The 66,244-nt window shown below is 34.9% G+C and overlaps 3 protein-coding genes and 1 long non-coding RNA gene across 7 annotated transcripts; 2 read left to right on the plus strand and 2 right to left on the minus strand.

Moving 5' to 3' along the window:
• Positions 1-17,039: 17,039 nt before the first annotated feature.
• On the plus strand, positions 17,040-18,187 carry LOC112588475 (uncharacterized). Its single transcript, XR_003112875.1, has 3 exons — positions 17,040-17,287; positions 17,773-17,884; positions 17,963-18,187. It is a non-coding gene; the product is annotated as an uncharacterized LOC112588475 (long non-coding RNA).
• A 1,734-nt stretch (positions 18,188-19,921) lies between these two features.
• LOC105190977 (uncharacterized) lies at positions 19,922-21,458 on the plus strand. Its single transcript, XM_011154037.3, has 3 exons — positions 19,922-20,420; positions 20,508-20,712; positions 20,786-21,458. The coding sequence occupies exons 2-3, from the start codon at positions 20,685-20,687 to the stop codon at positions 21,349-21,351; spliced, it is 594 nt and encodes a 197-aa protein (XP_011152339.1). The 5' UTR covers positions 19,922-20,420; positions 20,508-20,684; the 3' UTR covers positions 21,352-21,458.
• Positions 21,459-22,259: 801 nt separating this feature from the next.
• Positions 22,260-27,765, minus strand: LOC105182529 (putative nuclease HARBI1). 3 transcript variants are annotated; one of them, XM_025298619.1, is made up of 7 exons: positions 26,675-27,765; positions 26,210-26,378; positions 25,531-25,869; positions 25,205-25,417; positions 24,874-25,143; positions 24,719-24,791; positions 22,260-22,556 (listed from the first exon to the last, which is right to left on the minus strand). In XM_025298619.1, the coding sequence occupies exons 4-7, from the start codon at positions 25,241-25,243 to the stop codon at positions 22,414-22,416; spliced, it is 525 nt and encodes a 174-aa protein (XP_025154404.1). In that variant the 5' UTR covers positions 25,244-25,417; positions 25,531-25,869; positions 26,210-26,378; positions 26,675-27,765; the 3' UTR covers positions 22,260-22,413. The 3 variants fall into 3 exon arrangements, with proteins under 3 accessions (XP_025154404.1, XP_025154405.1, XP_025154403.1); XM_025298620.1 differs by having other exon boundaries at positions 24,719-24,758; positions 24,871-25,143; XM_025298618.1 differs by having other exon boundaries at positions 24,871-25,143.
• A 3,339-nt stretch (positions 27,766-31,104) lies between these two features.
• Mybbp1A (MYB binding protein 1a) lies at positions 31,105-58,422 on the minus strand. Of its 2 annotated transcripts, XM_025298616.1 has the most exons (11): positions 58,162-58,422; positions 57,951-58,039; positions 57,314-57,514; positions 56,838-57,236; positions 56,006-56,589; positions 47,544-47,656; positions 46,951-47,471; positions 36,621-37,238; positions 36,315-36,563; positions 31,659-32,098; positions 31,105-31,558 (listed from the first exon to the last, which is right to left on the minus strand). In XM_025298616.1, the coding sequence occupies exons 1-11, from the start codon at positions 58,211-58,213 to the stop codon at positions 31,153-31,155; spliced, it is 3,672 nt and encodes a 1,223-aa protein (XP_025154401.1). In that variant the 5' UTR covers positions 58,214-58,422; the 3' UTR covers positions 31,105-31,152. The 2 variants fall into 2 exon arrangements, with proteins under 2 accessions (XP_025154401.1, XP_025154402.1); XM_025298617.1 differs by lacking the exons at positions 57,314-57,514; positions 57,951-58,039; positions 58,162-58,422 and having other exon boundaries at positions 56,838-57,032; positions 57,116-57,236.
• Between the last annotated feature and the right edge of the window lie 7,822 nt (positions 58,423-66,244).

Genomic DNA, 66,244 nt, shown 5'->3' on the forward strand with positions numbered 1-66,244 from the left:
CACAGTTTCTTATCTATATTTCTTCCTTCCTCCTTTATTTGATTCTTTCTCTACCTTTTCCTCTTCTTTCTCCTTCTCCTTTTCTAATTTACTAATTTAATTAACGCGACGATCCAACCATGATTCCGACACGGCAAATTCACCGTTTCCCAATTATTCGCTAGACTAATAGATAACTAAAGGCGACTGAACACTCAACGTGACCAAGCTTAACCTCGCGTATACATCCACAAACTTCGACAAGAACGCACCCCCTCAGAGCTTACCCACACGTCAAGCACGTGGCAAGCCAACCGCTGATCGCACCGTTAACGCACGAGTCCAATCCGCGATTCTAGACACGCAAAACAGCATAACTCGCGCGAATAACAACTACGAAGCGCGGACTACAACGACAAACTCTTACACATCACGCAGTCACGCCAACTCGAAAAGAACGATAATCTCATCCTCGATGGACATGAATGGACACTTCGAACAGTAACACACAGTCCCTTATCACCTAACTCCGCGACAGCCAATATATGCTCGGAAAAGAGGCCACTCAACGTTTCGATCACGACTTCGATAGATTTCGATACCGTGACCGACGCGTTCACGGCAGTTACACGGCTCGTTTACTCATAAGGGATACGCAGCGGCGAGGGAAAGAACGCACCGCTTTCTGTTTTAATTCTCGCTGTACAGATTCACTGCACGGCCGTCCAATAACTAGCTATGATCAAGTTGGGCCCGTTGCTATGGGCCGAGAGACTGTGTTATCACGTCTCCTGCCACACAATCATCTATCTCGGCGCTTTACTCGCTCAGATTGCTTGTCATTTTAAGACTCAAATAAGTTATATTGCGATTTTTTGCAAAATTTGTATTTACTTTTGTCTTTCTCAGCTTAAACCAACCTACCTTTACACTTCGACGTTCGACAGGCTAATTTACCGGACACTCTTATATCACGGCAATAGAAAAGCTATATATTCGGTCAGTTGTACAAGCCGACAGGTATCGTCACCTGCACACTAATCCGACAACTGATGATCCGTCTCCTGCTTATGTCGATACTATACGTCAATTTAACTGTAATATTTTACTTTTATATTTTCCGCGATTTCTTTATCTCTGAACCTGTCCAGTCTAAAATTCGTTCTATGTTCTCATGAATGCTATTTATGCTCTGTATGTTTTTCTTCCGGTAGTCTTCCAGCCAATCCTTCAATTTTTTAACATTCTCATCTACATATTGCTTCGTCTCAACGTTACTTTCATGCAGTGGAAGCTTTACAGCATTTATATTCTCATCAATATACTGCTTCTTCTCAACGTTACTCTCATGCAACAGAAGTTTTATAGACTTTTGTACTCTCATCCACATAATATTTATGCGCAGCGTCATTGAAGGCTTCCGACTGCGGTACATTATGTATCGCATACATTTTTGCATCGAAACATTTGCCATCAAAGCCTTTACTATTAGCAGCTAGACAAAGGGCATTTTTATGTACGTATCGTTTGATTGCAACGTTGTTTAAATGATATCTCACACCTGCAACACATTCTTCCACGTATCGTTTAGTTGCAACATCATTGTCGGCTTCAGATTGCGCTATATGTTTTATCTTGCGCGACTTTGTGTCAAAAACTTTGGCAGGGTTTAAATAAAGAATATTTTCATGTATGTAATTTTCAACGTGTTCATTCCATTAATGCGCTCGATCAGTATTCGCACCATTGCTCTCCAAACTTATTCATCGACATTTCGGAGCAGGTTGTACCAACTGACAGACCTCGTTTCAATGCCACGCTGCTTAATTTATAATGAGACCAGCTTCGTGGAGTACTTCGATAATCGATAAAATTTCGTGCTCGTGCGAGTTGTTGCCAGCTTGGTGCGAAGCGTCAAGCAATCGCAAACGATCCACCAGCTCGTTTGGATCATCCCAATGCACGTAATCTATATTGCTGTCATTTAAGGTTATCATAGTTTGCGATGCGTATAAACCTTTTCCTCCCACATTATTGCTCGACGTATCTGATACTAGGGGCGCGATTATATGTTTATATTTGTGCCCCTTGTTACCGAGTATAGGATTTTGCGGGAGGTACCCACGTCTGTGAGTATTTGTCGCCAATAGTATATTTATGTATTTTTACATATCAGCTTCGGTGTACACAGAATCGTTGAGGATTCATTTGAATATTAGTAAAGACCGGGTGTTCCAATATATCCTGTTTCGCCTATGATTATATTATCGTCTCTGTCCACATTGATACGTTTATCACCGAGCATCGCTCCATTGTTACTAAGACATACACCGTAAACATAATCTATGGTGTTATCTTTTCCACTTCTGTTTAGCACAGCTCCCTATATTTTTGACCCAACGGACCAAAATGATCATGTAAAATTTGTTGTCCTTTGTACGTTCGCAACTGACGCCTAACGGATGTCACTACCGGTTCATCGGGGGTTTCGGAAACATTCTCATCATCATCATCATCAGTGAGTAGATTGTCGATCGGTGAAGGTTCATGTGACATTCCATGTAGTTCTTCATATTGTAGAGCTCCCGTCGATGTAGGAACTATCAGAAGATCGTTTAATAGTTTCCGTTTCGGTGTAGTCAATGCGACTGATGAAAGTTTTGCCTTACGCTTTATCTTCTTTTCGGGTTTTAATATTACACTCTTTGTTTCTTCACTTGTACTCATTGATAGTGGTTCAGTTTTAACATCTACGTTACTTTCTACATTAGCGCTGCTTTCCGCGATTTGCTTGAGAGGTTCAATAATAGGTTTAAAGTGTCTCTCCAATGCAGCATTTTCCACCATTCAACCGGTTTTCAAAGCGCGATATTTCTTGCGGATCGATGCGCTCGTTTTCGCAATCTCTTCCTTTCTCTTCCTTTCGCAATTTCTACCTTTTCACGATCCATGATCTTCACGCTACTATTCATCATTGATATGTTTGTCTTGTGGATGTTGAAGATGGTACCACGTTGAGGTTACAATGACGATTGTGCATCTCACAGCACAGCAAAGTCGTTAAATCCTCTCCTGTATCGTCCGTCGGTCATTGAGCTGTCCTTATCAATCACTGTGAAACCATATTTATCCTCCCAACATTTGCAACACAATGCACTGAAATCCTCATATGACATGTCAGTGTTCACATGATCGTTGTATACATGTTTCAAGTTGGTACCATGCTGTTTAAAGAGAATCAGAAACTTTGCATTGTCCCGTATAAGATGCTTGGGTATTTTTGCGGACGTCTGACAGAGATAGAAACAGTCAACGTTCGAATGACGACCCATTGCAAAGTATTCTCTTATCGTATCTTGTTTGTCACATGCAACGTCATCAAAGATAAAAATGGAATTTTTAGGCGCTTCGGTCGTTGGAATCACATCGCTGTTATTGGGGAATGTAAAGTATCCAATTTCATCTATCGATTTCAGCAGATTTTCCAAGTAGCGATATTTAGGTTGTTGCAACGATTTCGAGTACACGTACATGTTCTCGAAACGTAGACCGTGCGGACTTTCCAACAAGCTGATGAGAACGTTCGTCTTGCCGCAATTCGAGAGATTGCATATGATGCCGCATATGGTGTTCGGAAATATGTTTCCATGCCTGCGCGCCTCTTGCTCAAGCATTGATTCCGTTCTATTGTCGAAATTTGTCACGCATATCGACGTCGGTTCTTTCACGAACCACATGTTTCCCCGTGAGTCGCAAAATTGATTTCGTTAACGGATCGTTGCTATTTAATTTAAATGTGATGCTCATTTAACTATATATATATAAGCGCGTCGATCTTGGAAACATGCAGTTTAGAAAATGTTGCTCCTGTTGACAGATACTCATGATATTCGAGAGCTAACCTCCGAATAACTGAAATATATACCGAAGATTGTTCTGTTACGCGAATTTGCAACGTATATTGACAATTTGCAGGATAGACTCCCGGAACATTTAAGAGTCAATCTAGAGGTTCAGCAGTATCGTCGATGTTTGGAACATTACAATCGTCCGTGGCAGCAAACGCATATCGACGGTCCAGCACCGCTGATCAGGGACTGTAGTGAATGTCGTCGACAAAAGTCAAAGTCGGCAGTCAAAATCGCGCGATAAATGCGCTTCCTATCGAACTACACATTCCCAGATATCAATTTTGTGGTCCTGGAACTCGCTTGGTAAAACGATTGGCCAGAGGTGACCAAGGCATTAATTCATTTGATGCAGCGTGTCGTGAGCACGATATAGCCTATTCGCGTAGCAACAATCTCACCGATCGGCACGCGGCGGATGAGATTCTCGCTGCGGAAACGCATAACTTCGAAAGAATCAACTCTAGGCGAGAAAGATGCTGCAGCAGTCGTTTGGGCTGCTATGAAAGCCAAAACGAAAATCCGCATGGGCATGGGCATGAAGAAAAAGAAGTCGTCCAAGAAAGAAATCCGAAAACGAGCACTTCCAGTAGCAAAACGGGGTGGTATTTTACCAGTTCTACCATTACTGGGAGTTGTCGGTTTACTAGTCGGTGGAGCGGCGGGTGTCGCAAAAGCGGTGAATGATGGCAAAGCCGCGCAACGCCAGCTGGAAGAATTAAAACGTCATCATTGCGCAATGGAAGGTTGCGCTATGAAAGGTCGCGGAATTTATCTTGCTCGGTACAAGCGCGGGAAAAGCGCTGCAGAAAAAAAAACGTCAAAGAGACGTTAAAATTACCTACGAGTGCAATAACTAATGTATAGTTGGAAAGACTAGCGAGGCGTGTTCATATATCTTTCTTTCGAGGTGTTTTCATGCGTGACGCGTTACCGATAGATGGAGTACGTCAAAACGAGAGCGGTATTGTAAATTTAGATGACACAGAGGGACTAGGTACGCACTGGGTGGCGTATGCGAAAAGAGGAAATCGCGCAGTATATTTTGACAATTTTGGTAATCTTCGACCACCCAAGGAATTGATTCGATACCTTGAGAGAGATGTAGTGAAAATTGTGTACAATCGCACATCATATCAACATTACAACCAGAGCATTTGCGGACAATTGTGCTTATAGTTTCTCCAAACGGTAGAGGATCAATTTAAATGATGATGATGACATTCCATTAACAGCAGTCAGTATTCGTTCGGCAGTTTACAAACACGTCGCTAACGCTTACGTTGACTGGCAACAGTAGCACCCTTACGGTGAGCTACTACTTTCCCGCTATAGATTTGAGCGATGGTGATTACGAGCTCGGTTTAACGGATTTCGAAGCATACAATACGATACCAAACGTAAATTCGTCGAATAATAAATTTTACTATGGTGCTAACGATGAAGAAATTACGATTCCTAAAGGATCGTATGAATTGCGCGCCATATACGAATATCTGAAACGTACAATTTCACATTCTCCAAAAGCAGTGCGTTCCAAAAATTATCCATATAGAGATGACGAAAATGAATATCCTATAATAATTCGTGCCAATAATAATACGATGAAGAGTGAAATAAAATGTAATTATTTGAATAAATTTTAACAAACCAAACAACATTGGCTCGCTTTTGGGATTCTCATCGAGTCGTATATTAGAACCGCACTGATGGTACGAATCGGACGCACCGATTGAGATTATCAACGTGAATATCATTCGTATAGAATGTAGCGTTGTCAGTGGTGAGTACAGTAACAGTATGCGTATACATACACATGAATTCTCGCTTAAAGTGCCACTAGGATATAAGATATCGGAAACACCGACACATGTCATTTACCTTCCAATCATCGCACGGAGCATTACAGATTTAACGGTGCATGTAGTTGATCAAGAAGGACAATCGCTCGATTTTCGAGGAGAAGAGATTACCATTAGATTGCACGTACGACGGCTACGATAATAAACGTAATCTATGAAATGCTTGTGGTAAATCAAGTGGTCAACAGGTGAAACAAGCTGGAAATATACTTTTTATGAGATTAACGTACAAAATCTCTCGTTCGAAAGAAACTCAGCGCGTTGAACGTTGAATTTTTGAAATCTCTGTGATTCATCGTACGAAACGATTGAGAAAGATGATTGACATTTTGAACATTAGAAGTGAACCGGTCTTGGACGAGCGCATCGTCAAGATTGAGACACATACGTACAATCCATACGCTAACACAACGTTTGGATATAGCGACGAGATACGAATACCCATACAGCAGCAGGATTTATACATATTGCCATGCGAGAGTTATCTCTATGTCGAGGGGAAGGTGACGAAACAAGTTGCAGTCGATGGTGCGACTGTAACGTTGGGATATAATTGCATCGCATTCATGTTTGATGAGATCCGTTATGAACTGGATGGTATGAAGATTGATCGTAACAGAAACGTGGGAATAACTTCAACGCTCAAAAACTATGTATCGATATCTTCAGACAAAAATGCCATCATGAAAAATGCCGCATGGGATACGACTGACACTATTTCGCCGGACGGGTATTTCAACTTTTGCGTACCGCTCAACGTTTTGCTAGGATTCTGTGAAGACTACAAACGTATAGTGATTAACGCGCGTCACGAATTGATTCTATTACGATCGCGCAGCGACAACAACAGTCTACTAGGATCTTCAGCGCTAGATCTTAAGATTGAGCTATTCAAGATACAATGGCGAATGCCTCACGTAATCTTGAACGATATCAATAAACTTTCCATGCTGAAAACTTTGGAGGATGGACGATACCTGAGTATGAGTTTCCGCTCGTGGGATCTGTATGAATTTCCTCTACTGCAAAGCACGACCAAACACTTGTGGACCGTCATAACTGCTACTAATTTCGAGAAACCTCGATACGTTATCTTTGCGCTGCAGACTGGCCGGAAGAATGTCATGTCGGAAAATATAACTCGTTTCGATGACTGCAAATTGATCAACGTGAAGCTCTATCTGAATTCAGAGTGTTATCCGTACGACGACATGAATTTGGACTTTACAAAAAATAAATACGCCGTACTTTACAATATGTATAGACGTTTTCGTAAATCGTATTATGGATGCGACAATGCTGAGGCATGGTTAACAACTACCGACTTTCTGCGGCTTTTTGTGGTTATCGATTGCTCGCGTCAAAATGAGTCCGTCAAGAGTGCCACTGTGGATGTGGGCATAGAATTTGAGTGTAAGGAGAATATACTGGCGAATACTACCGCATATTGTCTCATCATGCATGATCGTGTAGTTGAATAAAGCCCGCTAACCAACATGGTGCGCAAACTTAACTAACATCAGAAAGTATGTACGAGAAAAGAATAATACATGCAACAAAGTGCTATAAACAACATTTCTCTCCCGGACGTGTCGAAGAATATTTCACCATGGATGTGCCGACTTTTGTGGATCTACAAGGGTACATAGTTGGAAAGAGATTTATTGTAAAAGAAGCGGCGATACTGAAGAATGGAACTATTCTTTCACACTACATATTCACGAGTCCGATGCCATGGCATCTGCTCACAAGATCAGACAAATTGAGAGCCTACTTACTGGTTAACGGCTAATCATCATGGATTACGATGGGAAGATGGAACCGTCAAATACTGCAGAGCTGAACATTTGATTACTACCGCTGTGGTGGGTGATATGTATGGCGAGCTTGAAGATGCCGCATCTCAACTTGTGTATGTAAAGGGGCATGAGAAGCGGGAATGGTTGTTACATCTTCTGAATGACAATGTGAGAAGCAACGTGATCATTAGGACCGTGGACACCGATTATGATGACATGCCTTCTCTGCAAAAATTGAATAATACTTTTCGATGTAATAATCATATGAAAAATTGTGCCTTACAGAACGTACTAAACATTTTCAATTGGTGGTCTTGGTGGAGAGAATTGTACGACGCTTAATAAAACATTATTTCAAATGTACAGATGTTTCTTCCAACACGCTTATCCCCTTTCACCTCTTAGGATTTTATATGATAATTGTGTTTGATAAAAATACAGTTCTTTGATTGCGGTATGATGATTATTAGACGTCCGAGAGACGTCCGATAGACGTTCGAGAGACGTTCGAGAGACGTCCGATAAACGTTCGAGAGACGTCCGATAGACGTTCGATAGTAATCGCGGGGCCCAGGTTCGATAGTAATCGCGGGGCCCAGGTTCGACCCTACCTACACCGCCGCCATGTTTGTTCTTTTGACGTATGCGTGACGTCACGGTCGCTATCTTACCCGTAACGTGACGTCTACTAGCAATAGGCGACGATGGTCTAGAAGGTTCGAGCGCTCGATAGCAACTGCGGGACCCAGGTTCGAGTCTGGCCTACACCGCCGCCATGTTTCTTTCTTTTGACGTATGCGTGACGCCATCACACACATACTGTAAGAACCTTCACTAGACGTCTACTAGCAACAGGCAGCAATGGTCTAGGAGGTTCGAGCGTCTGATAGCAACCCGCGGGGCCCAGGTTCGAGTCTACCTACAGCCCGACGCGTTTTTCTCTCGTGACGTCACGGCCGCCATCTTGCTCATAGAATCAAAGATTCTGGGGTGGAGCAGGAGGGTACCAATAAAGAGAGGGTATCAATTAAAAGGGGGGATCAATTAAGAGGGGGTATCAATAAACAGGGGGGATCAACTAAGAGGGGGGATCAATTAAGAGGGGGGATCAATTAAGAGGGGGAATCAATTAAGAGGGGGTATCAATTGGGGGGGTATTAATTAAAAAATATTAATTAATAAATAATGTCTTTTACATAATTAATTAGCAATTTGGGTTAGAATCCTCCTAATCTATCTACTCCTTCTCTTACTCATATATATACAGGGTGTTTGATAGCTGATCATGCAGACGAAAGTTGGAGATAGATTGGGTGTAACCGAGAAGAAAAGTCATGTATCATAAAATTCCATCATGTACCATCAAATTGCCAATAGTTATCGAGTTATTAATTAAAACATGTGAGCCAACGAGCGCGTAGAGAGCGGAGGGCGACCGCAGTAAGCACATAGACATTTGATACAGGCGGAGTGGCGGTAGGCGAGCGCGCGCGGCGAGAGGCAACGCAAACAACAAGAGGCGACCGCGCGCGACGAGGAGCGAGCGAGCGCGAACGACGAGGAGCGAGCGAGCGCGAACGACGAGGAGCGAGCGAGCGCAAGCGACAAGAGGCGAGCGAGCGTGAACGACGAGGAGCGGGCGAGCTATAAGGAAACAGCTGTAAAGAAAAAGCTCGCTCACTCCTCGTCGCGCGCGATCGCCTCTTGTCACTTACGTTGCCCCTCGCCGCGCGCGCTTGTCTACCGCCACTCACTGACTCCGCCTGTATCAAATGTCTACGTGTTTACTGCGGCCGCCCTCCGCTCTCTACGCGCTCGTTGGCTCACATGTTTTAATTAATAACTCGGTAACTATTGCCAATTTGACATTATGGTACATGACTTTTCTTCTCGGCTACACCCAATCTATCTCCAACTTTCGTCTGCATGATCAGCTATCAAACACCCTGTATATATATATATATATATATATCATTTTCACTATAGTCTATTTTAGTAGCTCGGACATTAACCAGACTCAAATCACAGACATAAACCTCGTATTATTATCGAGACATCAAGTTAGTTGACGTCTATTTTCTCAGGGGGCGTATCAGAACAGACATATGCTTTTGCCCGGTGGCCGCTCTCAGGTTTCTCTCTAGCAGGAGCCAGAGGCAAATCTAGAGTTGACTTTGAGAGCCTCGTGCGGCGAAACTGCGAACTAATGGCGTGCGCGCGAGCGCAAGAGCAGGAAGGTTGTGTCAGTTTGACAAGGATGAACGATCGATCGCGCTGTCCTTGTCTTACTCACTCAGGCATTTCGCCGGCCGATACACGGCGAGAAAATGCTTTCCAGGCTTTTGGGTGAGTGAGCCAAGCGTCGCAGCGACTTACGCAATACCATTTTACAAATTGATGTATTTTGTCTAGCTGACGTTATATATCACCGCCAAATTATTATAGCATGTTCCTTATATTATTCCCGAGATTCCCACAAAGCCAGATTTCGCAATCCGGCCGTCCAAAATTTATGAAAAATAAGTGAAGCGTCCGCTGTACCAAGCATCGCAGCGAATCACTCCAAAAATTATTTTACAAGATGCAAAATTTCGCCTCGTTGACAATACGTATAATTGCTAAACTGTTACAGTATCTTCCTTGAACTATCCCTGAGGACAGCCAGATTTTACAATCCGGCTGTCCAAAACTTATAATATATAAATAAAGTATCAGCCGTACCAGAAATTGCAGCGAGTCAGGTAGAATACCATTTTACAAGAAGCAATATTTTGCCTTATTGACCTTATTGTATGCCTTATTGTAATATATGACCATGAACTTATTATAGTATCTTCCTACAACTATTTCCGAGATCTCTACAGAGTTAGATTTTACAAATAGGCTGTTAACAATTTATTATACATAAATAAAGCGTCAGCTGTACCAAATCGCAGCGAGTCAGGCGGAATACAATTTTACAAGAACAGATATATTGCCTCGTTGACAATATACAAGGTATTATAAAAGTCCCGGAAGATCAGAATAACTCGAAAAATATAAGTCCTAGAAAGAATGCGAAATACTGGATTTTATGATTTTTTCCTGACTATCTGACGGTGACCTTGGATTTGACCTTGAAAATGACTTTGAAGGTCATTTTAAGGTCAGGTCAATTTTTTTTTTAATGGGACCCCATACTTTTGATCCCAGAAATGAAAAGAGCGGAAAACTTTACATTCGGATATGACCTTGAACACTGCCAAATTTGACCTATGAAGGTCACATAAAGGTCTAAGCTTGTTTTAGGCTGAAAACGCGAATATCTTCGAAAATGCACCTGCTAGGGAGCAATGTTACGCATAAGAATAAGAATGTAGAGGTCAACGAGGGACATTCAGCCGTGACCTTGCCGTTATTCTCAAGGTCATGAGTTAAGATTATTATTAAGGTCAAACCGGACTTTTTTTTAGGACTGAAAATCCATACTTTTGACCTAAAAGTGTCAAGATTGAAAAATTTTACGTTTGGATATGACGTTTTCAACCTTGACCTTGTTCTCAAAATTATGCGTTTTACGTTACTTCACTGATCGTGAAGTCTACTGAAAGCAAAGCGTCTCGGAACCCGACCACTGAAGGCAAGGTGCCTCAAACCTGACCACTGAAGGCAAAGTGTCTCAAACCCGACCATTGAAGGCAAGGTTCAGTTAGTCCTGGTCATCGAAGGCAAAGCATCTTGTAACTCGGCCTGAGATTACAAGAGATGTTCAAAATGTTCCCCACTGACCGTTTGACAGTGTGTTTGACAGATCAAGGTTGAAAACGTCATAGCCGAACGTAAAATTTTTCAATCTTGACACTTTCAGGTCAAAAGTATGGATTTTCAGTCCTAAAAAAAAGTCTGGCTTGACCTTAATAATAATCTTAACTCATGACCTGGAGAATAAGGGCAAGATCACAGCTGAATGCCCTCGTTGACCTCTACATTCTTATTCTTATGCGTAACATTGCTCCCTAGCAGGTGCAGTTTCGAAGATATTCGCGTTTTCAGCCTAAAACAAGCTTAGACCTTTATGTGACCTTCAGAGGTCAAATTAGGCAGTGTTCAAGGTTATATCCGAACGTAAAGTTTTCCGCTCTTTTCATTTCTGGGATCAAAAGTATGGGGTCCCATTAAAAAAAAATTTACCTGACCTTAAAATGACCTTCAAGGTCATTTTCAAGGTCAAATCCAAGGTCACCGTCAGATAGCCAGGAAAAAATCATAAAAACCCAGTATTTCGCATTTTTTCTAGGACTCATATTTTTCAAGTTATTCTGCTCTTCCGGGACTTTTATAACACCCTGTATATAACTGCCAAATTATTATGGTATCTTCCTTGAACTATCCCCGAGAACCCTGCAGAACCAGATTTTGCAATCCGGCCGTCAAAAATTTATCATATATTAATAAAGCATTCGCTGTACCAAGCGCCGCTGCGAGTCAGTCGAAATATCATTTCACGAGATGTAATATTTCGTCTCTTTGACGAAACGTATTATTACCAAATTGTTGCAGCATCTTCTTTGTACTGTTCCCGAGATTGGTGCAAAGCCGGATTTTGCAATCCGGTCGTCAAAAATTTATAATATATAAATAAAGCGGCCGTCGTACCAGGCGTCGGAGTGAGTCAGTTGAAAATTCATTGTAGGAGATGCAAAATTTCACCTCGTTGACGATATGTTTCATCGCCAAATTGTTATAGCATCTTTTTTTAACTATCCCCGAGAAACCTACAGAGCCAGACTTTGCAGTGATGCTGTGAGAAATGTATCATAAATAAATAAAGATATATGAAGCGTTGGAGCGGATCGTGTGCAATACCATTTTACAAAATGAGATATATTACTTCACTGATGTAATATATCATCATCATATTGTTATAGCATATCTCTAAAACTGTTCTCAAGATCCTCACAAAGCCAGATTTCGCAATCAGGCCACCTAACATTGGTCGTATATAAAAGACTGTACCGGGCATTGTAGCATGTCACGTACAATACAATTTTGGAACATGAGAAATATTGCCTCGTTAACGTAATACATCATTATCAAATTGTTCGGCCGTATTCCTTGTATTACACTTGTATTACATAGTCTGTCCCAGATCCAATGAGACTGGTCTAAAAAAAATACAAAGCGTTTATTATTTTGATTTTTTATTCTTGTTTATTCAAAATAGTCTCTTTCTGAGTCAATATAGCGTTGAAAACGTTCAACAAATTTTTCGAAACATTTTTTATACTCATCGGCTGGAATGGCCTTTAGTATGGCGGTCGAAGTCTTTTGGATGACCGGGATGGTATCAAAACGATTTCCTTTCATCGCCAATTTCAGTTTGGGAAATAGCCAGAAGTCGCACAGAGCCAAATCAGGTGAATACGGTGGATGATCGATAACAATGATGCCTTTTTTGGTCAAGAATTCACGTACCATGATGGCTTTGTGCGATGGTACATTATCGTGCAACAAAAACCAACTGCCTGGCTCTCGATATTCCGGTCGAACTCGTCGAATTCTGGCCCACAATCGTTGTAGAACTCCCAGATAATATCTGGGCAGACACACAGCAGTCGCTTCGAAGAATTTCTTTGACTTTCTCGATGTTTTCTTCATTGCGAGTGGTTTTTGGCGGTGGTGCTCGGTCATCGTCTGCAAGGTCCTCACGACCGTCACGAAATCGGCCAAACCAACGGAAAACCTGTGCACGCGACATGCACTCATCCCCGTACACATTTTTTAGTATTTCGTACGTTTCTGCACCACTTTTACCCAATTTAAAAGTTGGTTTTTCGACCGACGTACACAAAGTGACTTTACATAAAATGTCAAACCACAGTGAAATATCAACCGAATTCGCTCAAATTTTGAGGTTAAGTAGATGAAGGGTAGAACATTCACCTACCATCATTCACTCATAGATATCGCTGCGCTAAGAACTTTGATGGAACTAGTCTCATCGTATCTGGGACAGACTGTGTATATTTAACGTCGCTATAGAACAGGATTTTGATTATTAACACATATACAGGATTATTAACACATTATCACCATTTCTGGAGAATTGCGGAAAATATAATTTTTTGCGATTACAGCGCCATCTATCACGAATCAAAAAAAAAGTTTCGGACAAAATTTACGTATTTTGTGGCATAGAATCCGTATCTGCAATAAAAAATGGGGGTTTCCACTTAAGATTTCAAAGTTGCCCCCAACCCCCACCCCCAGGGGGTAGGGTGGGAAGTCGAATTTGGTATCATTGGATGTCCCCCTTCGAGACTAACAACTTTCATTAACCACTTTTTTTTATCCAATGCATAGTTCTCGAGATATTTCAATGTCTTCAGATAAATCGTGCACCCTGTATAATAAATTGTTGACGGCCTATTTGTAAAATCTAACTCTGTAGAGAACTCGGGAATAGTTGTAGGAAGATGCTAAAACAAGTTCATGGTCATATATTACGTCAACAAGGCAAAATATTGCTTCTTGTAAAATGGTATTCCACCTGACTTGCTGCAACTCCTGGTACGGCTGATGCTTTATTTATATATATTATAAATTTTAGACGGCCAGATTGCAAAATCTGGCCTTGTAGGTACCTCGATAATAGTTCACGGAATATTCCATATCAATTTGGCGGTTATATACGAAGGTGGTCCGATAAGTACTTAGCCTACAAAAGAAAAATGAAAATTTTGGAAAAGTGGCGATTTATTTCTCAACATAGTCTTCTTTTAGCTCGATACACTTGACCCAGCGATGCTCCAACTTCTTTAACCCGTCTGAAAAATACGTTTTCTCGAGGTCTGCAAAGTAGGCCTCCGTGGCGGCGATGACCTCCTCATTCGACTCAAATTTCTGCCCGGCGAGTGACTTTTTCAAGTTTGGAAACAAAAAGAAGTCGCACGGGGCCAAATCTGGAGAATACGGTGGATGGGGCAGCAGTTCGTAGCCCAATTCGACCAATTTGACCGTGGCGAGGGCGGAGGTGTGAGCCGGTATGTTGTCATGGTGGAAGAGCACTTTTTTCTTCGCCAAATGGGGCCGTTTTTTCTGCAATTCGGCGTCGAATCGGCCCAATAATTCGGCATAGTACAGCCCTGTGACCGTTTTGCCCTTCTCCAGGTAGTCGATGTAGATCACACCTTGTGAATCCCAGAAAACGGTGGCCATCACCTTTCCGACCGATAGGACAGTCTTCGCCTTCTTCGGAGCACGTTCTTCGCTTTCACGTTCGCCGGATGAAGTCCACTGTTTCGACTGTTCCTTGGTCTCTGGTGTGTACCAGTGGATCCATGTTTCGTCGACGGTCACGAAACGACGCAGAAACTCCTTCGGATTGCGCTTAAACAGCGTCAAACACTGCTCTGAAGTGGTCTCACGGTTGCGCTTGTTGTCCGGAGTGAGCAAACGCGGCACCCATCGCGCCGACAGCTTTCTCATGCCCAAAATTTCATGCAGGATATGACCCACGCGGTCTTTTGAGATGCCTACTGTCTTAGCTATCTCGCGCACCTTCAATCGGCGGTCTGCCAATACGAGATCGTGGATTTTTGTCATGTTATCCTCCGTGGTAGCCGTTTTCGGGGCACCTGGGCGTGGCTCATCAAAAACCGACGTGCGACCACGTTGAAACTCGTTAAACCAATTTTTGACGGTCACCATCGAAGGAGAAGAGTCACCGTACACAGCATCCAAGCGCTCTTTGATTTCGCTGCGCGATTTCCCTTCCAAAAACAAGAATCGAATCGCAAGAACCGACCGCATATTGCTCTTTTTCCATTTTTCTAAAATCCGCGGACACGCCCGTTTCCACACGCGGTCAAAACAAAACTATGAGTCCGATTCGGCTGAAATTTCGACAGTAGCCGTCTACGAGAATGTACTACACGATAGTAAATTTCTCTTGCGATAGTGGCGCCATCAGGCGGTGAGGCTAAGTACTTATCGGACCGCCCTCGTATATCGTCAACGAGGTGGAATATCTCTTGTTGTGAAATTATATTCGCGTGATCCGCCTTGACGCTTGGTGCATCTTTATTTATTTATAATAAAAGTTAGACGGCCTGATTGCGAAAACTGGCTTTGTAGAGACCTCGGAAATAGATCGAGAAATATGTTGTAACAATTTGGTGGTAATATATGAGTGCAACGAGGCAAAATATCTTTTCTTGTAACACGGTATTTCGCGGGACCCGCTGCGATGTTTCATATGACGCTCGCTTTATTAAAATATTATAAATTTTCGACGGCTGGATTGCACAATCTGGCTCTGTAGGGACTTCTATAATAGTTCAAGGAATATTCTATATAAATTTGACGGTTACATATATCGCCTACAAGGCGGATCTCTTTTTGTAAAATGGTATTGTACGTGATCTGCTCCGACGCTTCATACATCTTTATTTATTTATGATACATTTTTCACGGACTGGCTGCAAAATCTGGCTCTGTAGGTTTCTCGAGGTTAGTTCAAAGAAGATGCTATAATAATTTGGCGGTTATATATATTATTAAGGATATTAAATGTATCGTCAACGAGGTGAAATCTTGCATCTCCTACAATCATTTCTCGACTGATTCGCTCTAACGCCTGGTAGGACGGATGGCTTTATTTATATATTATAAATTTTTGACGACCGGATTTGTACCGATCTCGGAAATAGTACAAAGAAAATGCTGCAACAATTTGATAATAATACGTATCGTCAAAGAGACGAAATATTGCATCTCGTAAAATGATATTTCGTGTGACTCGCAGCGGTGTTTGGTACGGCGGACGCTTCATTTATTTTTCATAAATTATGGACGGCTGGATTGCAAAATTTGGCTCCGTAAGGACCTCGATAATAGTTCAAGGAATATTCCATATCAATTTGGTGGTTACATATATCGTCAACGTGACAAAATATCTTAGTTTTACAGTGGAAGCTGAAAGATATTCATACACATACACACGGCAATACTTATGCACTGCTCATATATATCCTAATACTAATGCATTGCTCGCGCGAACGCAAGGCAGGAAAGTTAGGTCATATAGACTGCACCATAGTGCATCTAGACTACACTTTCCGTGTATTTTTCCGTGTAGTATATTTTGCCACGCAGACATCATATTTGCTTATCAGACTTACATAGGCATCTTCCTTATATTAGTATCTAGGTCGGTACAGAGCCCGATTTTGCATTTAGATTCTTGAAAATTTATAATAAATGGAAATATAGGCTCGTGCTGCACCGCGGGATGCACTTTCATTCAAAATTTTTATTCGATTTCTATTTAGACCTTTTTTCCAAAAAAGCACTCTGTACGAGCATGCGGACGTTTCTCCTGATTGCAAATATCATACATATAAGGTGATTCTCTTCTATTTTGTTCATAATTTGCAATATAATTTTGTCTAGTTCGCGGATCTCCGCAAGAGGTCTCTAGTAGGCTCCTGTAGACCCAGGGCATGCAAACTCTTATGGAGCGAAAATGATTAGCGTTAGCAGTGCTCTCTGAGATGCGACATGTGAGAAATCGGAACTAATTTGTGGCCGCCATATTGCTACAGTTGCGTTCGCTTTAATGCTTTAATGCTTTAAGCCTTTAATAAGAAAAAAGAAAAAAGTGTTACGAAGAAGAGGTGTTACGAGGAAGAAGCACGAGAAGAAGCAGGTGCGAGAAGGAAAAACTTTTAGTATTACTGTCAGTAACGACAACCAAAGTGTAAGTTTTGTTTTTATATATTGTATTGTATTTATATATAAATATTATGCATTAGTATAAGTGTCCACTTTTTACTAACAGAGACTAATAAGTAAAAAATAACAGTAAGCTTTGCAATATACTAACATAACAAGAGCAAGTTTGATAAAGATTGTAGAAATTCTTAGCGATGCATGCCTGCAGCAAGTTTGTGCTCAGTTTCTGCTGTTAACCTGCTGCTAAAAAATTTGATACACCTTGTGAACGAGCTATTTCAGCAGATTGATGACTGAAAACAAGAAGAATATGTTATGACTATCCTTGAATGTAATATCAAATCATGTTATATTAGCTGGTTGCTTTTTGAACATGAGCTGCATGCAGGCATAGATAGCTAAAATTTCTTCATGGTATTTACTCTACATATATATATATAATTTATGAAGATATTTATGTACTCTCTCTCTCTCTCTCTCTCTCTCTCTCTCTCTCTCTCTCTCTTGCAGAAGGACTACAAGAAGACTTCAACAAGGGAAGAAGAAAAAACAAGAAGAAACAGTTACTCAAGAACCACCAAAATCTTTTCCCTGTTAGCGACAAACAACTTGTTTTATTTGAGTATGCATAATACTGTAATATTATATACTGATGATGCAAATATCTGTTTAACTAAATACAGGTTTATTTTTTTTATAGATCTCATAACAGCGGGATCAAGATGGTACGAATATGTTGTGTACTAGGATGTTCGCCAGGGAAGACAGCACCATCGCATAAATCCCCACGAAATGCTGAACGTAGGCTACAGTGGTTCAAGAATTTGAAAATGGAGACAGTGGAGGGACCTGAGAAGAAAAAGTTATGAGTATGCTACAACCATTTTAGGGACAGCGATAATATACAATCTTATTATAAATTTTTTTTAATATTATTATAAAATTTAGTATTATTAACAAATTATTGTCCTTATATTTATGTTTAAGGTATTAATATTTTCTTTATGTATACATATTTACATTTTTTTCGTCAAATATATACATTTCACAGAATATACATTATTTTCTGCATTTTTACTTCGCACTAATATTCCTCGTATTTCCTATATATACTACACGCACATACGTGTTAATATGTGTGCATAGACAGCTATACATACACACACATTGACACATGACGCCATATTGAATTTTAGTACCACCGAAGAAATGTCCCATTTCAGAGAGCGCCACAAACGTTGGACGCTAAATATACACGGGAGTTTAACGGCCCAGTACCGCGATTCTGTAACTCGTTATTGGAGTTAATGACAGTTTCGTTATTGTTGCGCAGCTTTTCTACGGTATACAAAAGCTGCGCAATGATAACGAAAGTGTCGTTAACTCCAATAACGAGTTACAGAATCGCGGTACAGTGATGCGATTCTGTAACTCGTTATTGGAGTTAACGACAGTTTCGTTATTGTTACGCAGCTTTTCTACGGTATACAAAAGCTGCGTAACGATAACGAAAGTGTCGTTAACTCCAATAATGAGTTACAGAATCGCGGTACTGTGTAAACCCTTAACGTCCCTGGTAACTACATTGACAGCTAGGGCCATCTATGGGCAAATTCCGGTTTCATATTTACAGACCTGGGCTGCGTTCGAAAATGTCACCCGGGTGCACTCTCTCTCGTTCCGCGTTCGGAAATATTCGGGGACCTCTCTTATGTCACCAGATGAAGCGTTCGGAAACATTTAGGTCCGGTTCCACAACTTAAGGCCTTTGCACGTGAAAATCATTAACCTAACCATAATCGTAATTTCCGTATTGGCCAATCACAGTCGATCCTTTCTTTTGTTACAATATAACAGGCGATTAAGATTGGTCAATTTTCTTATGGAATTACGATAACAGTTAAAAATTTTCTACGTGTGATGACCTTTACTGTAAACGAAGTTTAATTTCTCATAGTTAAAATTAAATTTCTCATAGTTAAAATTAAACCCAAAACTTTGGGCGTTTAAGCCCGGTTTCACAACTTACTGTAAACGAAGTTTAACTCGTTAACCCTAGTTTAGACGAAAAATTGCGTTCCACAACTGCCTTAAACCATGGTTAACGTTGATTTCTCACAGTTAAAGTTAAATCCAAAACTTTAGGCGTTTAATGAATTTAAACAAAGTTTAACACTGCAGTACCATCAATTTGAGAAAAAAATTTATGACTATCCCGGTTTTGGAGTTCAGTTGACAAATATTTTGAACGTTTGAACGTTTGAACACCAAAGATATATGGCTTTAGAATACATATTATCTTCATCTAAAGATGAAGATTTTGAAATCCTAATTTATCGACGAACAAGAAATATAAGAATAAGACGACCATCATATTTGGAAGAATTTGATAATGTCGAGTTTCATGCACGATTTAGATTATCAAAAGAATCTGTTATTCTAGCAGAAATCGAACATGAAATTTCTCATAAAACAGAACAGTAAGTATATAAATTTAATTTAAAATATTGGGTTTTTTACTTCGATAGATTATATTCTAAAACAGAGTATAAAACTATATATAAAAGTCAATTATTATATGATAAATGCAATCAAATCAATAATATAAACTAATTGATTATTATTAACACTGGACTTCTACCTTTTAATAAATTAATACTTATACACAAATACAGCAAATGTTAATGTTGGTTAGTGTTTACTTCATACGAAACAGATATATTGTTCTCTACTAGATGTCATAGTATCCAACTTATTTCAATTTTCCCTCTTTTCACTATTAGCAACGACCAATCATACTCTACGTTTGAAAAGAAAGAGAAGTCTTTGACAGTTTCTTCATACAGACTATAGGTTTAAGTAAACTACAGTTAAAAACATGATGTGGAACGCGATATAAGTTTAACCATGCCGTTAAATTAACGTCAGTTCAGATAATCACGGTTTAAACTTGATTTTGTGGAACTGGGCCTTAGAAAACATTCAATCGGGTGATATTTCCACCTTACTTCTTTGTAGGGTGGATTGGGTGGATTGTAGGCATATCACGTCAAAAATAAAAATGGCGACGCTACGTAAAGGACAACATATTTTATGTACATTAGAAAATGGAGAAATATTAAAAGATAACAACAATCTAGTTGTATGGGATACAAAAAGTAAGTAAATAAAGGTTTTAGATTAATTACAACTAATATATTTTAAGATATTTTCATATGCCTTTATTATATCAAATGCCTTTTTAGATCAAAAATTGCTCTATGTACCCGCTGAAATAAATATACTACGATTTTTTAATCTACCTGTTGAAGACCAAATATTAAAGAATCAGAAAGAAAACTTTAATAATGTAGAAGAACTAGAATCAACAGGAGAAAATTCTATAGTATATAATACATTACAAAAAAATTCTAAAAATAACAATGTTTAAAAGAAATAGCTGCATTAAAGGTAATAATATAAAAGGATACTTTTAAATCTTATAACATATTATATTTTTCTTATATTTTATATCATATTTTAGAAATTGCTTCATGGAAAGATGATAATGCCACAAAAATGTTAATTTCTTTGTGGAAAGAACACGAAACAAAATTTAAAAGCTCAAAATTTCGAAATGATACAATATGGAACGACATATCTGCAAAAATGTGGGACGCGAATAGTAATTGGCATTATATAGTGCTATACAATGTGAAAACAAGTGGAAAGATTTACGTAAAACATACGTTAAAGTTAAAGATCATAATTAATACTTCTGGAAATAATCCAAAAACTTGTAAATTTTATGATGAAATAGATGATATTCTTAATGACAAGCCGAACATAACACCTATTTTAATTACGTCTAATTTAAGAAAACGACCTTTGTTAATAAATAGTGCTTCAAATTGCATGGATTCAGAAAATAGTTCTTCGTATGCGAATTTTTCGTATGATGATCCTGATTATATTCGTAATAAAAAATCGAATAAAAGAAAAATACCACACATTGAAAGGGAGTTTAAAGAATGGTGTACAGCTTCAAGAGCTGATGCTAAGGGAAGAGAAGCACGTGAAAGAAGACACAAAGAAATATTAAATCAATAAGAAAAAGCGATAAATAGTATGAAAGAAGTAATGTTAAAACTAATAGAGAGATTATAAGAAAATGTAAAGCAAGAGTGATAATACACGAAAATAAATAAAAATGTATTATATCATATATAATAAAAATAACAAATTTTGTTTCATTGGTTATAGATATGTGATAAAAATAATATATTTTGTTTTATTGGATATAAATATTGGTTAAGTTAATTTAGTTCATTTGTGAGAATTACAATTATTTGGTAATGTTGAGGAACACAAAAAACTTTATTTTTCGTTATATTTCATAACTTATAAATAACGGTTGCTATGTGATAGAGTAATCTTTATGGAAAAAAATATTCAAAGTTTGAGTGTTTACATTCAGTTGTTCGAATTTATTCTCAAATATGGGTATGTATACTCAAATTTGTATATACCCATATTTGAGAGTAAATTCGAACTGAGTATAAATACTTTAACTATTTGAATATTTTTTTCCGTAAGGGAATTATATCTATGATTGCAATATAGTCTATAATATAAAGACTAATTATTATAATAGCATTATCACATTTAATAAAAATAACAAGTATTTTGTTACATTAATTATTATATTAAGTTGATTACATTTCTTTAGTATATATTAGTTTTCACTGTTATGTTGAGTCACGGCAAGAACTTTCTTTTTAGTTTTAGTTTAAATATGAACAATATTGTAATATTATAAAGTTTATTATAAATTATTATAAATATTGTAATATTATAAAGAATGAGTATCTATAATTGCAGTCCATAACATATATGAAGACTGATTATTATAATCGCACTACTACATTTAAAAGTGATAATTTTCATATATCTATGTTATATTGTGCTTTATATTTATATTAAGAAGCAATACGTTGTTCGAAATAATTTTATTTTTAAATACCTATTTGATACACAATACTTGTGTAAAACTTGGAAATAAAATAAAGGAAATAGCACAGAAAAATTACAGATTTATTATTGGCTAATAATTATGTGCGTATTTGACTATAAAAGATACTTAAAATGTAGTAAGAAAATTAAACACAACTATTATGCTATAAGATGACATAGGTAATCACGTTTTGCTAAACCAGCTGGATTATTCCTTGCATCACCAATATTGATTTCAATATTTTCTACAACTTCCACATTTGCTCCCTCCTCAATGAAATCTCTATTATTCTCATCAGCTCCTTGAAGGCACACATTATGCAGAACACAACAACTTATAATAACATCAATATCAACCCATACAGCACAGACAATTGCAGCAATATTGCTGCAATGTTGCAGCATTGCACATTGCAGCGCAATATTGCAGAGGCATTGCAAAAACAATATTTTGCATTATTATATATCTGCAATGTTGTAGCAACATTTCAAATTGCGGTTATTATTAAAAAATTATTAAAAAAATTATTAAAAAATACGAGATATCGCTAAATGGAAGAGGATGTTTTCGTTTCTCTCGCTTAGCTCTACGCCCCTATGAAGTTGGTATGTTACAATTATGGGACACTTTGTACATTGCTCTAATTCTCATATGTAATCACCAATTACATTTAATTACTACGATTTGGTTTTACAATGATTTAGTTTCATATCCCAAACTTATACGTCTTATTAATTCAAGAATAGTTACTGCAAGTCTTTAAGACCTGTATTATTCCAAATAGTAAGGTGACATCTTATTGACGTCTATTGAGTCAATAAAACGGCATCCTTTTAAGATATCATTTTATTCTTTGAAATATTACAGATCTTGGAAACTTTCTGTGACTATTCTTGTTTGATGTCAGAAATGAAAATAATGGTATATTAATCTTTTTTTTTCATGTACGTTAAAATAAGAGATTTCCATAAAACGACACTTATGATTGATTTTATAAATTTGTAAAATGTTCTGAACACTTTTCTTTTGCTGTATGATAATCATTCACTGTCAATAATTAGTGAAATTTATACAAATGTTGAGTTGAACATATTATCTCTCATGATTATTGTTACAGAATTTTTATGGAAAATTATTGATTATCACAACAAGAGGAAAGTGTGTCCAGAATATTTTATAAATTTGTTAGATCTATCACAAATATCCTCTAGAATATATCTATATAACAAAAACAATTTTTGGAATACGATCTTTCGCTTCTGCCGTCATTAAATAAAAACTTTCCAGGAAATTCTCAATATATACAGTGTCTCATTTTAAAGGACGTATTCAAATATCTCAAAAACACTGCATTAAATCGAAAAATGGTTCAGACAAAAGTTGTTTGGCTTGAAAGAGTACATAAGATAGTGACAGCATTTTTGTTTATAGATGACGTCACTTTCGAGATATTCACTGATCATCAATTTTCTTAAACAGAAATCCAATCTCTTATTATATCATCTTTTTCTATCAACTAATTTGAACAACTTTTGTTTGAAATATTTTTTTATTTGTTTAATATTTTTTGAGATATTTAAGGAAAACTTGGTAACTTTTTCAACATTTAACTTACGATATCTCGCTAATTATTCATCGAAATAAGAAATAGTATTAGACTTTTTTACTTTATTTACTATCAAGAATATATTACTATAATAGTACCCTAACTTTTGTTAATTTAATAATTTTGGAATTTCCAAAGGTCGATAAGTTAACAAAAGTTAAGGCACTATTATAGTAATATGTTCTTGATAGTAAATAAAATAAAAAAGTAATACTATTTTTTCTTTCGACGAATAGTTAGCGAGATATCGTAAGTTAAATGTTGGAAAAGTTACCAAGTTTTTCTCAAATATCTAAAAAAATATTAAGCAAATAAAAAAATGTTTCAGACGAAAGTTGTTCAAATTAGTTGGTCGAAAAAGATGATATAATAAAAGATTGGGATTTCTATTTAAGAAAATTGATAATTAGTGAATATCTCGAAGGTGGCGCCATCTATAAACAAAATGCTATCGCTGTTTTATGTCCCCCTTCAAGCCAAGCAACTTTTGTCTGAAACATTTTTCGATTTAACGCAGTGTTTTTGAGATATTTGAATGGGTCCTTTAAAATGGGACACCCTGTATATACATACATACATATATATATATATAAAGCATTATTGCATACAAATTATATTACAAATGTTGCTGCAATGTTACACTGCAATGTTACTGCAATATTTCATTGCAATATTGCTGCAAGCGGACATTTTACCTTTGCTGCAAGATTGCAGCAACATTGTAGCAACATTTCGCATCGTTTCTGCAATGTTGCAATCTTGCAAAACAACGTTGCTGCAATGTTGTTGCAACGGTGCTGTGCTGTATGGGAATTCAATTAAAGACATATCTAAATATTTTAACAGGCGAAATCTACCTTTTAATAATGCAAACGCACGTTCTATAATTTGTCTCATCTTTGATACATTTTTGTTAAATGATATTTGAATCTACAAATAAATGCATTTCAAATAGAATAAATATTTTGGCATATTTACTATAAAATAAATAGTTATAAAAAAATACTACCACTGTCAGATTTCCACGATCAATATAAGGTGGAATACACCATTGTAAAACTGGATATGCTTTATCACCAATTATATACTGATTATGAGGGAAATATTTTTCTTGATTACGATGTATTTCTGACCATAAATAAGACCTTGTAAATATTCTTTTATCATGAACAGATCCAGCAAATCCCACAAAACAATTTCTAAATATAAGTCTTGCATCACAAACAGCTTGTAATGTAATAGCAAATTCCTTTTTTCTAGTTATATATGATGATGAATTATCCTAAAATATATTAAGTATAATATAAATGTTATAACAAATTATTATAAAGTAGCTTTCTTACGTTTGGAGCTTTTATTGGAATATGTGTTCCATTAATCATCCAATAACATCAGGTAAAAAACCAAGTTGTGCAAATTGGTTTTTTATAGCGTGTATTTCATCCCTTGTTGGCCATACTATCAAAGACTTTGCTACATTATTTATTGCATTTACAATTCTTTTAAGAGAATCATGAGGAGATGATTTTCCAAGAGCAAATTTCTCTCCCACTGATCTGAAAAAAAGATATTTCTGAAATATAATATACTTGTATATAACATATCATGTTTATTATATTAATTTACACAATCTCTATTATTACGACTATAACATAAAGTATAATCTTACCGATATGAATCTGGTGTAGCCAATAACCACAGAACAGCTAATAATTGTGTACGAGGTGGAATGACAGGCCTACCTTTGTTTCTAATATTACATAACACATATAGGTGCTAATTTATTCAATATAATTTCAAACGCAGTAGATGTAAGGCGAAAATGTTGACGAAACTGTCGTTGACGAAACTTGCGTATTATAATGAGGCACAACATTATTAATATAACCATTAAGTTTTATTACTTTGTTCCTTTTTTTACGTTTAACATATACTTGATAAGCAAAAAATAAACTCTCATCTTCACTGTCATCTTCGCTATTTCTTTCTTTTATAGTATGTGCAGCGTCTGCAATAATTTTCATTAATAATATAATTGTAGCGCGACGTTATGTTGACATTTTTATTGCTTTACTTTCTTTTTCAATTTCATACAGCGCTAATAGTGTGCTCTTTACCCTGGTAGCAGACTGACGTCAAAAGACGTACTAATGACGTCTTAATGACGTTAGCTAACATCATTAAGACATCATTAGTACGTCATTTGACGTCAGTCTGCTACCTGGGTAATGTATCCGCAATATCATGTTTAAAAATTGCCGCCACTGTGTCACTCTCTCTAGTCGTTCGAAAATGTAGTGTACAGGATATCACCTTACTATATTTCCACTATTTCTCCCTTCACTCACCCAAGAGTATTTTCGAACGCAGCCCTGGTATATCCTAGTGCCTTTGGTATGACTGACACAATAATCTACTTTCGTGATCTCAGTCAGCAGAGTTGCAAGTTTATGTATTACAAATACTTTATGGCGTCAGCATTTTAATCGAATTGTGTATTGCACGCTTACTAACTAACTGCAACGTAAGGTGGAATAATTAGGACGCGGTTACAACAATATTATAAGAATACAATTAAAAGAAAAAGAAAGAAATCCACCAAATCCCATTTCTCTAGTTAAGAGTTAATAACTTATTTATTTGGTGGTAGAATCTAAATTTTTAAATAAAAAGAAAAATTGTTTTATTTTATTTATAAATAATAATAAATTGTTAATTGCATTCTTCTAGCCTAACTTAATGAATAAACAAAATATGACCGGTTAAAAAATATATATGTATTGATAATAATAACAATAAAAAAAGAAACTTACCATTTTCAATCCTTGTTGCTTCTTTAGTTACTGTTATTGCGTAAATCTGTCCAGTTTCAGCATCTTTAAGATTTATACGAATTTTGTCGGATGCCATATTTTGCTTCGTTTTACGTTCACTTTGGTCAAAATGTGCTTATTAGCGCTCACGCTCTCGTTGCCTTACCTCGATAAAATAAGCGACTGTGAGCAAAAGTTATGACGTCACGATGACGTCGTTGGTCGACTTATAAGCGTTTACAACGCCAAAGCGGACGCTGTAAGTAATGATTATAAGCGTTTAAAGCGTGTAAGCATCCAAAGCGAACGCAGCCATAGAGTCTTGATGAAAAATTGACTATTTAAAGTCAAAATGACATAATTTTGATGTTATCGTGACCTTTTGTTCTCCTTGCCCAGAACAAAAAATCATAATAATATAATTATGATATCAAAAAAAAGTCATTTTAAGACAAATCAGGATGATGTCATTCGATATAGTTTTCGTGATGGTTTAATGTTTGTTTGATATTGAAATAATCCCAGTAAACGTACAACAATGTAACTGTTACGTAACACAGTTACGTAACGACAATGTAACTGTTACGTAACACAGTTACGTAACAGTTACATTGTCGTAATGTAACGAAATGTAACACGTAATATAACGTTACAAGCAATATACATGTTAGTTGTAATTTCCCACTCATAAAAAGTTGCAGTTATATAACAGAAATATCACATGTTATTAAAATGTTATATAGCTGTTATATAACTGTAATATTATTGTTATGTAAAAAACTCCTAATTTTCTCGCGTCTTGCGTCCGTCGATAGCTTCGATTCCAAGCGATCATTCCCTCCATGTGTTGATCACGCTAGGCTTTGCTTAACCTGACAATCGAATGGCACGCAGTTATCCCAATGACTCCAACGATGTTCTTGTGACTTGTGCTTATATAATGTACGCTTATAATATTTACAGAATATTATAACCTTTCATGTCAAAAATTAAAACGCAACATTCGATAGCGACGAATATCGACGAGTATATGTTTCAAAATTAGTAATAATGGAGTATTATAATGGTTAACCTATAAAAGAAATAGTTTGAAACAAATTCAAGGAAGTTTAAATAAAAAATTTTAATTACTAAATCTAAAAAAACTTTTGAAAAATATTATCTCAAATCCTGCTTTTTATCAACATGGTTTTTTTAATGAAATAGAGTTTTTATTTCTAAAAATAATATTGTAAAGATATATTTTAATAAAACAACTCAAAATCGAACAAGTAAGAATATTAAACCTAAAGAAATTTTTCTCTATGTGAGTTTTGTATAATATGCAAGCGTTCTTAAATGTTTAAATAGTATATGTGCGGATATCTCCACGAAAATAGGAACGTTGTGTCCACGTGAAATCCATGTGGTTTTGTGGATTCCACCTGAATGCAACGAATGCGTTCCATGTGGATTCGATGTATTTTTTTGTAGGGATATACATATTAGTATGCATATAAACGTGCATTATAAACGTCAATATAAATAGGCAATATGGTCTACTTAAGTGCGATGAAGGTATTAAAAATACATAAAAACATAGAACTACAAAATAAAGCATCTACAGAAAAGCGGAACGGAATTTCTGATTGATTAGCTTTCCGTCATTTCTTCTATTTGTTACTGTTCCGCTTTGCTATTTCTTTCTCTATCGGAACGCACCCTTATTTATAATAGAAAGTATTTGCAGCTTTTAATGGATTGCATGAATAGTTGTGTTGTATAGTATCAATGCAATATAAACGTAATTACTGTTATATTACGTGTTACATTACTGTTATATCATTATTATAATGTTATCTCTAGCTTAGAACAAAACAGTGTAACAGATATATAACACAATTATAGTACATCTATGAAACTAAATTATATAACCTCAATATAATTAGAGTATAACATATGTTATGTTACATGTTATTCCTGTTATATAATAGTTATATTCTATGTTTGTTGGGTACTATCTGGGCAAGCTCATTAAAATCGGCGAAAAACATTTTCATTTCTTCTTGTAAAAAAATGAACACGTCGAAGAAAAGAATTAAGCCCTAAACACAATGCCAGGCAACAGGCAATAAGAATAAAAATAGACCAATCACAATAGATTATTCTTGTAATAGGCGATTGTGTCTATTTTTATTCTTATTGCCTGTTGCCTGGCATTATGTTTAGGGCTTTACACTCGACATTAAGTAAAAATACACAGAAAGACGACTAATACGCGTATGCATAGTCAGGCCTTATATTTGAGGCTTCCTTATATCCATCTTTAGATGCTGCACGGATTATTTTATTGGCTACAGACCATCTGAAGATAAACTTAAGGAAGCCTTAAATATAAGGTCTGACTATGAATACGGGTGTAAAATATACTAAAGTTAATTTACTAATATAGAAAGAATATTGGGATGCAAAATAAATTGGGATCATGAAAAGTTTTAAAGGAATTCTATTTGTTTTATTCTATTCTATTTCCATTTATTTTCTAGAGGAAGCTGAGGAAAAGATTTAGTGTACCAAATAGTCAGTTAGACCCTGAGGTGGACTGAAGACACGTTGCCAAAAGCACCAAACCAGAAAGTTAATATCTTAAAATTTTGTGGTTTACGAAATTATAAAGGAATTTTCTGTTCAATTGGACCTAATTTGCATACGATAATACAACAAATTTGCCTTGAATCTTGACATTCTATATAAGTTTGTGTTCGCACATACCGCCGCACCGATACGTCCATACACAGTAAAGGTGTTATAATACTGCCTAGCATTACATATCGCCTGCCGTTGTACCGTGCGCCAGGAGACTCGGTTTCGTGGCCAAAAGTCGGTAAACCCATTGAAATGTACAAATATAAATTGTAATTATGCTTATATATGGTTTGTTAGGTTGCTGATTTCAATTTTAAAATCAGAATTTCAAAATTCTAAATGCCGAATCCAATATGGCGAGATTTAAAAAAAATTATTGGATATACTGTAAACGTAGCATATAGGGTTTTTTGAAGATGCTAATTACGAATCTGTATAAAATAATGCAAAATTCAAATAATAGTTAATCCAATATGGCGGACGATTATTTTGACTTTGCTGAAGTAAGAATTTTTAAATTCAACAAAGGAGATTCAGTATTATTATTATTATTAATTTGCAAAATTGTCTATAAACAATGTAAACAATAATAAATGTATGTGAGGACTACATCTATGTCTGATGATTTTGAAAGCAACTCAAGAATCTCTCGTTTGCTGGATTTCATTTTCTTAGAATAAAGTAAAAAATGGTAAATTGACATATAACGTATATATCTAATACAAAAGAAATGATGAAACATAAAACATGAATTAGTTAGTTGTAAATGTCCTATTGTAATCCTCTCCCTATAAGACTCACATAAATGAGAATATGAGCTTAAGATATCTTGAGATGTGACATCGCACTGCGATGAATGAATTCAAAATCGGCAATTTCAAACACTATTCTTATCAGTTTGGAAACAAATTTGACAAAATCTCGAATTCTCGATAGTTTTTAGGATTTTCTATCTTATCATATATTCAAGTAAGTGCAATTTATAGTATCAAATATGATTTCTCTCTGGCATTGTAATCAAAAGGCGCATATTTAAGTTATAGTGTACATCCTTACGAGCAATTTGACATATCATATGATTGATTTCAGAGTGGAAGCTCAGAGGTTTTATTTGAAATTGAACAAGTGTATTACAAGATTCGAAACTATTAGTTTTATCAGACGAAACAAAGTCAATGTTCCATGAAAAACTTCATGTATTGATAAAAATAACTTCATTTGTTCAATTTAAAAATATAAATATACTGTTATAACATCTGATAAGGTAAAATTCATAGCAAAGGGTGTATGAAAGTCATAGGACGTTTAAATTTGCAAACATAGTTTTTTACATTCACGTCTTCCACAAGCAATATCAATTAACATAAAGAAACAATATTTCAGCATTTAGTGTAGGAAAATATATATAAATATATAATATCACATACATTTGATTTCATGTAAGTTCAAGAAATTGAATTTTAGTCAACCACAGTGGATTTCTGGCCCACTGTGCGTTGCCAAGATATTGTCAACAGGTTTATATCTTAGATAAAACTGCGTAAAAAAATATTTCACTTGTGTTTAACCGTTAATTTTCTTTAATTAATATGTCTATAGCTATTATACTTGCTTACTATAATATAGAATTTTATAGAAGATTATATAGAATTTTTCCGTTCTATTTAATGAATTCTATCTATGCATAAGTAAATATACGAATTGTTTTAGAATTACCCTATGTATATATTATTTTTAACAATTTTTCCATCGAAATATAAGTGAATAAACATATTTTAAAAATTTAATTCAATTTTCATGTTCGTTTATTATTATTTTTAAATTTAAAAATTACATCAGGCACAATTATTATTTTATTTTTTTCTTTTAACTTCACAGTCACTTCCCACTGCTTGTTTATAACTTCTTTTATGAGATTTTATACATGTTATCTTATTGTTATCATATAAATCTCTATTATGGAGAATTTCTGTTATGCCCACTTGGTTTTCTGTTAAATTCATTTTGCTAAAATTAAGTAACTTTAAATCTTTAGATTTAAAGTTTGTATGTGATTCACAGGCTTCTCTCTTCAATATTTGTTCATTTCCTTCATTTTTATTTTTTTTCTTCTTTTGCATATTATTACTAAGAGATATAGCTTCTTCTTTTGAACTATTTGCTTTTATTTCTTGCAAACTTTCATTGTTCTGTTTATCATTATCATATATAGCAGTATTGATTGAATAATTCAATTCAGTATTGTCTTTTACTGATGACCTGATAATATAAAAATCATATTGAATAACATAAAACAATTTCAAGTTAACATTATTATCAATAACCTTTCAAAATCAAATTATATTTCTGTTATACTTACATATTATTTGATGCTCCTATTTTTATTTCAAGTTTTTTGTATGCACTTTTTACATCCTTGGAAAGAATATTTTGCCCTTTATATATTACTAATATGCTTTTAATATTTTGCCAATCCCATACTTGCGGTACATGAGATGTATAAACAACACGTAATAATATCAAAAGAAGACCAATAAATTTCTGTTGTACTTTTTTCTGAACTTCAGTAACGTTACATGACAAAAATTGACTATTATCACTTGCAAATAGATTACAAAACTCTTTGAACATGTATATAATATTATTATAAAGCTTCGTTTCTAATTTTATTCTTACATCTTCACATTTTGTATTCATGCGTTGTGTGTGCAATCGATTATTATTATAGAAAATTAATAATAATTCAAGTGCCTGACTTCTACGAAAGTACCGAATACTGCTATCAAAAGCAAAATCCACCTAAGAAATTACAAAAAATATAGTACAAAACATATAACTTATATAAAAATATGTATATGAAAATATTATAAATTATCGATATATAAGTATCAATGTATAAGTATCTGGATGTAATATATATTGTCAATTAAAACAAGATACTGTTTTACATTTTTTTTTTTGATAAATTTAGGAATATATCAAATGATTATGCCTGCAAATTACTACTTATGAGCTGGCGTCTATAATAATCAACTATGAGAAAAGCTAAATAAGAACGATAATACATGGTATAAATTGGCCATTTATTATATTTTTATCTGATAGATAAGAATATAATAAAAATACTTATATTTTTCTTGAATCCTTTCTTAGTATTATGTGACATCAGATGTTTCATGTATTAATTCATCAATGGTTTCTATTATAACAGATTATTATGCAGACTTCTGATTAAAGATTCATCATCTTGACCATTTCATGCACTTATAATGTCATAAAAAATATATATTTAAACCATTTTACAAATAACAATTTTCGGTAAAGTTAACTTCACACCATGTCGTATCATATATTAGTTTTAGATATGCTGTACATAACTTTCTCAGTTTATTGCATAAATCACTCTCGACACAGTATAAAAACCAAATCAATATAAGAACTTATTGTTTTTAACAATCTTTCAAAAATAATTCCACTAAATATCGGCTACATTCTAAAGTGTATAAAAAAAAATGTTAACTTTTATGACTGCAACTGTATATATAGCATTATACACGTCTTATTATTATAAAAATTATAAATTATTATAAAAATTATTTGTACGATTTTTAGCTTTATACCGGGTCTTCCAAAAGTGTGGAAACCCTTTAATATTTTGAAAAATACGTTTTATATAAAAATTATAGCGTTTTTAGTGACGCATTACGTAGTAAAATTAGTATGATTTTGAACTACAGTGTCAAGGTTAGATTAAGGTCACTTTCAATTTTTTAAACAGCAATTTTTTAAGCAGCAGCATCTACTTTTTATTGCATAGAGCGTACCTCGAGAGCTTTCCGAAACACTATAATAAAATATCTTTTCATTACGAACATTTTGAGTAATGAAGCTTCAAAGTTACAGTATCGCCGGCATTAGCATTACCCAAAGTGTACTACGCGGAGGTTGCCCGATTGGATTTACATCTCTTTTATGGTATGGGTAGGTGTATGTGTGTGTGTGTGTGTGCTTGTGCATGTGCATTGATGGATGCATAGATGATTGGATAGATGATGATAAGGTACGGAACAGATAAGGACTGACGACTGTCACGTCTTCTCTTTAATGACTCAAAACCCTTTGCTCCACATGTGCCCTTCAGCGTCTTAAAGTAAATGCTGAAAGTGGCTCCCATTGACCTCCTGATATGCTAATCTTTGGTAAAACGTAGAAATGGCTTTGCGATTAGTTTCAATAGGTATCAAATTCGCTTCGTTCTTTATTCGCTGCCCCAATTTTTGAATATTTTGTTTTGTAAATCTTACTCTTTATGTAGCCCCAAAATTAATAATCAAGCGGAGTCTAATCTGGTGACCGAAGCGGTCAATCCTCTCCTCCCTCTTTCCAATTCCTTTTTCCTATTCACCTTCGTGGGAAAACTTCATTTAAAATTCTACATGATCCTACATCAAAATGAGGAGGAGCTCCATTCTGCTGAAACCATATTTGAAATTATTTGGAAAAATATTTTGTATTTTTTAGCTCATAAATATGTAAGTATAAGTAGCTTATAAGTAATTGGAATTATTTGATCTAAAAGTAATCTTTCATATCTTTGAGCATTAAGATTTCCTTCAAGAAAGAAAGGTCCACTTAAATAGCGATCTATCATACCGCATCATACGTTTACTTTTTGTGGGTATTGCGTATGACATTCCCGCACCCAATCCAGATTTTCATCTGACCAGAAGCGAATTTTGATTATTAACATTTCCCATCAAAGTAAAGGTTGCCTCATCTGTGAAGACAATTTGATAAGGGAAGTTGGATCGGACATCTATTAGTTCTATCATTTTTTCACAGAAGCGTAAACGACGCTCCTCATCTCAATTTTGCAATTCTTGAACGTATTGCAGTTTGTATGGGTGAAATTTGTTTTTCTTTAAAATTCTGTATACGGATGTGGAAGCAATGTCATGAGTTTGAGCTGGTCTATTAATAAACATGTTGGGATTTTCAATAAATGTTTGCAGAACATCAAGCTATTCCTCTTCGTTAGTTGCAGACGATGGTATACCTGTTTTAGCGCGATTTCTTACGCTATCAATTTCTTTAAAACGTTGTATTGTTTTTAAAACGATGGATTTAGAAATTCGACAATTCGAATATATGTCATTAAATAATCAAACAACAGCAGCGTACGACCGCTCATTATTACCCCATCCATGCATCTTTAGGATAGTGACTCTTTCACGTTCCGACAATTTGCCAGCCATTTTTAGCCATTAAACGTATAATTTTTAATTTATTAGTACGTTTTTGGTTTGGACAGTTATAGCTTCGGAACAGTTTGGAAGTTTTACTCATTAAAAAGAGGAGATATGGTGACAAGTCCAATTTACACGCTGAGTCCCAGGTACTCGCTGGCGTCGTTCACAGTCCCTATCTGTTCCGTAACTTATCAGACTACAGAAGTTTGCGTCGCTTACCGCTGGCCTCCCCACTCCGGGCGTTCGCTAGCCGTCAAGCGCCTAATACAGCAGTGTCATATGTTGTCACACCGGATAATGTGGCGGCAAGTAATATAATGTCGCATAATATTAAAATCTGTTTTATTATTCTTTCTGACTATTCATTGTAATCAGACGCACACGCACACGCACACGCACACGCACACGCACACACACACACACACCCGCACCTGCACCCACACGCGTACACGCACGCACCCGCACACGCGCGCGCGCGCATGCACGCACGCACACACGCATGCACGCACACACGCACGCACGCACGCACGCACGCACGCACGCACGCACGCACGCACGCACGCACGCACGCACGCACGCACACACACACACACACACACACACACACACACACACACACACACACACACACACACACACACACACAAAACCATAATAGAAGTATAAATCCGCCCGGGCAACATCCGCGTACACCTTGTGTAATTCTAATACCGGCTGGACTATAACTTCCAAGCTTCATTATTTAAAATGTTCTTAATGAAAGAATATTTTATAGTGTTTTGGAAAGCTCTCCAAGTACGCTTTAAAAATATGCAATAAAAAGTAGGGATTGCTATTTAAAAAATTGTAAGTGACCTTAATCTGACCAATGTAGTTCAAAATCATACTAATTTTACTATGTAATGCGTCACTAAAAACCCTATAACTTTTGTATTGAACAGTTTTTTCAAAAATGTATATTTTTCAAAATATTAAGGGGTTTCCACTTTTGGAAGACCCGATATATAGAGTAATGCGAAATTTCCGCATTCGAAATACAAGACATATTTTATGCTAAAATAAACAATTTTTTCCTTTAGCAAAATTGCGTCCGACAAGTAGTTTTTACAGGAGAGCGTATCAAAATTAATGAATAAGTCTCTCTCTATGTAGCGCTCTAGTCTATGTAGCGCTCAGGGCCGGCGCGCGTGCCTCACTCGCGTGTAGCTAGTCAGTGATTAGTATTCATAAATAATGTTTTTTAAGACGCTTATATGGCTTTGTTGTGATTAGTTTACAACAAAGCTTATGGCTGTACTTAAGACAATCTTAAATAATAAAAATTAACTATGAACAATACTGGGATTTGACCTTCTTCCATATTGTATTGTTTAAATAATGAAAAGTTAATAAAATAAGTACTGCCTTTATTTCATACGTAATAAATGAATAAAAAATTGTTTGATTGCAATATATTATCTAAAAATAAAAGCAAATGTAAATGGTAATATGCTTTGTGAGTTGTAAAATCCCGGTATTGTTGTCATGTCCTGTACTCCGAATGCGGGAATTTCGGATCTCCCTGTATAATATATGATAACTCTAATTATAATGTAATGAAGTATAACACGATGTATATAAAGTTGAATTCGAAGAAACCACGATGAAATTAATAATTGAAATGTCATTATTTTCCCCTTACTGCTATGTATTCCTTGTAGATTGTCCAGATATTTCATCCAAATATTCATATATCAATTTCATAAATTATTTGTTTTAGTACATACCAATGCAGATGCAAGTTGCCAGTTACCTTTCCAACAAAGCTGTAATACACCTTTAAATAACATAAATGAAAGGACGCAATCCCTTTTTTTAAAGAATGCAGTTAAGTTCTCGTCATAAATGTTAATAACACCTTCCATTGATAAATTGGTTTGTTGCATATATCTTACAAGAAAAGTACAACACTCTGCTAATTTATCACTTATTTCTTGATAGATTGAAGCGGAACGTTCTCCTTTTTCGATTAAAACCTTTAAAAGATACCATGTTATTTACAGAATTTATATTTAATTAATAAAACTAATTACCTTTAACACTGTCGTTAATAAATTATCATCAACATTTGTTATATCGTTAAACTTTTTCACCGCTGCTAACTTTCTCAAGCAAGCACGAATTCTATGCTCAAGAGGTTTTTGATGTGGATCTTTTATACAAAATTCTAGTAAAGAAAAAAGTGGCACAATGATGTCCACAATAATTGCCATAGATGGATAAGTCTCTAAATATATATCCAACAAATCTATGACACGAACTCTAAAATGTGTCAAAGCTTGATCCGTTTTTTCTTGCTTTTTATTACGACCTTGACGGTTTACTCGTAAAATTTTGAACGCTGTTGCTAAAGATTTATCTAATCGCTTGGCTTCGTCATCATTTATTTGATCTACATCAATATCTTCTTCGTCAGTTTTAGTTGCAGCATCACCTAAAGCTCGATGCACTGCTATTCGCAATCTATCTGTCAATGTTTCATCTTCATCTAAAATTTCATTATCAGATCCAGATTCACTGTCTTTTGATGAAACTTCACTATTTGAAGCATTCTCTATATCATCATCGTCTGATTCATTTTCTTCTGTACCTGAACTTTCATCACTTTCTTCTATGGTAAGCGCATTATCGTTATTTCTTATATCTAATACCTAGAAAAATATACGTAATGATATAAAAATATTTGATAATTTATATTGTAATAATAAACACTACAAATTTTAATATTGGGGACTTGAATAAGTTCTCGCTGTTTCTCGACAGATGATGTTATCTTAGCCTTTTTGCATCGAGCAATACTACAACCAACTTCATCGTGAAGCTCCACCATTAGGCTCGAAGTAACAGTATATGTTATTCCGCCGAAGCGTAAACAATATATTTTTTCATAGCCTTAATATGTCGAATTTCGTGCCAAAAAAAGAGTATTTGCGGGGAATTTTACTGCATTACATTTTTCAAAAAAAATCTGCAGCTGAAGCACATAGAATTCTTGTGGAGACTTACGGCGACCATGTTCTGTCGGAAACAACATGCAAAGATTGGTTTAGATGCTTTAAAAATAATGATTTTGATGTTGAAGATAAAGAACGCTCTGGCGCACCGAAAAAGTTTGAAGACGAAGAATTGGAAGCATTACTCGATGAAGACTCATGTCAGACGCAAAATGAACTTGCAGAATCATTAGGAGTTGATCACATAACAGTTGCCAAACGTTTAAAAGCATTAGGAATGATTCAAAAGCAAGGAAATTAGGTGCCGTACGAATTGAAGCCGAGAGACATCGAACGGTGTTTTTTTACGTGTGAACAGCTGCTCCAATGGCAGAAAAGGAAAGGTTTTTTGTATCGTATCGTGACTGGTGATGAAAAGTGGATACACTACGATAACCCGAAGCGTAGAAAATCGTGGGATAAGCCCGGCCATGCATCAACATCGACGGCAAAGCCGAATATCCATGGTTCCAAGCTCATGCTCTGTATTTGGTGGGATTAGCTGGGTATGGTATATTATGAGCTCCTCAAATCCAACGAAACTATCACGGGAAATCGCTATCGACTACAATTGATGCATTTGAGCCGAGCATTGAAGGAAAAACGGCTGCAATACGAGGAGAGACACGACAAAGTAATTTTGCAGCATGATAACGCTCGACCACATGTTGCAAAACTGGTCAAACCTACTTGGAAACGCTTAAATGAGAAGTCCTCCCGAGAAGAAATCCCACCCGCCGTATTCACCGGACATTGCTCCTTCCGATTACCACTTGAAGATGCCAAAAAATGGATCAATTCGTGGATAACCTCAAAAGATGAGTCATTTTTTCGACATGGTATTCGTATGCTGCCAGAAAGATGAGAGAAAGTAATGGCTAGCGATGGACAATACTTCCAATGACACGTTCTTTACCAATTTTTTAAAATAAAGCATTCATTTTCACGGAAAAACAGCGAGAACTTATTCAAGTCCCCAATAATTTCGATTTATTTGGAAATTATATATGTATAGCTATATGTATGTGGTGTGTGCTTCAATCTATCAACATATACATACACGCCCGCACGCACGCACACAGTGTCCCAAAAGTCGCGGAACGGCTGAATATCTCGAACATAAAGCATTTTATAGAAAAAATATTTCATACAAAGGTAGTAGAATTTTAAGTGACACTATACAACAATATTAATATATTTTAGGTGATTTTTATCTGAAAATTTTTTATTTGCCTAATATTTTTGGAGATATTTAAGAAAAACTTTGTAATTTTTTTCAATACTTAGCTTACAATATTTCAGTAATCATTTGTCAGAAAAAAGGCAGTACTAAACTTTTTTATTCTGGTCTCAACAATATGCTATTATAATAGTGTCCTTTTGTTAACCTGATGATTTTTGGAAATAGTAACTTTTGTTAACCTGATGATTTTTGGAAATTTCAAAATCAAGTTAATAAAAGTTAAAGCCTTATTGTAACAGCATATTCTTGATACTAAATAAAGTAAAAAAACTTTTTCTTCTAATGAATAGTTACTGAGATATTGTAAACTAAATATTAAAAAAGTTACTAAATTTTCCTTAAATATCTCATAAAATATTAAGTAAATAAAAAAATGTTTCATACAAAAGTTGTTAAAATTAATTAGTAAAAAAAGATAATATAATAAAAAATAAAGATTTCCATATGAAAATTTCAAAGTGATGTTTATATGACTTTGATAACGCTATTCAAAGTTATATTAATATTGCCATATAACGTATCACTTGAAATTCTACAACTTTTGTATAAAATATTTTTCTCTAAAATGCTTTATTTTTAAGATATTTATATGTCCTGCGATCTTTGGAAAATTCTATATCTTATAAACACACACATATACATCCACGTATATATAAAGAAATTTATTCATTAATTTTAGATAAAGAATTACACAAAAGCTACTTGTGTGAATATAAAAATCCTTAAATTTTAGAAATTTTAAAAGATTAGAGATCATATATTAGTCAATTAAGAGCTTCTTTTGTAATTCTTATGTTACGTATATAAAAGAACACTAATATTGCTTTGCATATTATGTTCTCGAAATTATGTACTTTACTTGTGTAAATCAAGAGGCTCGGTACTGCCTAGCGCCAAGTTCAAGCGCAACGAAGTTGCGCCTGAACATCGCGAGGCACACCGTGCCTATATTACGTGAAACTGCAAGATGAAACGAGGTGAGATATTCATATCTCAGCAATGGCTAAACTGATCGAGTTTTTTCAATTCCAATTGATGCGGCCTTAAAAAATAGCAAAAAAAGTTTCCTTGTACTTTTTGTGTACGTTATCTCTGAATGGAGTTATAGTAAGATAAAGTCCGAATCACGGAAAATTTCGATTCAGTAAGAAAGAAACGCAAGACGCACAGGAGTGAAGATATGTGTGCATCTCGCTTTTCCGATACCAGAGACGTTACGAGCACGCAGAAGAGCGGCGAGTGCGAGTGAGCAAGCGATATATATATATACAGTCTGTAAAGTAACAGCGTGCAAGGCATAAATGGCAGTTGGCTTCAAATATCGTCCTAGTTTTTTGTGAGCCGATAGATGAAATCTTTGTCGTGAATGCTTTGTTACAAAAGATTCAGTTGGCGTCGAACTTTAACCTGAGAAACACGTTAACCGCCATGAGTGCCGCATACGCATCGCGCTACGAGGTTGTGTTCTTATGTTCCCACCTCAAAGAACCAAAAATGTCATATGCAGTGGCTGCTAAATACATGAGAAAGTCAAAATCGTTCGTCGCTAAGTGGGTTCAGCAATATAAGAAGATCAAAAATGTCGATGACTTGCCAGAACATGGCTCGATAGGCAAAATGACGCCGAATATGGAAAAAAAATTGTGAATTTGTTTAAGCGGAACCCGACCTTAATGCTTAAAATTTATGAGAAGTGTTTGTTGCTGACTGCTGAACGATGCTTCATAAAAAAAAAACGAGGACTGGATCTTACAGGAAGACAACGACCCAAAACACCGGAGCAAGCTTTGCACCGAGTGGAAAGAGCAGTCTGGCATCGTCACTTGATTGGCTATCGCAGTCGCCAGATGCAAATCCCATTGAAAATGTGTGGGCATATCTCAAGCACAAGCTTCGAGGAAAAAGTGTGCACTTTGAAACGGCTGACACAACAAATTCGTCTCATTTGGAGGTCTTTACCGAACGAATACGCAGTCAACTTAGTGGAAAGTATGTCTCGGAGATGCCAGGCAATTATCAATGCCGGTAGTGACTGGACTCATTATTAATGGTATAGCATTTTTCTTCTCATGGAGTACAACAAATCCATGTACTTAAAAATCATTAAAAATAAATGTTTCTACACATTAACCCGTGCACGCTCTTACTTTACAGACTATATATACAGGATTTGTCAAAAGTGTGGAAACCCTTAAATAATTTTTGTAAAAACGAAAATATCAAAAACGGTAAAACACGTATTTTGATTTTTCAAAAAAGCTACCCTATGACATGGATACCGATCATTCCCCACCTCCTGCGCGGGGGTAAAAGGGGAGTTGAAAATTCTAAATTGGACTAAGGGTCGAGTGGGGGCTCATTTGAAAGGTCTTTTCATAACAAACACACCCTTAAAATTTTAAGTCGCTACGACCCCCCCCCCCATTAAAAATGGCGGCCGTTCAAATTTTGAAATTTCATGCATTTAGTGTTATCTAGGATCAACTGCGTTGCACGAATCTGATTCCTTGTGTGTGTGTGTGTGTGTGTGTGTGTGTGTGCGTGCGTATGTGTGTACGTGCGTATGGCTAAACAAGTGTGAATGTGTCGTGATAGGTTGCAAAACAGACGATTGAAAACTGTCATCTCTCTTTAATGATTCAAAACCTTTTACTCCGTGTTTTAAAATAAATTTTATTCAGTGTGTTGTAAATGCTGAAAGTGGCTGCCATTTACTTCCTGACAATATGCCAATCTTTGATAGAATGCAGAAATGGCTCTACGATACGTCTCAAAAGGTATCAAATCTATTTCATCCCTTATTCGCTGTATCAATTCTTGGATGCTTTCAGGTTTTGTTTTGTAAACTTTACTCTTCAGGTATCCCCATAGATAATAATCAAGAAGAGTTAGATCTGATGACCGAGGTGGCCAATCCTTCTCCTCCCTCATTTCTGTTCCTTCTTCCTATCCATCGTAATGGAAAAGTCTCATTTAAAATTTGACGTGGCCCTAAACCAAAATGAGCAGGAGCTCCATCATGCTGAAACCATATTTCTTCGAAATTATTTGGAAAAATATTTCGTATGGCTGGAATTATTTGATCTACAAGTAATCTGTCATATCTTTCAGCGTTCTGATTTTCTAAAAAAAAAAAATAAAAAAAAAAACGGTCCTATTAAGTAACTATCTATTATTCTACACCATACATTTATTTTTTGTGGGTATTGTGTGTGAGTTTCCCGCACCCAATTCGGATTCTCATCTGACCAGAAACGAAAATTTTGATTAACTTCTCCCGTTAACGTGAAAGTTGCCTCGTCTGTAAAAACAATTTGATAAGGGAACATGGACCGGACATCTATTAGTGCCATCATTCTTTCACAGAAACCTATACGACGCTCCACATCTCCGTCTTGCAATTCTTGAACATATTGTAGTTTGTATGGATGGAACTTGTTTTCCTTTAAAATTCTCCAAACGGACTTGGGAGCAATATCGTGAGTTTGAGTGGCTCTATTAATAGTAGAATTGGGACCTTCAATAAATGTCTGCAGAACATCAAGTTGTTTTTCTTCGTTAATGGCAGGTCTCCCTGATTTAGGGCGATTGTTTACGCTACCAGTTTCTCTGAAACGTTCCATTGTTTCTAAGATAGTGGACTTATTAATTCGACGATTCGGATACGTTTCATTAAATAATTGAGCGACAGCAGCGTACGACCGCTCGTTATCACCCCATCCACGCATCATGAAGATAGTAATTCTTTCACGTTCCGACAATTCGCCAGCCATTTTTTAAATGTTTAATTTTTAATCTGCCTAAGATCTGTGAAAACTGATTTTAAGTAGCCGTGAGAACAACTGATTTTAAGTAGCCGTGAGAAAACTGATTTTAAGTAGCTGTGAGAACAACTGATTTTAAGTAGCAGTGAGAACAACTGATTTTAAGTAGCCGTGAGAACAACTGATTTTAAGTAGCAGTGAGAACAGCTAATTTTAAGTAGCCGGTTGATCCTGGATAACACTAAGTGCATGAAATTTCGAAATTTGAACGGCCGCCATTTTTAATGGGGGGGAGGTCGTAGCGACTTAAAATTTTAAGGGTGTGTTTGTTATGAAAAGACCTTTCAAATGAGCCCTCACTCGACCCTAAGTCCAATTTAAAATTTTCAACCTCCCTTTTATCCCCGCGTACCAGGGGATGGGGAATGATCAGTATCCATGTCATAGGGTAGCTTCTTTGAAAAATCAAAATACATGTTTTACCGTTTTTTGATATTTTTATAAATTTTCATTTTTATAAAAATTATTTAAAGATTTCCACACTTTTGACAAACCCTGTATATACAGGGTGTCCCATTTAACCTGACAAATCGTAATATCTGGAAAACTACATGTCGGATCAAAAAAAGTGGGTAATGAAATTTGTTCGTCTCGAAGGGGGACATCCAATGATATCAACAAACTCAACCTCCCACCCCACTCCCGGGGGTGAGGGTGGGGGGCAACTTTGAAATCTTAAATGGGAACCCCCATTTTTTATTGCAGATTCGGATTCTACGCCACAAAATACGTAAGTTTCGTCCGAAACTTTTTTTTGATTCGTGGATAGATGGCGCTGTAATCGCAAAAAATTAGATTTTCTGCAATTCTCCAGAAATGATCATTGGAAAAATAAAGAAATACCTGTTCAATATTTTTAAAAATATTTTTAAAAAACATAATGACAGTTATTCCCCCCCCATCCCCTCGGGGTAGGGTGGGTGGTAACGTTCAAATCTCAAATGGGAACCCACATTTTTCATTGCAGAATTAGATTTTACGTGAAGTTTTTATGGAAACAATTTTTTTCATTCGTGATAGATAGCGTTGAATTTTTCCGAGAAACCACTTTTAGCGTTACCCAGAAACAACGACGAGGACGTAGTAGCTTTCTGCTACTACAAGCACCCCGATGGTGAGAGGCGAGGGGACTCACCTAAAACAAGCACCCCGATGGTGAGAGGCGAGGGGTCTCACCTAAAACAAGCACCCCGAAGAGAACAGAAAGCTACTACGTCCTCGTCGTTGTTCCTGGATAACGCTAAAAGTAGTTTCTCTGAAAAATTCAACGCTATCTATCACGAATGAAAAAAATTGTTTCCATAAAAACTTCACGTAAAATCTAATTCTGCAATGAAAAATGTGGGTTCTCATTTGAGATTTGAACGTTACCACCCACCCTACCCTGAGCGGATGGGGGGGAATAATTGTTATGTTTTTTAAAAATATTTTTAAAAATATTGAACAGGTATTTTTTTATTTTTCAATCCCATCATCATTTCTGGAGAATTGCAGAAAATCTAATTTTTTGCGATTACAGCGCCATCTATCACGAATCAAAAAAAAAGTTTCGGACGAAACTTACGTATTTTGTGGCGTAGAATCCGAATCTGCAATAAAAAATGGGGGTTCCCATTTAAGATTTCAAAGTTGCCCCCCACCCTCACCCCCGGGAGTGGGGTGGGAGATCGAGTTTGATATCATTGGATGTCCCCCTTCGAGACGAACACATTTCATTACCCACTTTTTTTGATCCGACATGTAGTTTTCCAGATATTACGATTTGTCAGGTTAAATGGGACACCCTGTATATATATATATATATATATATATATATATATATAGAGAGAGAGAGAGAGAGAAGGTGAGAAAGAGAGGGGAGGGAGGGGGAGTGTACGCCACAGAGAGGGAGATAACAGAAGATAAGAGGGATGGGGAAGATGTGAGAAAGAAAGTGAGAGAGAGAGATGGGAGAGTGAGAGAGAAAACCTCTGAAGATAATGAGGTGAGAATAGTATTATGCGACACGGTATGTAGTGATGTTCATCATTTGATTACTAGTCAGCTGGGACGATTTGATCAGCTGTGCTATCGAAAAATCGATACCGATGCTTATTGACTCGTCATCTAAGGAGATCGCTTTTCAATTTTAAGGACCGCTATTGATTTTTCTATGACACAGCTGATCAGATCGTCCGTGTTGACCAGCAATCAAATGATGGTAGTCATTACATATTGTGGCCTAGTGCGTAACATAAAAAAGGTAAAAAAGAAGGCGCCAAATATTATACCAAAGCTAAGTATGCATGCGCAACATGTATTGTGTTATTGAAATGTGTTTGAATTGAATTGTGTTTTTAGAAATCTCAAACTCAAATTATTTTTTTTCATACATCTATACCAAATTCAAATTATTTTTTTTAATATATAACATATATGGCAAAACGTTATATAACATATATAACAAACTATCATTTTTCCTCAAGATATATATATGTAACATAAGTTTTACAAGTAAAACTTGTTTTTTTTTCAAAATACATATATACTAACCCAATTATTTTTTTTTAAAGATATATATGTACATAACATGCATGTAACATATAAGTTTTTACAAATAGAACTTACCTAACTACAAAAAAGTGATATCAAAAATATAAAACTTACCTTTTTAAACAAAAAGGTAAAAAAGATCGCCAGATAGACGCGCAACATGTATTGTGTTATTTTTAGAAATTTCAAACTCGAACTATTTTTTTTTAATATATATGTAACATAAATTTTTAACATAAAAACATAAATTTTTAACATAAAAATAAGTAAAACTTAACTATAATACTATAATACAACTATAATAACTATAATACAACTCTACAAAAAACATTGTTCTACAAAAAAAGTGATATAACAAAATAGTAGCACCAACTGAAAAACTCTACTCAACATTAACTCTGCAAATGAGAGCGATTTGCAATTTGAAGATAAATGTATCCAAAACTTTTAATGACATACAGCCCGGTTTCGGAAATAGTGTCTTCATTATTTACTAGAATACTGAGTTATATGGTTATTTTATTTGTTATTATAACAAGTTAGTTGCACAATGCAATAAAAAATATTTAATGCAAAAAATCTTGGCGCAGCCGCACCAAAAACTAATGATAAATTTGTGATGCGCGCGAACTATTAATATTGTTGTGTCCGAGCCACAAGGTTTGTAGCGCCGTCCGTTGTCCGTGAGCTTTAGGCATCTGATTTTGACAACTGAACAAAGATTGTCTGGACGACGGAAAATCGATAAGAAAAAAACAACAGCTGACAGAGAGTCTCCGGCAAGCTGTCATCGTAGACAAACGCGAGAATTGTAGATCAGAGAATTATTCTTGTTTAAAACTTGAGTGAGCTGCGCTGTAAATAGTAAAGCTTGTTATTCTTACGCGAGTGTTTTCATTTACCTGAGTGCAAGCGCGAGTGTGAGAGTGAATGCAACAATATATTTTATTTTATATATTCATCGTATGAATATATGAAACATATATCACACCGTTCATTGATGAAACATTCTTCTAATATTAAAATGTCTAAAACTTATACAATAGTAAAATGTAAATCATTCCCTTACAAAAACAGTTTAATATAAAATACAATTAAAATAGGCATATCAAAATAATATTCGAATATGTCGAATATTAATATAATATATATTAAATATAAATATAATAAATCATGTTGTCATGTATGTATTAAACAAATTTTAGTTCGATATAGGTTTTGATGCAGCCGCGCCAAGATTTTTTGCATTAAATATTTTTTATTGCATTGTACAACTAATTTGTTATAATAACAAGTAAAATAACCATATAACTCAATGTTCTAGTAAATAATGAAGACACTGTTTGCGAAGTACTAGGCTGTGTGTCATTAGGAGTTTTGGATATTTCTTTGGATTTATCTTCAGATTGCAAATACGCTCTTATTTGCAGAGTTGATGTTGAGTAGAGTTTTTTAGTTGATGCCACTATTTTGTTATATCACCTTTTATGTAGAACAGTGTTTTTGTAGAATTTTATTATAGTTATAAGTTTTACTTGTAAAAATTTATGTTACGTACATATATATCTAAAAAAGAAAAATAATTTGAGTTTGAAATTTCTAAAAATGATACGATACGTGTTATGTGTGTACTTGGCGCTTTTTGTTTAAAAAGGTAAGTTTATATTTTTGATATCACATCTTTTTTGTAGCTGGGTAAGTTTTATTTGTAAAAACTTATATGTTACGTACATATATATTTTGAAAAAAAGAAAATATATATAATACTTACAGCTAATATTTGATAGATAGCAGATGAAGTCAAATATGGACAGATATGTGGAAATACACAGCCAACTAATGAACGTAATAGATGATTATTCCTAGATAAAAGAGATAACAAAAGATCCACTACTACTTCAACCCAATGTGGTTCTTCTTTTATAGTTGCATTGGTCTGAGTGTGTTCTTTGGAATTTTTAATTAATCTTTTGTAACAGCACTGAAGTTCATTAATCGACATCACTGCCATTTCAGGTTCGGAGAATAATTGCAGACCCATGTGTAAATTCATTGTATGGAATATCGGTAAAGCTTCTGCATTCTTTGTAGTATTCTCTAATTTATCAATCAAATCTATTACTCTTTTCCAAGCATCAAATGTTACATCATTCAATGATGACTTTAATCGTATGGTATTAGATCTCAATTTTGAATCAAATTCATGGACAAGTGCACTTAATAAATTTCGGACATCATCCAATTTTGGTAATTTATAATCCAGCGCACGATAAAAAGAATCTTTAAGTTGTACTAAAAAATAAATATTAAATATATCAATTTTTACATTTAGATAGTAACTTTAGACAAACATGGCAAACTTACGCGCCAGATCTATTCCAACATTTGGCACTTCACATAAACCATGATTAAACAAATATATAAGTTGTGTAAGTCTCCAGTCCTGTTTTGAAAGAGTCTCCGGATGTCCCAATAATCTAAATTTAGAAAAGGAAAAATAAAATTCAATTTAATAATGTACATTCTCACAATAATATATAGTAATGTATAAATTATATTAAACTTTTCCCTATGTTGCTTCTAATAATATATAGTAATGTATAAATTATATTAAACTTTTCCCTATGTTGCTTCTAATATACGAAATATTTCAACAAAAAGAATCACTTAAGAAAAATTATTTCATCATAAAATATTAAAAATATCTTTTAATTATTTTCAATTAAACTATTGCTTTAAAAAAGACATTTAATATGTATAGAATATAACGATAAAATTGATATTAATTTTATGTTTAAAATTCATAAAATTTTTTTAATAATTTGAAAACAAAAATCTTAATATGAAAATGTAAATACTATAATAATTTTCCAAATAATAATTAAAACTAACTAGCTATAACAATTAAAATATTTGCACTCTTGTATAGTACAATATTTAACAATAAAACATGCATATGTATATGCATTTTTCATGTTGACAGAAAAATTATATATATATGCCATAAGTTCATCTATTTTTATCGAAATAAATGTATTGTATACACAAATAATATTCTTATAAAAATATTGTGAAAAATATATTTTTATACAAGTTTAGAAATAAGCTATTATATAACATGTTTGTTCGTTCTATATCTTACAAGATTACATCTAAGGTAAATACTATACAACAAAAAAATGCAAGAATAAACTCATTTCATATCAAAACGTTTGTTGTAATTTCTTGATATATCATATAGGAATATTTTGCTTCAGTATTTTTATATAAATATTATTTACTTACAAGGAGATGACGCCAATTAGAAAATCGTTTTTCGAACGAGTCATAATGCGTTCGATAGCTTGTATGTAGGTGATGGAAACCCTAGAGCCGTTCGTGTCAATGCGCCTTTGTTTAAGAGAATTTAAGAGACAAAGTTAGGGTCACGCAACTACATCGCACATAAACAGAACTTTACGACCTCTTTCGAGTAAGCGACGTAGCTGAGGAGACTAAGGCTCTCACACATAGATTTTTGCACCGGCGGCGAGCGTTCGGATCCTACCGACGACTGCTTCACTTCATGGTTTTTTTTCTTCTTTTCTTTAATTTTCGACATATAGTAATACGTTATTAATAATTATTTATTTATTTTTAATTTATTTCGTTTTTATATAAAAAAATAAGGACATTTCGGGATATTTGAACGCAATATGAAATAAAAAATATATAAATCGTATGAACTGATTATATATTTTTCAAGCAACGTATGAATTTTATACATGTCAAAATCAAATACAAACTTTATAAATGTCTACATATTATAAAATGTTTCCATCGCTTCGCAGTGTTGTGGATGAGAATTCATGTAAAAACATTGGAAACATAAAACTTTGTCGCACCACTAACATTTTATAAATGAATTATGTTGTTCACATACGCATTTTTTATTATAAATATTTGGAGGAAAGCATAGTTGGTTAACATTTAAAAACATTTCTCTTTCGTCAGCTAATTTGGACGCATACCAAACATACTTGAAGCATACATTTAAATCCAAGATTTAAATCCAAGATTTAAATCCAAGATTTAATGTATGCTAAGATTAAATGTATGCTTCAATATGCATGGTATGCGTCCAAATTAGCTGACGAAAGAGAAATGTTTTTAAATGTTAACCAACTATGCTTTCCTCCAAATATTTATAATAAAAAATGCGTATGTGAACAACATAATTCATTTATAAAATGTTCGTGGTGCGACAAAGTTTTATGTTTCCAATGTTTTTACATGAATTCTCATCCACAACACTGCGAAGCGATGGAAACATTTTATAATATGTAGACATTTATAAAGTTTGTATTTGATTTTGATATGTATAAAATTTATACGTTGCTTGAAAAATATATAATCAGTTCATACGATTTATATATTTTTTATTTCATATTGCGTTCAAATATCCCGAAATGTCCTTATTTTTTATATAAAAACGGAATAAATTAAAAAATAAATAAATAATTATTAATAACGTATTACTATATGTCGAAAATTAAAGAAAAGAAGAAAAAAAACCATGAAGTGAAGCAGTCGTCGGTAGGATCCGAACGCTCGCCGCCGGTGCAAAAATCTATGTGTGAGAGCCTTAGTCTCCTCAGCTACGTCGCTTACTCGAAAGAGGTCGTAAAGTTCTGCTTATGTGCGATGTACTTGCGTGACCCTAACTTTGTCTCTTAAATTCTCTTAAACAAAGGCGCATTGACACGAACGGCTCTAGGGTTTCCATCACCTACATACAAGCTATCGAACGCACTATGACTCGTTCGAAAAACGATTTTCTAATTGGCGTCATCTCCTTGTCAGTGTACTTATATGTCATTACTTAAATTATTATAATACAAATATAAACTTATTATTATAGTTTCTTCATAAGATTTTTATATCAATATCAATGTATAAGACGCCTTATTGTATCTTATTCGAGCGTTTTACGAGGGTAGTCCCAGAAGTACCTGACCTAACAAAGAAAACACAAAAAATTTGGAAACAAATATCTTTATTTCTCTACATAGTCTCCTTTTAGTTCAATACACTTTTCCCAGCGATGTTCAATAGCTTCGATACCCTGTTTATAGTAGGAATCGTCGAGCTCCTCAAAATAGCCATCAACCGTAGACTCCACCTCTTCATTGTTGGCAAATATTTTACCACCGAGCCATTTCTTCAAATTTGGAAACAGAAAATAATCCGAGGGGACTAAATCTGGCGAATAGGGTGCGTGAGGAAGCAATTCAACTTTAACTCATTGATTTTGGCCATCGCGATAACGGATGTGTGAACTGGTGTATTGTCTTGATGAAACAAAATTTCTTTTTCGCCAAATGCGGCCGTTTTTTCTTGATTTCATCATTCAAACGCTGCAATAAGTTCGCATAATACTCGCCGTCGATTGTTTTTCCTTTCTGAAGATAATCAATGAAAATTATCCCATGCGCATCCCAAAAAACTGACGCCATGACCTTGCCTGCAGATGGAACTGTCTTCGCCGTCTTTGGAGCCGATTATCCCCTTTCAGTCCATTGTTTTGACTGTTCCTTCGTCTCTATTGTGTGAAGCGATAGTCCCATGTTTCATCCATGGTTATGAATCGACGCAAAAACTCGGCTTTATTGCTGTGAAACTTCGTCAAACACTCGACTGAAACATCCTCACGACGCTGTTTTTGTTCCATTGTGAGTAATCGCGGCACCCATCTTGCGCACAGTTTTCTCATGTCCAAATTTTCAGTCAATATGCGATGTACATCACTTTTTGAAATGCCTACCATGTCTGCTAACTCGCGCACTTTCAGTTGACGGTCATCCAATACCATTTTGTGGGTTTTCTTCACCATTTCTGGCGTGGTCACCTCATTTGGTCGACCACTGCGATGTTCGTCTTGGTAGCTCGTACGACCTCGTTTAAACTCTGCCACCTAATATTTTACTGTTGTAAACGAAGGAGCAGACTCCCCCAGAGTAGAATCTAGCTCCGCTTTAATATTGGTTGGACTGAGGCCTTTCAAGTGAAAGTATTGTATCACATAACGATAACCAATTTTTTCCATGTTTACAAATCCACTGAGAGCGTTCACTATTGATGGCTGCCAAACAAATACTAAACAACGTAGCGTCATCAAACTTCAAACTTAAACTTTATAAGGTTGGTACTTTCTACCATAGTCATTCTTTTCAAACAACAACCACCATCTATACGTCAGGTCAGATACTTCTGGAACTACTTTTGGAACAACATAATCATTATAGTCTTCTTTAATAAACTTATTAATTAAAGATCAGGCAATTATAAATAATAGGACCAATCTCATTGTTTTCAATAATCTTGAAATATTTTAAATGCTAAAAGACACTGAGCGTACTTATAAAAGTTGCTTATTATTTATTAAAGTTGTTTATAAAAAAAGTTTAAAAGACTAAAAATTAATATGTTATCAAGGTTATAATCCTGATATTCACAAAATTATAACTGTTATGCATTATTTAAAATCATTAACAAACAAATATGATATATACTGGATGATTCGAAACAATCAGTTGTCCTTAATATACCATATTCTTGGGCAAATTCTAAGATATTTTTTTTCTTGCAAAATGTTATCTAATGCTTAGTTACTGAGTTATTAAGATAAATAGTTCGTTTATTATGGGCTGAATACAGAAGGCAGGTAAGGACGGAACAATTGACCGTTGGGGCGCATGTCGTGTAGGTACTGACGTTGAGCGCTTGGTGCGATGTGTGCTGATCGACGCAGGTAATAAAATTCATCCATATTATTTTTAAAACCTAAAAATTTTAACAATCGCGGGTGTAATAGCAAATATAGTATTGTTGCGTTCACTCTCGCACTCGCGCTTGCACTCAGGTAAATGAAAACACTCGCGTAAGAATAACAAGCTTTACTATTTACAGCGCAGCTCGCTCAAGCTTTAAATAAGAATAATTCTTTATTTGATAATTCTCGCGTCTGTCCTCGATAACAGCTGGTCAGAGACTCTCATTCAGCTGTTGTTATTTTCTTCTTATCGATTTTCCGTCGTCCAGACAATCTTCGTTCAGTTGTCAAAATCAGCATCAGATGCCTAAAGCTCACGGACAACGGACGCTGCCACAAACCTTGTGGCTCGGACACAACAGTATTATAAATTAGTAGGATATTAATTGTTCCGTCCCTGCCTACCTTCTGTACCCGGCCTGTAATAGACGAACTATTTATCTTACAACTCAGTAACCAAACATCGGATAACATTTTGCAAGAAGAAAAATGATCTTAGAATTTGCTCAAGAATATGGCATATTAAGGACAACTGATTGTTTCGAATTATCTTGTATAATATTATACGTTCTCTCTCTCTCCTCCCCCTCCAACTCTCCCTCCCGCCCCTACTCTCTTTCTCTCTCGCGCACTCTCTCTCCTACCCCTCCCCCCTCTCTTTCGCATCTCGCTCACCTCTCTCTCTCCTTCCCTTCTTTCTTTCACCTATAAATTAATAAGTCTATTTTGTATTAAAATAATTTTAAAAAAGTTTAAGGTCCATAGAAAAGTTACGAATTTAAATGTACTACTGTGATCAAAAAATAAGGTGAATTTTTCATTTAAACTTCGCCGATACAATAAAATCATGAAATTATTTTTTTGTGGGTTGGTAGCACTGTTTTTGACATCTATGTAGAGTTTCATATCAATATATTCAATTGCTGCAGAGCTATATGTGTTTTTGTAAACATACAAAAATGAGTTTTTCGATTTTTACTATGTCTGATTTTGTTGAGCAAAGAATTTGCATTAAATTTTGTTTGCGGAATGAATATTCTGCCGCGGAAACGTTGAGGATGTTGCAGAAGGCCTTTGGTGATAAGGCTATATCGCAAAAAAATGTTTACAAGTGGTACAAAGACTTCAAAGAAGGCCGAGAACGAGTTCAAGATGAACAGCGCCCCGGACGACCATCAACATCTACCGATGAAAGCCACGTCAAGGAAATCAAAGATTTGCTGTTCGAAAATCGTCGATTGACAATTAGAGACCTTGCTGATGCTACGGGCATTTCATTTGGATAAACCCAAACCATTTTAAAAGGCAGACAATTCTTGGTTTTTGCATCACGATAATGCACCATCCCACACTGCATTGGTTCTTCGAGAACATTTCGAGAAAAATTCGACCCACATCGTTCCACAACCACCGTATTCGCCTGATTTAGCATCGTGCGACTTCTGGCTGTTCAACAAACTCAAAAGACCGCTCCGGGAACACCGTTTCGACTCGATTGAGGAGATAAAAGCCGAATCGAAGAAAGTATTGAAGGCCATCCCGGAAAGACTTCTCTGACTGTTTCGAGGATTGGAAAAAACGTTGGCATAAGTGCATTGTGTCGGACAGGGAGTACTTTGAAGGCGATGAAATTGATTTGGAAGAATAAAGATTTTTCATTTTATAAACAAATTCACCTTATTTTTTTATCACAGTAGTATAGCAAAATTTCTAAAATATTGGGTCTGGGAAAAAGCGTTTTTTTCGTAAATTTCAACTGGTTTTCTTACAGTGTGAAAATGAATTTATTTAAATCAAATATGCTCCATAATTATCGACAATGTTTCGCCATTTTTCGGGTAGAGCCATGATGCCATCGGTGAAGAACTTCTGTGGTTTCTGGTTGAAAAACTGAATCAAGTGGTTTTCACAGGCTTCTTTTGAAACCAGCTTAATTCCATTGAGAGAGTTCTGCAGAGATCGGAACAAGTGATAATCAGAAGGTCCTATGTCTGGACTATACGGTGAATGCATCAAAACTTCCCAACCAAGCTCTCGCAATTTTTGACGGGTCATCAAAGAAGTGTGTGGTCGGGCGTTGTCATGATGGAAGACAACACCTTTCCTATTATTCAATTCGGGCCGTTTTCTTTCAATTGCCTGGCGTAATCTCTCTAGTTGTCCACAGTAGAGTTGAGAATCAATCGTCTGACCAACTGGAAGTAGCTCATGGTGGACGATTCCTTTCCAGTCCCACCACACACACAGCATCACCTTTTTCGGCGTCAATCCTGGCTTCGCGAACGCTTATGACGGCTCACCATCCTTTGTCCACGATCTTTGACACTTCCGATTTTCGTACGTGATCCATTTTTCATCACCGGTTATGACACGTTTCAGAAATGGCTCGATTTCATTGCGTTTCAGCAACGCATCGCAGATGTTAATTCGGTCTATCGTGTTTTTCGCGCTCAACTCATGAGGAACCCATACATCGAGCTTCTTTTTGTAGCCAGCTTTGTATAAATGGTTCAAAACAGTTTTGTGGTTAATGCCTAGCTACATACCAATATCGACACTGCTGATATGCTTATCTTGCTGGACTTTTTCAAGAATTTCATCAGCTTTTTCAGTAATTGGACGACCAGAGCGTAACTCATCTTTCACATCAAAATTACGAGAACGAAAGCAAGCGAACCATTTCCGCGCAGCAGATTTTGATAAAGTATCTTCACCGTACACAGCACAAATTTTTTCACAAGCCTGCGCAGTTCTTCCCTTTGTCGTAATAATATTGCAAAATGTAGCGCAATTTTTCATTACTTTTCTCCATTTTCAAACGCAAACAACTTTCTAACCACTGCACCAATTTCGATGTTTATACACTCAAAGTAACGCTCGAAGTGTCACCTTTCCAACGAGCGTTTAGTGATGTCGCTGCGATCTGTGTTTCCTGAGTTATTTGCAATTGACGCCATCTATCGGGAAAAACGCCACGAACTTTTTCCCAGACCCAATATAATTTAATAAATCTCTTGAATTCAAACCTTGTATAGAGGTTTTCGCTAATCTTTACAGAATTTATTATTTTAGTATATAATATTTACTCATATAAACTCATGAATTTGATGAATTGATTTAAAAATTTGTAAAAAGCTATTTGTGTACTACACATTGGTCATATAATATATTAGGAGACTGGTGCAAAAAAATATATAAGCAAAGGAAAATGTTTAGCATGATAATAGTTAGCAAGAATAACTTGTTCTCAATATAATTCAATGTAAAATTGCAAAATTTCAAAACAATATATTTCATATACTGTACTTATACATACAAGGTATTTCAGAGTTAAATGCCCTAACTTGAAATATGAATTTAGAGCCTCAAAATAAAAAAAATTTCTCTAGAAATATTTCTGAAAAAACTATTTTTACAATTTCAAGATTCTAAATTTATATTTTAAGTTAAGACATAATCATGTGTAATCATGAAACATCCTGTGTATTAGCACATTATATTGGGAACAACGATGTTAATACTTTACTGTCTATAATTCATGTGGAACTATCTTTTTGTTAATATATTAAAATTATCTATAACAGGCGATGTGCCATCAATAAATTGCAAAGTATTGGTATAATTCTGTAACATGTTATATTTCTCAGATTTTTTTTATTACATTGATAAAAATTGACTTTTACATTTTTAAATGTTTTTGCTAATATTTTTCTCATAGATAAAAAATAACTTACAATTCTATATCAAGAACACTGTGACTTTCATTTTTTAATATACTTCAAGATCATTGAAATCAAAGAAGAATCAACCTTCTATATTATAAATTATCAAAAATTATTATAGCTATTGCAGACATTATCGCATTAAATTTATTCGTTATGAATTGTATGTAACATTGTGCAATGTAATTAGTTGTAAAATATACAAATAGATAGTTTTTTTTCTATACTAATCATTTACAATAAATAGTATCGTTTTATGTATCTTGAATATCATTTTAAATTTATATTTATACCTTGTTAATAATTGTGCTGCATAACTTCGCTCTGCATTTGTCCATAATTCCAATTTTATGTTGTTCTTTTTCTTAGTTATTTTATTTTCTATAATGTTTCTATACAATTGGCATAACTTCTTAATACCATCAAATTTCAGTTTTCCCGTTATTATTTGAATTACTTTGGTACCTGTTTTTTTTTCTATCATTAAGTCACCAGGATATAATATAAATTTCTCTAATATATTCAGCTGTGTCTCTGTCTTAATGTCTTTATCATTCATAACATATACCATTAAATGTAAAACTTCTTTGAATGCTATTAAAACTTCATCATTAGTGTTTTTTCTACAATTAGAAAATCTTTTCAACATGTGTTGCAAAAGATTTGGAGATAATAATAATGGAATTATAGTCATATCTGTAATATTAGAAAGTATTAATCGTAAAATTTCTATAACAATATATTCATCCCTTTTTGATGGTTTTATAAGTTTCTGATCAATGCTTCTCCAAAAATCGGCTGTAAGTTCAGACGATACCAACTTCTCACAAAATAGTTTAAACACTGGATGATGATGAGAGACAATTCTAGGTAAACTCTAAATAATAACAAAAAATACAATAATTATATGTTATATGACACATATATATATATATACATGTATGTGTGTATGTGTGTGTGTGTGTGTGTGTGTGTGTGTGTGTGTATGTGTGTGTGTATGTGTGTGTGTGCATATATATATATATACATATATACACAGATATATATATATCGCATATATTTTACATACATGTACACATACACATAAATTCTATGAAATAAATTTACAATCATTTAAAGACATACCATTAATAATTTGATGACATCTTCTATAGATTCTTTAGTAATAATATCTTTCACACCCAAGTGTTCTTTTAAAAACTTATGATCAAGTAATGATGGATGTCTATCTTTAATAACAAGCAGTATATAAAATGTATCCAACGTTTGTTCAGACCATGGTTTGCCAAATTGTTGTTTGATAATTGGCCAAATAGCTTTCTTCATAGATTTAACATCAAGATGTACAATGAATTCACCAAGAAATATAACAGAGATAAATGACAAATAACTGCGTTGTTTACCAGCATTCAAAAGAGTCTTTATCACCTGTTGTTGTATTTCAACAGTATTTTGAACAAGTAATTTAGATCGTATTAGAGCACCGCATAATAATATATATCCCATATATATATCAGAATTCTCCTGTATATACATATAAAAAATTTGAATTATAGTTTATCAAACTAAAGAATTATAAAAATTATTAATAAAAATTATACATTTTTAGAATTGCTACTAGCTGGATGCAATTGAGTATTCATTATAGACAAAAGCTTTTCTATTGAATTTTCATAATGTATCATTCTCAGAAAGACTGTCAAAGTGCTGTAAGACCCTCTTTTTGCAAATACTGTTGATGATCCTAAACTACGCACTAATCTGTTTAATACATAATTTAATTCCTTTTTATCATTCAGATTCTGCAATGATAAATTAATGTTACATACTGAAATAATTACATTATTAAAATAATCATTAATTTTTAAACAATTAATAATAAATCCTTTTCTTCCAACTTTTCTTTTATTCTTAGATAAAAATTTGCCAATATTTGTTCTTATGAAATATATAATATCAAAATATCAATAAATGGCATATTTATGAAGAAATATATTATATTCATATCAAGTAACTTGAAATTTTATATTTTTATTAGATTATAATTAGAAACATGAAATTAAATTTCAGGTCTAATTTCCAAGAAATTGTGTTTATAATATACTAATTTATATATGAAAGGTATAAAATATAACAAAATTCTAGTTTTACTTCCATATAAATTCTTCTAATAAATATTTTTAGATTTATTGTAAATAGTTTAAAGTTAATATAACTTAAGGTTATAAATTGTCTTACCGTGTTATGTTGATATAAATGATGCAATAATACAACACCAGCATTTATTCTTATTATATCACTGCCATTTCTAAATTTGTTGAAACTATCTAGTATATTAGAATTCATTTTATTAACTACAAGTTTATCAATCTTTTAAAATCAGGTTACAAAATTCTTAAATCATCAACAACCATTCCTATTCTAACCAAGGTATTCGATGATTACACACAGAAAGATGTTGAAGATCGCACACATCTACTTCGATCGCTCCATGTGACCATGTGGTATGAATTTCAATCAGAAAATATTCAAAGAGAAGCCTGAGAACGGCCATTCGGTTGGATTCCAAGAGACGCTTTTTTCGATGCGCTCCCTGAGAAAGTCCCTGAGAAATCACCAAACTATGTAAGGAGTACAGACAGAGAGAAACCTGAGAGCGGCCACTGAGTGAAAGCAGATGTCTGTCCTGATACGCCCTCTGAGAAAATAGACGTCAACTAACTTGATGTCTCGGTAACGATACGAGGTTTGTGTCTGTGATTTGCGTCTGGTTAATGTCCCAGCTACTAAATCAGACTATAGTGAAAATGATATATATATATATATATATATATACATACATACATATATATACAGGGTGTCCGGAATGTGATCATTAATATTTTGTGTACTGGTAGAACTCGTTAAAACAATTAAAAAAGTCCTGTGCCATTTTACAATTTTTTTCAATATTTATTCCGTAATTAATTAAAATATGTAAACGAATAAGCGCACGAGAATGCGACAGGACAGGCTCTGTGTATAAGAAGATGGCTTACCTCGCGCAGCGAGAGATAACCGTAAGCGACAAGAGGTGTGCGCGCGCGACGAAGAATGAGCGAGCGCGAACGACGAACGAGCCAGCGCAAGCGACAAGAGGCGGCCGCGCAGCGCTCTCTACGCGCTCATTAGCTCACATGTTTCAATTAATAACTCGATAACTATTGTCAATTTGACATCATGGTACATGACTTTTCTTCTCGGCTACACCCAATCTACCAGTACACAAAATATTAATGATCACATTCCGGACACCCTGTATAAAAGGAACACATAAATGAAAAATGTTATATTAATATTATTAATAAAACTATTAATAAAAATATTATATTAAATGATAATATCATTGTTAATCATGAGCCACTGTTTCTCCAATTGCTTGCCTTGAAATCCATACAGTCGCTTGTGCAAGCCATTTCGATACATATTCCGCATAGTCGTTGTCTGTCATTGCGCTGTGGGATATACGAACAGCTTCTGAAATATATATCATTACCATATTATTATTATTTTTATAAAATTTTAAATAATAATTAAATAGCAACTTGAATCTAAATAATACCGTTATTTGCAATATTGATCAAAATCATATTGCTTTACGGAGTAGAATAACACTTTTTTCTTTAAAATTCGTTCATTTTGTGTAAAAACGAATCGAAATAGCTTATACCCACACAGCACTGCAATATTGCAGCAATATTGAAGCAATATTATAATATCGTAGCAATATTACAAAATCACAAGATTATTATATAATATTCCAGCAATATTATCACAATATTACAGAGTGATATATCAGATTACAATATCACTGGAATATTACTGCAATGTTACAATGTGACTATCGTATGGCAACATAGTGACAATATTACAACAATATTGCGAGATGATAAATCTCATTGCAATATCACAGGAATATTGCCGCTATATTCCAACATGATAGACCACTACGTAATATTTCTGAATATCGCAGTAATACTTCAATGTGATATATCAATGTATAATATCACAGGAATATTATAACAATGTTGCGGAGTGATATATCAGATACAATATCACTGGAATATTACTGCAATGTTACAACGTGACTATTATATGGCAACATAGTGACAATATTATAACAATATTGCGCGATGATAAATCTCATTGCAATATCATAGGAATATTGCCGCTTTATTCCAGCATGACAGACCGCCACGTAATATTTCTGATTACCGCCGCAATATTGCAGTGTGAAACAATTTATATACAGGATGTCCCATTTTAATGTCACATCACAAATATCTCAGAAACACTGCGTTAAATAAAAAAATGTTTCAGACAAAAGTTGTTTGGCTTGAAAGAGGACAAGAAAGCGATAGCATTTTGTTTATAAATGGCGCCACTTTTGAGATATTCACTGACAATCAATTTTCATAAATGGAAATCCGAATTTTTTATTATATTTTCTTTTTCTATCAATTAATTTGAACAATTTTTATCTGAAATATTTTTTTATTTGGTTAATATTTTTTGAGATATTTAAGGAAAACTTGGTAACTTTTTTAACATTTAACTTACGATATCTCGCTAACTATTCGTCGAAAGAAAAAATAGTATTAGACTTTTTTACTTTACTTACTATCAAGAATATATTATTATAATAGTGCCCTAACTTTTGTTAACTTATCGACCTTTGGAAATTTCAAAATTATTAAATTAACAAAAGTTAGGGCGCTACTAATATATTCTTGATATTAAATAAAGTAAAAAAGTCTAATACTATTTTTTTGTCGATGAATAGTTAGCGAGATATCGTAAGATAAATGTTGGAAAAGTTACCAAGTTTTCCTTAAATATCTCAAAAAATATTGAGCAAATAAAAAATGTTTCAGACAAAAGTTATTCAAATTAATTGGTAGAAAAAGAAGATATAATAAAAAGTTGGGATTTTCATTTATAAAAATTGATAGTCAGTGAATATCTGGAAAGTGGCACCATCTATTAACAAAATGCTATCGCTGTCTTATGTCCCCCTTCAAGTCAAACAACTTTTGTCTGAAATATTTTTTTATTTAGCGCAGTGTTTCTAAAGCGTGGTCTACAATGGCCGTAAGCAATAAGAAGAAAGCATGAACAGTAAGAAATGGACCAACCACAGTTGATTATTTTTGTCATAATCGACTATGATTGGTTTATTTCTTACCGCTTACGATTACTTCTTACTGCATACTGCCATTGTAGACCACGCTTGAGATATTTTTGCCAGATTTATGCCTAGGACATTAAGTATTTTTGCAATATTGCTGTGATATATATGCAATATTTCAGTAATATTCCTGCAATATTGCAGCAACATTTAAGAAATATTGTAGCAACATTCCTGCACGATTGCAGTAATATTTCGGCAATATTTTGCAATTTTTCTGCAGTATTGTGGCTATATTTCATAGGTATTCCTGCAAGATTGTGGCGATATTTCAACAACATTGTGGCAATAGTCCTCTGATATTGTAACAATATTCCTACAACATCATAACAATATTCCCGCAATATTTCTGCGAGACTTATGCCTAGGACATTAAATATTTCTGCAATATTGTTGTTACATTTATGCAATATTTTAATAATATTCCTCCAACATTTCTGTAATATTCCTGCAATATTGCGGTGCTATGTGGGTAGTCTAATCAATTTTCAAAGTGAAATCCGGGAAACCAAATAAATACCAAGAGATATATAGTCTTATCTGTATGCATTGCTTACAATACCTGTTGCAGGGTGTAGTCTACGTATATACTTATATAGGTCGACAAAATACAATTTCTGAGTACGGTGGTTCCAATGAGGTCTTTCAGAAACGTTATAAGGCTCCGTCAGTTTCTCAACACACACATTTGTATCATCTGCAACTTGACTAAATAAAATATAAAGGGACGAATTGTAATATTTACGGAGTGAATTGCGTTACAAAACGATATTTACGTTGCCATTATATGTCGATAAGCGTTCTTTCTCATTTGAGGTGAAAATATGACTATGATCTAGATCAGTTTGATCGAAAGACGTTACAATAACGTATTTGTTACAAATAACCAAATGTATTTACATACTTCTTTTCTCCAGCTACGTAACAGACACTGTAAGGAGATTCCAACTTCCAGCTAGAGAGCCTCAAAGGGAGAAAGTGGCAAACTGATCACGTGACCAGATCTCTGCTGATTCGATGGAGGCACAAGGTCTTCTTCACCAATTAGAATATTGATATAGCATGACGACAAGCTGGTTTTACAATGAGTCATAGAGTTAAGACCGACTTTAACCCTAACTAGTCTAACATATGGTGATTTAAGCCGTAAGCTTTAAAAATTGAACAATCGCAATCAAGTTTTTTTGTAACATCTATCAACGAATAGAGGTTAAAGCATTTAGCGTCGCATAGGACATTCGTTCACGGATATTCAATTGTTACTGCAAATTAATATCTTTGCAATATAGCTGTAATATTGCAGAAATAATATTGCACAATATTGTTTTTGCAATTTTGCTGTAATATTGCACTGCAATATGCAATTTTGCAATGTTACAACAATGTTGCTGCAGCTTCTGTGCTGTATGGGTAGATGCTCGCACTTTGTTAGGAACTCCCAGAATGGTTAATGTAGACATTGTCGCATCAGGACGCTACTATCATTTTGGACGCTACTATCGTTTAAATAATTGCATTGAAACACTTTTATCACGCTGTTCTTTTCAAAATTTAAATAGTATTCAAATTAATATCAACATTGATGGTCTGCCATTATTCTAAAGTACAAGCAGTCAAGTTTACTCTATTTTATGTAATTTAGTTGGAAATTACAACGAAGTTAATATTATTGGAATTTATCATGGGTATGAAAAACCCACTGATGTCAATATATTTTTACGACCCTTCACAGAAGAAGCAAGAAATTTAACTGTACATGGTGTGAAAATTAAAGGTCATACTTATTCTTTTAAAATTAGATGTTTTATATGCGATGTTCCTGCTAAATCTTTTGTTACTTGTACAAAAGGCCATTCGGGTTATTATGCATGTTCTAAATGTACAGTTAAAGGTGAATATTTTCTTGACAGAGTGATTTATTCATATCTAAATAATTGTAATTTAAGAACAGATAACGCTTTTCGATTAAAATTACAGGAAAATCATCATACAGGTACATCACTACTTGAATCGATTCCTAATTTAAATATGGTGGATGATTTTCCATCCGACCCGATACATTTAGTGTTCCTGGGAATTGTTAAAAAACTTGTTGTTTCTTTATGGTGTAACGGAAAACCTAAAACAAAATTATCTTTTTACCAAATATCTGAAATATCAAAATTATTAATTAATCAAAGAGATAATATACCTTCTGAATTTAATAGAAAATCAAGATCATTATTCGAAAATAAACGATGGAAGGCAACTGAATTTAGAACTTTTTTATTATACACAGGGTCCGTTGTCTTAAAATCTACTCTAAATAATGATCAATATTAAAATTTTTTAACATTGCATATATCTGTTACTATCTTGTCATGTTCTAAACATATAGAGCAATATTTAGATTATTCAAAAATCTTATTACAGTATTTTGTAAAAACATTTATTACTTTATATGGTAAAGAAAATGCATCGCAAAACCTTCATCATTTATTACATATTTGTGATGACGTTAAAAAATTTGAAACTTTACAAGAATTTAGTGCTTTTCCATTTGAAAATTATTTATAATCTATATTGAAATTGATCCGAAAAAATAATAAGGAATTAGAGCAAATTGTTTGTCGCGTAAGTGAAAGGAACAATTGTATAAATAGTAATTTAAAAGTGAGTCTTAATGAGCCTAAATTTCTCAATCCACATTTCAATGGGTCACTTATTAATTCTCTTAACGGTAATCAATTTGGAAAAGTGATATTCAAACATTTTGTTTTAAAAACATGTGAACCAGATAATTGCTGCAGTTTAAAGAATAGAAATGTTATCGTTATTAAAAATTTTATTGTTAATAATGAGGGCCCTGTTGTAATCGGAAATGAATTTAAGACGCTTACTAATTTTTATACCATACCATGTGAATCGTCAAAATTTGATATATATTTAACCAACGATGTCGGCGATTTAAAATCTTGGGATTTAAAAGAAATTGCGAATAAATGTATTAAACTAAAATTCAAAAATAAGTACGTAGTTTTCCCTTTATTGCATTCTAAATAATATTTTGAAATCTTTCTTTTTCTTTTATACTTTTAGTTAGAAAAATGCTATAATTTCAAATAATTTACTAAGAGAAGCCTTTTGTCTTTATATGTCAATACACATACGCATACACATACACACACACATATATATGTACGTATATGTACACACATACTCATACACACATATATATATATACATAAATATATATACATATATATGTATATATGTATAACATAAATATAGTTTTGTTTTTGATTTCGTAACGCTGAAATGTTTTGATGGAATGTACAAAAGATATAAAAATGGAGAAATTATGGACGATTGTTCGATTTATTGATGAAGAAGCTGATGGTGGAAGCTGTTCCATTCACCTGGATTATTAATAACAAATGTTATTGGCCACCGTTTCAAATGGAAAAAATCGTAACGTCAATAAAGAAACATGTTGAACCTAACACATGTTGGCCTTCATACGATATTAAAACTTTTAGAAACAGCAGTTACGGTTAGTAAAAATATATATTGATATATATGTCAGTTTTCTATTAATATAGTATAGTATAGCTTTATTGTTCCCCTTGGGGTTACAATTTTCCCTTCCTCCTATTTTTTTACATTCTATTCTCCTATTATACCTTACAAACTATTCGCAAACGACCCGCACGCGCGAGAGAGAGAGCGCTCCTCATACCCACTCTCATTCCTCCACTCTTCCATTCTCTCCCTCTCTCTCACTCTCCATTCTCCTCCTTTCACACCGTGACCTCCGTTTCCGCCGCTCTTTCTATCTCCTCCTTCCTCCCCAACGTCCTACCTTCCCCCCAACGTCCTCGCTACCCTCTCCACCATTTCTCTACTTCCCTCATCCACCCTTCCCCCTTTCCTTCCTCTCCCAGCACCTCCCTCTCCATCTCCTGCCATCCCTTCTCTTCCCCCCACCTCGTACACTCCTCCCATATGTGCTTCCACGTCTCCTCTCCTCTCCCACACATCCTGCATCTCCTTTTTTCCTCTTCCTCCCAGTATCTACTTCCCTTCAATTCACACTCCAGCCTGAACCTCACTATTCTCCTCCATCTACTCTCCCCCCAACCTTTCTTTAGATACTCTGGTATTCCCTTTCCCTTTACCCTTCCATATCCCTCATTAAACCTTGACTCCTTTATCCTTTCCCATCTTTCCTCCTCCTGTCTTCTCCTTTCCCTGCTCTTTAGTTCCTCTCCCTTTATCTCCCCCCTTCCTCCCTTATCTCTTCTATCCTATCTATTTTCCACCCTCTGTCCTCAAAAAACCTTTTCCTCTCCTCCTCCCATCTTCCTACTTCTTTTCCTCTTCTCGCCCTTCCCCTCATCTCCCACCAACACATTCTTGCTATCTCCCCGCCCCCTCCCTCTCCCAACCTCTTCTCATACCCCCACGCTCTTATTCCCGTTCTGCACCTCATGTGATCCCTCTGCATCTCCTCCCTCATCATATATCCCGGTGTCCACCTTTCCACCCCCAGTACCCATCTCAGATATCTCTCATGCAATTCCTCTATTTTTCTTCTCTCTCTCCATCCCCAAATCTCCATCCCATAACTTACCACCGGCCACACCAGTTTATCAAACAGCCACATCTTCTTCCCCCAGTCCTTTCCAAATCTCCTTTCCCCATTCCCCATACCTGCCCCATCACTTTTGCTGCCTTCTTCACCCTATCACTCACCTATGCCTCCTGCCCTCCACTCCTCCTCATCACATACCCTAAATATTTATATTCCTTCACCTCCTCCACTCTCTTCCCTTTCCATCTCCAGTCCTTCTTCTTCTATCTCCCTCCATTCTTCCTACGCCTCATTACCTTCGTCTTTTCTATGTTAACTTCCAACCCCTTCCCTTCAAAATACTTTCCAGCCTTGCCATCATTCTCTTCATCCCCTCCTCATCTTCCGCCAATATCGCTACGTCATCTGCATATGCCAACGTGTACACTCTCCCCTCCCCCAGCCTTACACCCCCCATCCCCCTCTCTTTAACTCTTCATCTTTGTCCGCTATTAGTAATATAAATAATAGCGGACTCAATGGACACCCTTGTCTTATCCCCCTTCCCGTCCAGAACCTTTTTCCTTCTCTCCCCCCTATTCTCACTCTGCTCCTCGTCTCCCCTAATACTTCCTCGCACCTTCTAACCAGTCCTTCCCTTACTCCCCTTTCTCTCATCATTTTACCCAACACCTCCCTATTCACCGAGTCAAACGCTGCCTTTAAATCCACGAACAGTACTATCAGTCTCCT

The sequence above is a fragment of the Harpegnathos saltator genome, unplaced genomic scaffold, assembly GCF_003227715.2.
Source record: "Harpegnathos saltator strain DR-91 unplaced genomic scaffold, Hsal_v8.6 scaffold227, whole genome shotgun sequence".
Classification (NCBI taxonomy): Eukaryota; Metazoa; Arthropoda; class Insecta; order Hymenoptera; family Formicidae; genus Harpegnathos; species Harpegnathos saltator.

Bases quoted from the DNA above. Each gene is read 5' to 3' on its own strand.
- LOC105190977 (XM_011154037.3), top strand. From the start codon at position 20,685: ATGTTTAAAAGAAATAGCTGCATTAAAG. The intron at 20,713-20,785 runs GTAATAATATAA...ATCATATTTTAG, and splicing joins AAGAAATAGCTGCATTAAAG to AAATTGCTTCATGGAAAGAT.
- LOC105182529 (XM_025298618.1), bottom strand. From the start codon at position 25,243: ATGATTAATGGAACACATATTCCAATAAAAGCTCCAAAC. The intron at 25,144-25,204 runs GTAAGAAAGCTA...AATATATTTTAG, and splicing joins TTCCAATAAAAGCTCCAAAC to GATAATTCATCATCATATAT. The intron at 22,557-24,718 runs GTAGATTTCGCC...TGTGCCTTCAAG, and splicing joins TGCGTTTGCATTATTAAAAG to GAGCTGATGAGAATAATAGA.
- Mybbp1A (XM_025298616.1), bottom strand. From the start codon at position 58,213: ATGGTCACATGGAGCGATCGAAGTAGATGTGTGCGATCTTCAACATCT. The intron at 47,472-47,543 runs GTAAGTTTGCCA...TTTATTTTTTAG, and splicing joins TGTTGGAATAGATCTGGCGC to TACAACTTAAAGATTCTTTT. The intron at 31,559-31,658 runs GTAAGTATAACA...TTATATTATCAG, and splicing joins ATAGGAGCATCAAATAATAT to GTCATCAGTAAAAGACAATA.